Source organism: Myotis yumanensis, unplaced genomic scaffold (genome assembly GCF_028538775.1).
Source record: "Myotis yumanensis isolate MYYU_CA2020_CCGP unplaced genomic scaffold, mMyoYum1.0.hap1 SCAF_2, whole genome shotgun sequence".
Lineage (NCBI taxonomy): Eukaryota > Metazoa > Chordata > Mammalia > Chiroptera > Vespertilionidae > Myotis > Myotis yumanensis.
In genome coordinates, this window is record NW_027223753.1 from 41,503,357 (window position 1) to 41,575,445 (window position 72,089).

Sequence of the window (72,089 nt, forward strand, 5' to 3'; positions counted from 1 at the left end):
ATTTAGATCATGTTATACTAGCAAATATATGATCTGAAATCTGTATACTCATTGACTAGTTAGTATGTTCATTGGCTTATATGCTGTGTTTTATTTAATCATTCATCTATTTTTGAATATGCAAGTTATTTGTAATTTTCCATTCACACTATTCATATTCTTTTCTGTCTGAATGTGAATGAATCCTTTGCATGTTCCTCTAGCAAGCTGATCAACACATGGTTTAAAATATTTCTTAGCACCTTGGTGTTGGGTTTGTGATGTCCACATCAGCTCATCAATATCTGCTCAAAGACTCCTTCACCCTCAAAGTGCCATTCCGACTTGCCCTGGGGGTAAAGGAGACACTCTTATTGTGGAGGAAGTTGGCATTGTGGTTAAGAGCATGAGCTTTGAAATCAGACAGAACTGTGTGAATTTGCAGAAGTTGTCTAAACACTGTTTCCTTGTCTATGAAATGTGGATACCAATAGCTACTCAGAGGGTTATATTGGGGATTAAATGGGTTTATACTTGTAAAGTCCTTAGCATTATGCCCAACACATAGTAAGATGTTAAGGAAATGATATCACACACTCTGCCCCCTCCAACTACTCAACCACAGCTGCCTTCCCTTGACTGTATGAATTTTGCTGCTTGACAAATCCAGGACTGAGGCTGCTGAAAACCGAGTCCTATCTCCAGCAGCTTTGCTACAGAAGGTGTGGTCCCCAGGCAAGGGGCATTTGCATTACCTTAGACAAAAGCTCTCAACCTGTGGGTTGCGACCCCTTTGGCGGTTGAATGACCCTTTCACAGGGGTCGCCTAAGACCATCCTGCATATCAGATATTTACATTACGATTCATAACAGTAGCAACATTACAGTTATAAAGTAGCAATGAAAATAATTTTATGGTTGGGTCACAACATGAGGAACTGTGTTAAAAGGGCCAGAAGGTTGAGAACCACTGCCTTAGAATCTCAGAATCTGCAGAATTTCAGGCCCCACCCAAGACCTATGTGGTTATCATTTGTATTTGAAAAAGAACTCCAGGTGATTCGTATGTACAGTAAAGTTTGAGAAGATATTGGTATAGGTATCCAGGGAGCCTCTGGTGGTTGTGCGTGGGGGATAGGGGTGCAAGTATATGAAATCTCTAGTCTAGAACTTGCATCTTTTTGTCTCAAACCCGCACTCAGTGGCAGCATTCTCTTCACTGAAGCCCCATTGAACTTGACACTGTTGAGTGGTGGAAGAAGCTTTGTCTTCAGACTTGGAGCTGGCTTTCAATCCCAACTTGGTTATGTGGAGGACCTAATAAGCCCAGAGGTCATGAGACACATCATTTCAACTTGCTAAGCCCAGTTTCTTTGCCTGTAAAATGTGAATGATAAACCTTTCTTGAGGTGTTACTAGAGACAACCAGTGATAAAGTATTTAAGAAGCCTGGCACATCGTAGGAGGCACAAGAAATATTTTGACCCCTAAAGACTTTGAATTTGAATTTTAGCTTCAGAACTCACTGGGCCAGTCACTTTCTCATCTGTAAAACGGGTGTGTAGGTCAAATAACCTCTGAAGTATCTCTCTGCTCCCAAACTTGGTAGCTCTAAAGCATATTTCAGTACACGTATTTGAATCCTAATGGTAACTCTTGGTTAGAAAAGTGATGAGACTCCTGCCATCCTGAACAATTATCTAAACTGCCTTTTAATTAGAGGAGCTGAAAAGAGGGATGGATTTGCTATGTATCAATGCATGAATTTGACTGGTATAAACAAGAGACTCAAGAAAAGTGTTGGCAGTTATTTAACTGAATTTCAATTTTAGACAATTACATGGTGGGTACTGAGCTCTCCAAAGCTGCATTTCAAACCTCTGAAGTATTTGGGTCAAAATACATGGGTCGGTTCTGGAAGTTCTCTGATTTGAATTAGAAAGTTATTGAGATCATATGGATTGAAAATGCTTGACTGAGGGAAGGGAAACTGAGGGAAGGGAAACAAAAATCTGGCTTTTCACAATGAAAGCTTAATAAAAGATAGACAAGGAATTAAAGTAATTGAGAGTATCCTAAGTAATCTCTTCCCCAGCTTTTTAGAAGAGAAAGAGAATATAGGATCAGGAAGGTCAGAAATACTAACAGTCCGTGTGTGTGTGTGTGTGTGTGTGTGTGTGTGTGTGAGAGAGAGAGAGAGAGAGAGAGAGAGAGCGCTAATTCAACATTATTTGTCATTCATTTGTGCATTCATTCATTCACCAAATTTTATTTGAGCACTACCATAGGTAAACACTGAGCTAGGTTTTGGGGAGTGGAGGATCAGAGTGGGAATAAATTAGACAATTACAATGTGCTTTAAGAGCTAAGGCATATACCCAAATAACTCCAATGCAAGATAACAACTATTATCAGAGAGGGAATGGTGAAATGCTCTGAAAATATAAGGGACGGAGAGATTATTTCTGGAGACTGGCACCCATTAAAAATGACTTCCTAGCAGATGTAGCATATGATCTGGGCCTTGAATGATTCTATTTTATCTATTGATTCAACAAATATTTGCTAGAAACCAGTTAACCACAATGCCTCATAGAAGATGCATTGGGAATTGGCTGGTTAGGAGGGAACTGTTTATCAATTGCTAATTTTCTAGGATTTGCTCTTCTTCCTCTTCCTTTTCCACAACTAGTTTGGGGAAGTTAAACTCACAGATCACATGGGTGGTTGCCAAACGTGGTCATTGTTAGATGTTGATTTGTCCAAGCCAGACAAAACTGCATTTATATATGTTTACTTATTTATTTCAAAGAGGAAGAGAGAGATTGAAACATCAAAGGTGAGAGAGAATCATTGAAATGCTGCCTCCTGCACACCCTACACTGGAGATTTAGCCTGCATCCCAGGCATGTGCTTTGACTGGGAATTGAACCGTGATCTCCTGGTTCATAGGTTGATGCTCAATTGGGCCAAACCTGCATTTTTCAATATATATTTATCAGCTACAGGACAGTATGCTAAGCAGCCAGAAGTACAGTATGTGCCCAGCACCGTGTCATGCACCTTACAGCCTGGGTGGAGAGAGAGACAGTGTCAGATGATCTGATAGATACATGAGGAATTGTATCTGATGAGTATCACACAGGGAGGAAGGCCCTTATCACTGAGGGACTTACTATAAATAAGGGGTTCTGGCCAGTCAGGGGGATCAGGGAAGGCCTTGCTGAGGCACAATGCTTGAGAGTCAGACACCTGAAGTATGAATAGGAGTTAATAGCAAAAGGGCAGGGCCAGCGCTCTAGTAGCAGGAACAGCATATGCACGGCCGCTGTCCAGAGGAGCTGGGAGAAGAGAGCTAAAGGGAAGGCCATGCAAAATGAGGCTGGAGGCACAGGGAGGGGACTGATGGGCAGAAGGCCTACTCAAGGAATTTCGTCTTCATCTTAAGAGTCATGGAAAACCACTGAGAATATCAAGCAGGAAAGGGGATGACTACGTTTTGAAAAGATCCTTCAATTTGCTAGCTCTCCGAGTTAAGCTAGTTGTGTTCATATACCCTCTGGCTGTGATGATGGGAATACACACAAGGCAGGACATTGTAGAGGGGAGAGGAGGAAGCCAGTTAGGAAGCTAGAGTTTCAAAGTTTCAAAGAAGGGAGGTTAGGTTCTTTCCACTAGGGTGGTGGGGGTAGTGGTGATGGAGAACAATGGAAAAACTGAGAGATAAATAGGTTCTAAAACAATAGCATGGTGGGTAGATAAGAAAGATAAATGTAAGAAAAGGGTCAAGAATATCTCCTAGGTTCCTTTTGGCCAACATAATGGGATGGAGAAAGTACAATTCACTCAAATGAATCAATGGTTGGCCTAGTCCCAGGGCTGACACATATGAGCTGTATACTGCACAGGGCACCTGACTGAGTGGTGGTGGTGAGGGCGTGGGGGGGGGGGGGAGGGGGAGGCAGGAGCTGAAAGTCCGTCCATGCTCTGTCCTCTAAGCCACTCATTTCAGTTCGGGGTTATGTCTACCCAAGTTGGAGAAGCACCTTCATATAATTTACATAAGAAGAGAGAGAGAGAATGTACAATGTTAAAAATATATTTCTGAAATGTCTTATTCTTTGAATCAATACACGTTATATTAAGTATAGAATTTCCTTAAAAATTAACAAATAGTTCTAAGTTTCACTGTTGGGACACTGATACATTTGGCTAGATAAAAAACAAAGACAAAGAGATCTTTAACTCAGGATAGCAGGCATCTAGAAAGCCTGGCTGGGGTGCCACAGTTGGTGGGGCCGGAGGTGGTAAGGCCAGGAACAGAGTACCTGCATGGTGGAGGCAGGGGATGGAGAAGTTGGTGAGAAAATGAAAGGGTGCAATGAACACCAAGGCCAGTTTATTTATCCTGTGGTGTCTGTCTCTGGCCTTTCCTGGACTCCTGACCCACAGGGAGGGATCCCGCTTGCGGCTCACCCTTCCTGTTATTTTGATTCTTTTGTTGGATGCCTTTGATGAAAGTAGATATGGAAACCCAGATTGCCAGAGAGCAGAAGCAGTTTAAGAACCAGCTGGCTCTACTCTCTCATTATACAGCTGAGAACGCGCGGCCCAGGGACATGAAATGCTTTGTTTCAGGTCCCCACGCTGAGACTGGATCCCTAGATTCCTGATTCACCACGTCTTGCTGGCCTCCCCTCTAATAAAGAAATAGACTGAGCTTTCACAGACAGTGAGGTACACCTGAAAGAGCCCAGGTATTGGACTGGGTCAACCTGGATTTGGGTCCCCACTTACCATCTCTTTGCTGTGTGATCTTGGGCCAGCTACTTAATCTCTCTGAGCTTCATTTTCTCCACCGATAAGATGGAGGTAAAACCACTCACTTTGAAGGGGGCTGTGAGAATTCACGTGAAGCCTCTGGGACAGTGTTTATGCACAAGACATGATCCAAACCCCAGTCTCCACTTCTGTTGCCTTTTCCAGCCCCTGTCTCATCTCCTGACCTTTCTCCGTGCCTGAGATTTTGGCAGGGATCTACAAAAAAAAATGTATTTTTTGGAAGGCCTTTGTGCATACATTCAGCATATCAAATAAACACAATACTGAGAAATGACTACATTTTCCCTAACCTTGTCTTGGGGGTTCTGATCCGTAAAATGCAAATGGCGATTAAACTCTGGCTCCTAAACTAGCATTCCCCCACCCCCACCCCGCTCCACCCCACCCCATGACAACTCTGAATGGATTTCAGGAAGTTTCATGCGAAAATAACACTGAAACTAGAAGCAAAAGGAATAGGAAAGGCTTCTGCAGGAAGCATAATATAAAAGCCAATTTTGAAAAAGGTGGAAGCTCAAAAAAAACAAGCTATCAGAGGGAGGGTTTTGTGCTTTCTTTCAGAATGGTTTTTGATGGCACATGGTTCCTTTCCTCTGTTCCCTGACTTTGAGAGGCTGACAAATAACAGTCTTATTTGGAATACCTATTGTGACTCCTGAGGTTTTATGCAGAGCAGAAAGGATTGCTTTGAACGCTTTCTCTTGGACAAGTGGAGGCTGTGTTCGTTCTACAAATGATTCACCCATAGAAACAATATGTAAACAAGACTGCCTGCCTGGAGAGCGGAAGGGAGGGCGAGGTGTTTCAGAAGGGCTGTTCACTCCCCTGCCAGCCAATGACAAAAGCTAGCTCTCCAAATGAGGACTTCAGAAAATTTTTCAATCTTACATTTCATAGTCAACATCAAAGACTAAGACCAGTTACTTTCTCAGGGGGAGGATGTATCAATAGGTTGAGTCAATCGGAAGCCTGGTCCTGTCAGTGTGATGTGAAGGAGCAGCCTCTGGAAGCTGTTGGAGCTGAGCAGAGTGAGAGGCAAAAGAAGCACCCTCCATGCAAAACTTAAGGAGGCATCTACTCTCAGAGTCATACAGTGCCAAGTCAACACTTGCACAACCTTGAGAGTGAGTGCCTCCTTAAATTTTGCACCCCTGCATGTCTCTCTTGACTCACTCTAGTTCAGGGGTCCTCAAACTACGGGCCGCAGGCCACATGCAAATACAAATATTGTATTTGTTCCCGTTTTGTTTTGTTTTTTACTTCAAAATAAGATATGTGCAGTGTGCATAGGAATTTGTTCATAGTTTTTTTTTTAAACTATAGTCGGGCCCTCCAACGGTCTGAGGGACAGTGAACTGGCCCCCTGTTTAAAAAGTTGAGGACCCCTGCTCTAGTTCCAGCTCAGGAACTGAGTTAGAATCAGGGCTCCATCACTTATTGGTAGTGTAACCTCGGGGAGAATCCTATGGAATTAGACTGGCTATAATAGAACTCCCCCCCCCCCCCCCAAAAACAAGAGTGATCTTACCCGAGAGGAACTTATTTCTCTATTATATAAAAATCTAAAACAATGTAGGCCAGGGCTAACATAATTTCTCTTCTTCATAAAGTCATCAGAACCTGAGTTTTTTTCTAGCACATTGTCCTGCCATTCCCGAGGTTTGGTTCTCATGATATAAAATAGCAACATTTCGGGTCCCTGATAGAGGCATTATGTTCCAGGTGGCAGGATGGAGGAAGGTACCTGGACCATGTTAATCTATTACTAATTTTTTAATTAATAAAATTACAATTATAAAAATATAGATCAGACTAAAAAATACCCAAATAATACAAAAATAAAATCTTTGATTTTTGGATTGTTAAATCATCCATGATTATTATTTCTGTAAATCCCATTCCAAATTCCCAACTTAAGCATCAAATTTATGATATGTGAGCCACCGTCTTACTCCCCACAGTTGTGAATGTTTTCAGGAGGAAACATTCTTATAAATCCTCATGAAGTGTTCTTGAAGCCACAGCTTTGGGAATGGGAGAATTATCCAGAGTGGGGAGGTAGACATCTGTGTTTTGCCACTCCCCATTCTGGTAGTCACACTTCAATTTAGCAATGGGGAACTACCAGGTCCTATTGATTACGGATGTGGAAGAAATTGTCAATCAGACCATTCATGGGGAGTGGTAGAAACGTAACTCAAGCTAGGACAATATCTTCCCTCTCTCACAGGATTTGTCTCTTGGAGAGAAAAAGCATAGAAATATGATTGAGGCATGCATTTCAGACAAAGTCCCTCAGTTGCTCTGGACTCTGTCCCTTTTGGAGCCTGACTGGTTAGATTTTCCTTTAAATCTTATTCATGATGTCCCATATTTTTACTTAGAGTCAGTTTCTGTTGTTGGCAGCCGACAGGGATTGACCTAAGTAGGTATTCATTTTTCTGCCTAAAGACTTGGAATTTTACAGGTTGGTCTCCTACCTTATTAACTCTCACTGTTTCTTTTCCAGCATCTACCCTGTTTCTGAGCCAGGACTAAAGAGGAATATGAAGAGTCTCAGTCTTCTATTGGGTGGGACTTAGAATTAAGACATTCCTCTCCTATCTGGGTTTTAGCAACTAATAGGCCTGGTTTTGTTCTCAAGACTGAGACCAACAAGATGGTGAGTGAGTTTTACACAGGATACCAGAGAGGAAGTCTCAGGGTCATGATAGCCAAGCTCTAGGGTCTCCTTCTCCTTAGTACTGGCCACCGTTGGCACCCCTGACACTGTTGGCTGCCTGTCATTTGCTTCCATCCATGTTGCTATTCCTTTCTCTCTGTACCTCTCTCTTTGGCCTGCAGAGACTAAAATACCACATGCCCAAGTCTTCGGCCTGACACTAAAATCTTAGAATTATGTCTAATATTGTAATTCTATCTTGGAATTTATTTTGAGTCTTGGCTGGTTGAGTTGGCCAATACTAAAAATGGCTCCTCAGCATCTGACTCCTATTTGGTCTTTGGCTAAAACAAAAAATTCAGAATTAATTTTCATCACTGGGTTTGTAGTATTTTTCTCTTTTCTTTCCTGAGCTCGGTGAAGAAAAAAGTGAGATGTGGCCATAATACTGTATCTGAATCATTCATCTTGGTGGGTTGGAACAACTTGCTCACAAGAAAAACTCATGTATTCAATAGCTGTTATGTTCCAGGGGCCCTAATAGATTCTGGGACTGCAAAGAGAATTTTACAGCACAGCCCTTACTTTGAAGGAGTACCCTATCTAATAACCTGTATAAATAAATAAAATGCATAATAGTGTGATGAGCCCATGGAGAATTAGTGTGTATCAGACACAGTGGTGACACAAATGAGGAGGCTGTTTTTTTTTCCACCTAAAGTGGTCCCCATTCCCATGTGCCATGATGGGAAGAGGTTTTCAAAGACTGCTGAATATTGAATGTTGTACTAAGCATTTTACATCAATCAACTATTCTTCCCTCCTTTACAACTATTACACTGATTCCAGGGATGAGTAAACTATTGTCCAGTGAAGGAAACAGACTTGCCTAGGGCCACACATGTAGGATTTTAACTAAGAACTTCAAAATTTCCCAGCATACCAAGCTGGTCCCTCTGGTAAGGCAGATGGGTTTATTCTGACTACGTAAGCCTCATTGTCTAATCCGCTGAATTTTCTGGGCCAAGCCCTCAGCAGCTCGGGCCCAGCGTGGGCTTCTTGGAGATTCGGTGCTGATTCTCAAGGCCTCCCTGCCTGCTGAGCCTTATTCTTCATTCTGAAATCAAAATGCCCTGTGTATAGCATCTGGTGCTCTCTTCCTGGCCTCGGGCTAGTGGAGTAAGTACATTTCCAGCGCATATGCTTTCCTACTCTGTTAAACAAAAAGAAAAAAGTGTTTATCCTTGGTCCCCTCTGAAGGCGGAAGACGCCCATACTTTTGTCCCAGCTGCATTTGTTGGTTGGGGTTTTTCTAATCCTTTCAGTGGTTCTCAACCTTCTTAATGCCGCGACCCTTTAATACAGTTCCTCATGTTGTGGTGACCCCCAACCATAAAATTATTTTCGTTGCTACTTCATAACTGTAATGTTGCTACTGTTATGAATCGTAATGTAAATATCTGATATGCAGGATGTATTTTCAGGGGTCGCGACCCACAGGTTGAGAACTGCTGCAAGCGGGGAGCATCGCGTCTGCCCTCTGGCACCATCTAGTGGCACTGTTCAAGTCTGGATGAGCCCCCTGCAGAGATACTCCGATGTATTCGGTAATTAACTGGATGAATCCTGCCCCTTCATTAGCAGATTGTTTTCTTCTTCATAGACTAGAGAGTGACCGCTTAGTAAATAAAGTAGGTCGCAAATATATTGCTTTCAAGAGACCAGCACTTTTCTCACCCTACCAGTGGTGACATTCCTTCATCTTCAGGTTTTTTTCTTGCTTCTACAAATATTTAGTTTGTTATTATATAGAGATCATGGCATGGGGCACCCAGTCGCACACCTGAGCAAACAGAGGGGCTGAACGATTTGCCAGCATAATGAAAAACATTAGTTTTGAGTTCATTACTGTGATTCCAAGACAGGCACCAAATCTCTCTTAAGAACCGCGGAGGACGTCTTCAAAGAGACGCTGGTCCAAGTCTGTGCCTGGGGAGCATGAAGCTTCTCTGAGTCGTTGCAAAAGAATAACTCCCGTTTGGAGACCCAGATCTGTCAGATCAAAACCAGGCCTGGCCTCCAGACTTTGAAACAAGTCGCAACAGTGAACCTTACTCATCCATTTTCAAAATACGGCCTGTTCTCTTTACAAAACGGAGCAAAGCCTCTCAAATTGGCGCTGGCTGCAGTATTTGATATATTAGGGAGGATCCTGACTCCTTCCAGGTTTGTGCTGGTCTGTTTTAAATCCAAATGGCTTGGCTGAGCATGGTTTTTAGTGTGTGTGTGTGTGTGTGTTTCATTTGAAATGGAATTCAAAACAGCAGGGGCATGAAGCCTAGATATGGATGGGAGAGAAAATCAAGAGGTCTCTGGAGTTTCTGATTCACCTTTCTGATCCACATTAAGGAACCGGAATCAGCATTCATTTTAAGCCTACTATGTGTGAAAGTACCATGTGGGGAGGGTGATATTGCTTAGCATTGGAAGTTTACAAGATTTCCAGCTCTATTGGTTTCCTTCAGAGGTGGATGGATGGAATGATTGGGAGCCCAATTTGAGAGCTAAATTCTGCTCCTGCCTGTTGCAGTCACGGGGCCTTGGCCATTTTCTGTAGTCACTCTGAGTCTCAGTGTCTGCACCTGGGAACCGGTCTGTGATAGTTGCCTGAAAAAACTATCGTGAGGCTGAAACAAGGTATCGTGAGGCTGAAACTATCGTGAGGCTGAAAGAAGGCAGTACCGCCATCACAAGAGCTTCATCGATAGCTAATGTCATGATCCGTCTCTTGAAGCAGGGATCAGAGCTTGGGTCCTAAGAACAAAGTGTGTGACCTTCAGAAAAAGCCTGGGTTCTCTTTCTTCACTGTCACATAAGCTCTCAGATTGCTGAAGACTGGAGGGTTTGGGTATTATATTCAGAAATGCCCATTATACTGTACATCATCTGAATCCACCTGCCCCGTGGTCTCCTCCTTCTCCGCACTGAGGGCGGGAAGGGGGGCCCTCAGCCCGGCCTGTGCCCTCTTGCAGTCTGGGACCCCTCGGGAGATAACGACCTGCTGGCTTAGGCCTGCTCCCGGGTGGCAGAGGGCAGGCCCAATCCCTAGGTGCAGCCCCTGGTTGGGCTCAGAGCAGGGCTGATTGGGGAGTTGGGGCGCTGCCCTGTCATGCACAGAGCATGGCGGATCAGGAGGTTGCGATGCCACCCTCAGTCACGCTCAGGGTAGGGCCGATTGGGGGGTTGGGGCACCTCCCCCTGTCATACTCAAGGCAGGGTCAATGGGGAGGTTGTGGCGCCACCCCCTGTCATGCACAGAGCAGGGCCCATCAGGGGGTTGGGAGCTCCCCCCTGTCACGCACAGAGCAGGGCTGATCAGGGGGTTGAGGAGCTCCCCCATGTCACTCACAGAGTAGAGCCGATAGGGGAGTTGGGGCACCGCCCCCTGTCACACTCAGGGCAGGGCTGATGGGGAGGTTATGGCTCTACTCCGTCACACACAGAGCAGGGCCCGTGGCGGGGGGGGGGGCGGGGGGGCGCCGCCCTCTATCACCCACAGAGCAGGGCCGGTCAGGGGGTTGGGGTACCGCCACTGTCACACTCAGGGCAGGGCCAATGGGGAGGTTATGGCTCTACCCCGTCACACACAGAACAGGGCCCGTGGGGGGTTGGGGGGAGGTTGTGGCCCCGCCCCCTGTCACACACAGAGCCGCAGGGCGATCAGGGGGTTTGGGTACTGCCCCCTGTCACACTGATCCCGGTGCCAGGAGGCCTCACGGCTCTGCTGATCCCGGTGCTGGGAGGCATATTACCCTTTTACTATATAGGATAGAGGCCTGGTGCACGGGTGGGGGCCGGCTGGTTTGCCCTGAAGGGTGTCCTGGATCAGGGTGGGGGTCCCCACTGGGGTGCCTGGCCAGTCTGGGTGAGGGGCTGAGGGCCGTTTTCAGGCTGGCGGGTGACTGAAGCTCCCAACCGCTCCTTTTTTTTTTTTTTTTTTTTTTTTTTTTTTAATTCTGGGCCAGCTTTAGCTCTGAGGCTTGGCTCCAGCTCTTAGGCCTCGGCTGCTGAAAGCCGGTATCTGGTTTGTTTGGGTTCTATAATCGAAACACTGTTTCAACTCCAGCTCTGACATCCTGGCTGGCTGAAAGCAGGTTTCTGGGGTTTTGTTTAGCTTCTATATTTGTAACAATGTTTCAAACTGCAAGCTCAGAGGCTGGAAGCAGCAGGCAGGGAATGTTGGAGTCCTCTGTCACTGAAGCAAGCAAGCCTCATGTTCGCTTCAAGCTGCCTGGCTGCCGACCGCTATCTTGGCTGGCAGTTAATTTGCATATCGCCTTGATTAGCCAATGGGAAGGGTAGCGGAATGACACCAATTTGCATGTTTCTCTTTTATTAGTGTAGATATATACACTAGTGGCCTGGCGCACAAAAATTTGTGCACTCGGGGGGGTCCCTCAGCCTGGTCTGTGCCCTTTCGCAGTCTGGGACCCCTCGGGGGATGTCCACCTACTGGCTTAGGCCCGCTCCCTGGGGGGTTGGGCCTAAGCTGGCAGTCAGACATCCCTCTGGCAGCCCGGGAGCCCTCGGGAGATGTCTGCTTGCCAGCGGGGAGCAGACCTAAGCTGCGGTCGGACATCCTTAGCGTTGCTGAGGAGGTGGGAGACGCTCCCACCACCACCACTGTACTGGCAGCTGTCAGCCTGGCTTGTGGCTGAGCAGAGCTCCCCTGTGGGAGCACACTGACCACCGGGGGCAGCTCCTGCATCGAGCGTCTGCCCCCTGGTGGTCAGTGTGTGTCATAGTGACCAGTCATTTCCAGTCTTTCTGCTGTTAGGGTCAATTTGCATATTACCCTTTTATTATATAGGATAGAGGCCTGGTGCATGGGTGGGGGCTGGCTGGTTTGCCCTGAAGGGTGTCCTGGATCGGGGGGGGGGGGTCCTGGCCAGCCTGGGTGAGGGGCTGATGGCCGTTTTCAGGCTGGCCACAGCCCCTTCAGCATGGGGGTCCCCACTGGGGTGCCTGGCCAGTCTGGGTGAGGGGCTGATGGCTGTTTTCAGCTGGCCACAGCCCCTTCAGGGTGGGAGTCCCCGCTGGGGTGCCTGGCCAGCCTGGGTGAGGGGCTGATGGCTGTTTGCAGACTGGCCAAGTCCCCCAGCGGGGACCCTCACCCATGAGGGTGTGGCCATCCTGGGTGAGGGGCTGATGGCTGTTTGCAGGCTGGCCACAGCCCCCAGCCACCCAAGCTCCTAGTGGAGGCTTTCTGGAAGCAGGTATCTGGGATTTATTTATCTTCTATAATTGAAACTTTGTTGCTTTTAGCGGAGGCTACAGCCGTCCAGGGCAGGCAGGAAGCTCGGCTTCCTCCATCGCCAGGGCAACCAAGCTTCCTGCTTGCTCCAGCTCCGTGGCTGCCGGCCGCCATCTTGGTTGGGTTAATTTGCATATAGTGGCTCTGATTAATTTGCATATAGTGGGCGTGGCTTGTGGGTGTGGCTTGTGAGTGTAGCAGAGGTATGGTCAAATTTGCATGTTTCTCTTTTATTAGATAAGATATATATATTTAATTGATTTCAGAGAGAAAGGAAGAGAGAAATAGAAATATCAATGATGACAGAGAATCATTGATTGCTGCTTCCTGCATGCTCCATACTGGAGATCGAGCCCTCAACCTGGGCATGTGCCCTGACGGGAATCAAACTGTGACCTCCTGATTCATAGGTCGACATTCAACCATTGAGCCATGCTGGCCACTCACTACTTCTAAAACAAGCTCTTGCCCAAGACAGGAATGCTTTCCCTATCCACCCCCATAAGCCCAGCTAATTCCTTCAGACTTGGTTTCAAGGTCACTGCCTTGGGACGCCTTCCCTAATGGCCAGACTGCTCCAATTCCCCCACTGAATGCTCTGCTAGCGCCTTCACAGGATCTGCAGTGATTCAGCTTGTACTTCTTTGCAGCACTTTGCAAAGTGTTGGGCTAGATAAAGTAACTGTGGTAATCTGTTTAATAATCTGTTTAATGGCTCTTTTCCTTACCTGACCATAAGTGGGCAGGATCTCCATTCATCTTACCCATGAATAGTTGACACTTGACTGATGGACTCTGAGTCCTACTTGCCTTAGTCTCCCAATGTCCTTTCTCCCTGGAATGCCATCACCTATTTTTCTGTCAGACTGCCACTCATCTCTTTTAAGATACAATTCCAAATCATCTCCTTAGTGAAGCCATTGTTGAACTCCCTCAAGTGGGCTACTTGCTCCCAAGGTGCATTGTATTTGCCTCTGTCATGGCAATTAACATATTGAATGCCATCACTTTTGAAAGTAGGACCCAATGTTTTACACAGCTTCTCACCTCCTGTGCTTAGGGGCTGCCTGACACAGAGGAGGCATTCAATAAACATGGAGAAAATGAACAGAGAAACAGTGCCTTCTGAGAGTGATAATCAATCCCAACTTACTATCTTAAGGTAGAAAGATGGTAAGACTATTTATGCCAAGAATTGGCCACCATATTACTTCCTAAAAATGTTTTAAGTTGCACAGCGGATACTCATCAACCTTTCTTGGTATTTCATACTTGCAACACTGGATTCACTTTTTATACTAATAAACAGTTCTAGGAATTTTTGGAGATCTTGCCCACATCGTTGGCTCCCAGGTAAAAAAAAATCTTTGATTTGGTATGTGGGGGGAGAAGAATTCAGTCATGATAACAGTTTCTTTTCCATTTCTACTGCTTCAACAATTGAATTGTGGAGATACTGCTGCAGATCCTGGTCCAGTGCAGTTCAATGAGCAGGTGAGTGGAGAAAATCATAGGCCAGAGTGTGTGTACTTGGGCTTCTTGACATTTCAAAGTCTTGCCCGGAGAATCTTCAACTCTCTATTTAATTGGCCTAGATAAGCCCCCCCACCCCCCATCCCCACCGCTACTTTTTTTTTCTTTTTACAAAATCCATCACAATAGCAAGTAATATTAATAAATGACGAATTTTACAGAGTATTTTTACATATGTCTTATTGTTTAAAACAACCCTCCTGTGCATTTTCCACCCAGAGAAGTATGTTCTTGATTATTTATACCTGGAGCCCCAACCCATTAGAAGAGAGTGGACCTTGATTTCCGGGACCTGGGTTTTTGAAGGGTAGTAGATGCCCCTCTATCCTGGCCTGTAAAATGTGATAAAAGTGCCCTAACCAGTTTGGCTCAGTGGATAGAGCATCGGCCTGTGGACTGAAGGGTCCCAGGTTCTATTCCAGTTAAGGGCATGTACCTTGGTTGCGGGCACATCCCCAGGAAGGGGTGTGCAGGAGGCAGCTGATCGATGTTTCTCTCTCATCGATGTTTCTAACTCTCTATCCCTCTCCCTTCCTCCCTGTAAAAAATCAATAAAATATATTTTAAAAAATTGATAAAAGTAACAATAATAATCACAAAAGAGATGGGCTCTAGTCTATTTATTTTCTTTTGACCTCCAGCATCTACTCCTTCATGGATCCTTATTTCACTTTGAAGATCGCCTCCTTCCTCACTCTTTTCTCTGGCCATGTGGTTTGTTTTTTTTTTTTTGATATATTTTATTGATTTTTTACAGAGAGGAAGGGAGAGAGACAGAGAGCCAGAAACATTGATGAGAGAGAAACATTGATCAGCTGCCTCCCGCACATCCCCTACTGGGGATGTGCCTGCAACCCAGGTACACGCCCTTGACCGGAATCGAACCTGGGACCCTTCAGTCCGCAGGCTGATGCTCCATCCACTGAGCCAAACCAGTTTCGGCAGGGCCATGTGGTTTAATGGGACTCCAAAACCCTAGTTTTAGAGCTGGGCAGTTGACCTATACCTAAGCCAATCAGCATATCCCATACCATCCCTAAGCCATGGTGATTGGCTCAGGGATGGATATGAGACCCAAGCAGGTCAGTGAAACACCATCCTGGGAGGATGTGAGGAACTGCTGAAGCCATCCCACTTCTTGCTATGGACAGAGAGTGGGAGCTGCTGGACACTATCACATGGAGACTGGGGATGATGCTAACGCTCCCCACAGCAAGCTGAGTGATGGAGAGAAATCACAGCCTGAGGATGCCATTGGAGCCCCCCATACAGCTCTCTCTTATCCTCCCCACCGTTCCCACTAGAGCTACCTCTACTGATGGGTTTTCACTTACATAAAATTCCTTTTTACTTAAACTGAATTTTCTGTCTTTGGCAACCATGAATCCTAACTGATACATTAATGGTTTTCCAGCACTAGGCTAAGCCCTGTCACATATATTAGCTTATTTAATGCTTATATCAACCCTATGGGATAGGTATTGCTATCTCCATTTCTTAGCTAAGGAGTCTGAGGCTTAGAGAAAGGAATGAAACTGAGGCTCATGGGTAGGAGATTTGGAGTTGGGATTTAGAATTCAGGTCTCAGCCACTGTTCTCTTTCCTGAACATGGGAACACGGCTAGAAAGTGGCAGCGTGTTCCTTCTCAGGATTCCATATCCTCTCAGGCACATCCATTTCTTCTCTACCCTCCCTAACACTCCTAACCCATTCCTTCATTTTACTCTCCTCCTCTTCTTCTCCAGTCCCCTCTCACACGTTGACTTCAAAACTCCAAAAAGATACACATTAGCTCCTCCACCCAGCAAGCTCTGGGAACTCAGACTAAGTCATTCCCTGCCCAAGGCTGGCGGCTGGCTGAGATGACCCCTGCCTAGTCCTGCTGGTGGCTTTGGCGTGGAAGTCCCTGTCCTCGTCTGGGTGTGAGTGACTGCTTCTTCCTCTTCTGGCCCCGAGCCATTCTCAGAGCTTCTTTCGCAGCACCCAGGGCAGCTGGCCGATAGGCACCCTGCGCGGATCAGGCGTTCCGCTGCCCAGGCCTTTGTGTGCAGCTGGCTCTGTTTGAAATCCTGCCTCTCTCTGACTTCACTTCCTGAATGTGCTGACAGGCTCCCGAGCCAAGCCAAACAGGTTCCCAATGCCGCGCCTGCGGAGCAGTCCCCTGAGACTGCAGCTGGGGAAACAAAACTTCTCTCCAGCCCTCAGAGAGGACCTGCCAGCCCTTATGTGACCAAGAAGCAGGTCCTGGGAGACCTCCTTGAATCTTAATGGGAACCGCTTTCCTTTCAGCTAGGGTGTGTGTGTGTGTGTGTGTGTGTGTGTGTGTGTGTGTGTATGCACTGACTCACTGGCCTGGGGTGGGGGGATTCCTGAACATTTTTTCTTAAATTAACAAGTCTACAGTGGAAAATGGCAAATTATTGCTTGCCTGCTCTTTGCAGGGGCTTTACATATATGATCCTCCTGACAGCTTTCTAAGACCCATGGTCGGCCTCATTTTTACAAAGGGAATAATTGAAGCTTAGCAATATTAAGGGACTTACTCCATGCTCCCCAGCTAGGAGCTGCAGAGCCGGATTTAACGTGTCCGGGCACTTGGCTCCAAAATCCGTGCATTTGCTCTAAGTCCTAATACCTTGATTCTCTTTTGTAACACGTAATACCTCGATTTTTCACGTGGTCAGAAGGGTAGCGAGGAACAATGGATAGGGCAGAAACTCTGGTGTCTCCCCAGTTCTGTGAGGTTCGGCAAGTTCGTTTTCTTCTCTGAATCTCAGTTTCCTCATAGGCAACATGGGATGATAATAGTGCCTATGGCAGGGAGGTTGTGAGGCTCAACTGAGATATAAATTCACATGGCTACGTCTCAGGAGCAAAATCATAAATGTACAGAAAGACCTAGACTCAGCGCCAGCTTCCACCACTTATTCCGTGGCCTTGAACAAGATCTGAACCTCCATTTTCTCATATATAAAGCACAGTCCTAACATTTACCTTGTCAGTCCTAGCATAGTTCCTGCTATATCATAGTAACTTAGTAAATGGTGTCTATTATGAATATTATACAGGTATTAGTTTCATTATACTTGTGGCAGATACTGTTGGTTCCTACTGGAGCAGTTATAGGAAAGGCTAGGTAATGCTGCAACAACAAGCATCCCTTGAATCTCCATGTCTTAAAACAGGTGTAAATTTTTGCTCATGGATGTGCTGGGGGTGGTGAGGGACTCTGATGTACACCAACATCATTTAGGGACCCAGATTGTTGGACATTCCATTTCTGCCTTTACAGTTGTCAAGACTAAGGAAAGGAAACATGTTGAATCTTATACTCATTCTTTTTAAAAAAATCTTTATTGTTGAAAGTATTACATATGTCCCTCTTTTTCCTCCATTAACTCCCTCTAGCCAGCCCCCGCTCCCTACCCCAGGCTTTCACCACCTAATTGTCTGTGTTCATGAGTTATGCATATATACATACAAGGTCTTTGGTTGATTACCTTCCACCCACCCACTCTTCCCCTCCTTCCCTCTGAGATTCCACACTCTGTTCCATGCTTCCATGTCTCTGGTTCCTCTTTGTTCATCAGTTTATTTTGTTAATTAGATTCCACATATGCTTACACTCAATTCTTAAGGCTTTCACCTGGGTGTGATGTAAGTCACTACTGTTTCCATGTCATTGGCTGACACAAATCACCAGGCTTCTCACCCAGTGTCAAGGAGGTAGGAGATAGGTAAACACAACCCTACTTTGTGCCCAAGAGGAGAGCTGGAAATATTTGGTGTAGAGCACAAATGACTATTCACCAACCTAAAAGCCATCCTCCCCCCTCACTTCTTTCTGCTATCAGAGGCTTGATCTTTATTTAGTTTTAAAATTTACTTTTGGTATTCACTCTCTTCTGTGCTTAGACAAAGGTGAGCCTAAGAGATGAATCATGACTGTAGACCAGTGATGGCGAACCTTTTGAGCTCGGCATGTCAGCATTTTGAAAAACCCTAACTTAACTCTGGTGCCGTGTCACATATAGAAATTTTTTGATATTTGCAACCATAGTAAAACAAAGACTTATATTTTTGATATTTATTTTATATATTTAAATGCCATTTAACAAGAAAAATCAACCAAAAAATGAGTTCACGTGTCACCTCTGACACGCGTGTCATAGGTTCACCATCACTGCTGTAGATCAATCATGGTGAGTTCATTTTTTCTTTTTTTCTTTTGCCAAGGATGAGTTTAGGTATAGGCATGTGACCTGCTCATGGACAATGGGACACAAAGGGAAGTCCACTGGGGTTGAGGTGGGAAGCTTCTAGGAAAGGTTTCTTTTGCTAATAAAAAGAGAAAGACTAAACATCCTTGAATTTCTAGTGATTATTTTGTTTATCTATGATGCCAAGAACTGAGACAGTTATCTTGAGTCCACACAAGGAACATCCTTGACCCAAGAATGGTGAACTGAAAAGATGGAAACCCCCGGGCCCAGGATGATGTCATTGAGGCACTATATTTGCCCCGGACCTGTTTCATGTCTGAAATCCTTGTTTAAATTGTGTCTTCTATTACTATTTTTCTGTAAACATCCTAACTTGTGGTGTGATTAATTATTTAGCAGCCCAGGTGCCTGTTAACCTTTTTCTAGACTTGAGGAAGGTCAGGCAAAGATGCTCTGAGTATGAATCTAGAATGAATCAATGCACTATGAAAGAGATTCGCTGATGCACAGACAGTCCTGAGGAGATTTGAGAAATACCCAAATTCTGTCTACATAGCCAGAAGGTAGTATCTTAATCAATGATCTGAAAACCCAATTTTATGGAGCAGTAATGGTACAAAAATAAGGCAATGTGTTTTTTTTAGTGGATATACATGAAGAAAGTTTATATAACAAGAAGCTGTCAGGGCTTCTTCAGGGAGGAGGAGTTTGTAGCAGGACAAGGAGAGTTCATTCTGTGTTGCTGTGGTGTGGATGAAACATCCCAGGAGACTATCTGATTACCTTTGCTCAGATGCTGTGCACATCAAAGAACCTTCTGATGACTAATTCAGTTCCTCAGGGTACTTGATGTAGAACTAGGGTTGTGTTCTGGGTAAAGAGCACAGGATCACCAGGGCATCTGCTTCCTGGAATAACATAGGAGAAGTATATGGCTGATGTCTGAGGAACTGATTGCGGCCTCACCAGTGACAAAGGCACTTAAAACTTACTGGAAGCCTCAGCTTCTGTTCCTGTGAAACACAATTATGACAATGAGCATCCTCAGAGTTGTGGGGGATAGAAGAAGCGAGAGCACTCTGGAAATGACAAGAGTATGAACTGGTGAGTGCAAATCTCATGCTCATCAATCTCCCCTTTGCTCACTCCACTCTAGGAATGCAGACCTTCTCTTAACTCCTAGGCTATCCCAAAGTCTTTCCCAAGCTTCCCCTCATGCTGACCCTCCACCTGCAATTCAATACCATACTCTTCTCTTCCCTGATGAACTCTTAGTCATCTAGTAAGTCTCAGTGCAAGTAATTCTCCAGAAAGACCCCCCCCTTTTTTTTTCTTGCCATCAAACCAGTTTAGGTAGTTTTTCTCTTTTTTAGTGCCTAGTTTGTCTTCTTAATTGTGCACTTGACCCTTGAACAACATGAGGGTTAGGGATACAGATCCCCCACACAGTCAAAAATAATGTATAACTTTTGACTCCCCAAAACTTTAGTCCTAATAGCCTACTGTTGACTGGTAGCCTCACTGATAATATAAACAGTTGATTCACACATATTTTTTATGTTCCATGTATTATATACTGTTCTGACAATGAAGTAAGCTAGATAAAAGAAAATGTTATTAAGAAAAGCATAAGGAAGAGAACATACATTTACAGTATTTATTGAAAAAAATCTGTGTATAAGTGGATCTTCACACTTCAAACCTGTGTTGTTCAAGGGCCAACTGTACTTGTCAAAATGTAGAATCACACATTTATTAATGTGTTTCCTTGTTTAGGGTGCCTCTTAGCATATTATAAACTCCATGAGGGGAGGCATCTTGTGGATTTCTCCACTGCATCTTTAGTGCTTGGCACGAAATAGGACTTCAGTATTGCTTGCTCAATAAAATGAGTGTTATATGAGTGTAAAGTGTTATAATTCAATCCTCCCAACATAAATAAAACCACCATCTCTTAGTTTATACATCAAAGAATTTGTTTGGGCCAGTTCATCCCACTGAACTTAATCAATCCTAGGTGATTAGATAAAATTAGGTTTTGGTCCTGCAGTGGTGAGGACCAACTCTGTACTGTGACCATCAAACCAGTTTAGGTAGTCACAAGCCTCTTCCTTTTACATCTGTGCACTTGATGATACTGACCCTGAGCAGGGGAGCTCTGGACCATTTGGTAAGATGACTTTCCTTCCTTCATGTGCCAGATTGACATAGTAGAGAGGAAAACTTAAATATGGACAAGCAGCCTAGGTGAAAAGTGAACTTCTGATATCCCTCCTGAGGCCTAACTTCTCAGAAAGTTGTGTAGGAAGAAATGTGGCATGATCTAGCTTTGAACCAAGCCATCTTCTTCCCATTTCTCCCCAACTCTAGAACTACTTTAAATACCACAGGCACTTTAAATTAAACTAAAAACCTCTCTTTGGTATTACACACCTCCCCTAGCCTTTTCCCCACCAGTCCATCATCCAAACGGTTGCGAGCATGACTCTTTCTTAAGTTGAGAGAGTCATATTCCTGCTCTGCTTCTACTCCTACATTTCTCCATCACTTACAGGATAACATCCAAACTCTTAACAACCTGACCCTTAATTATTTTAAATACACCTGTTGATTTTATTTTCCCACAGTATTATTTTGTATTGGTTTCAGGTTAGATAATCATATGCTTTACAAAGTGTTCCACTTGATATTTCCATTACCCACTTGGCACCATCCATACTTATCGTAATATTATTGACTATATTCCCTATGCTGTACTTTACATCCCCGTGACTATTTTGTAAGTACCAATTTGTATTTCTTAATCTCTTCACCTCTTTCACCAAGGCACTCAACCCCCCTCCCCTCTGACAACCACCAGTCTGCTCTCTGTGTCTGAGTCTGTTTCAATTTTGTTTGTTCATTTATTTTGTCTTAACCCTTAAACTTCCTCATTTCATCTCCCTTCATTTTCCCTCACATATCTTCATTCCCAGCCTTCACAAGCAGCTCACAAGTCTCTAAGCACACCATGTTTTTTTATGCCCCCGTGCCTTTGCACACAAGTTCCTCCTCCTACCTCTCCTGCCTGGTGAGTCCCACTGGGTCAGCCCAGATGTTACCTCTCCCATGAAGTCTTTCCTGATAATTGGCTCCTCCTCCCCTCACTGGCACTTCCTTCTGCTTTATCTGCACACTCCTCCCCACTAGGCCATGAGTTCCTTAAGCTTAGGGATTGTGTCTTGCTCATCATTGAATACCCACAGTTAGCACAAGGCCTCAATGAGATCCAGGCCCAGGGAATGCCCTTCTTTGGGATGTCAAAAGTCCAACCAAATAACTGGGCCAGATTCCAGAGTAAGCAAAGGATAGTTTTACTTTCTGGGGCCAGCCCAGCTTCCAACGCTCTTCCCTCTTCCGTGACATTTCACATGACCAACTAACTTAGAAGTAGGTGGTGGAGGCAAGGGACTGGGCGGACTAAAAGGCTTCGTCTTTTTCCTTGGTTCATCCTATGCACATATTCTCTAACAATAAAAGAACCTGGGCAATAGATACATTATCACAATCATTGTTGCTATCAAGCAAATATTGGGTACTGACTTCTGGACCCCTGAAATACATTAACTTTATAGACATAAAGTCCTCTCCGGCAATACCAATGAAGTGGTTGCTTTTAACAAAGCCACATCTGGAACTATTTTTTTGGTGCCTGCCAAATGACCACTTATTATTCTTTCCCATCTCTACCTCCAAGCCCAATGTTTCAGGCAGACCCCTTTATTATAAGAAGGTGCCCACTTGCATTAGTGGGGAGTGAAGGGACTCTGTGACTGGGAGAATGAATGTGCTGAGAGCTTAACTCTATTAAGATCACTCACTGATCTAGAACTAGGCTTTGGAACTTGGTGATTGCCCAGATTTGGCTTTTCTAGGGGTCTTTAATCCATCTGGAATTGCGAACCTGGAAACAAATGAGGTATATTTCGCCCAAAGAAATTAAGACCTGGAATTATTTTGGAGGAGGATGTAAGCCCCATTGTTCATTCAGTCATCACACATTTACATCCTGTATATGCCAGGCAGTGTACTAGGAGTCTGGGCCCACAGATGAGGAGGATAGGGTTCTAGCCAGGAGTTACAGAGGTTCATAATGTGCTATCATAGAAGTTTTGATAAAGTGTTCTGGGTGCTCATATTCATTCCCCCTGAAGATGGAGTTAGCAAAAAAGGCTTTACAGAGAAGGTGCCACTTATGCCCACCCTTGAAAAGTGGGTTGGATTCATCAGTGGAACCAGAAGGAAAAGTATATCAGGCAGAACAATGAGCACAAGCAGAAGCATGGAGAGGTGAAAAGGCATGGGATTCAGATGCACACAAAGATATGCTTCTTAGAGTGAATGTGTAGCTTGGGAATTATTAACTTCTTTTGAGTCATGGAACTCTGTGAGAACCAAATAAAAGCTAACGATCTCTCTCCCCAGGAGGTGAGTGTGTGAGAGTATGTGTGCACATTCAAACACACACACACACACACACACACACACAAAGTTTATAGGCATTTTCATTGCGTTCATGAACCCTCTGCTCCAATGGACACAAGGGGTTAAAATTTTCTAGTGGAAATATTCATATATTCGCATATAAAACAAATTAAAAGAGGATTGATGGCTTTATGTACTAACTTCGTTTTCTCCAACTATTAGTGTTATCCAAACAATAACATTGAATGCCAAAATAAAATTAACTTTGAGTGTCTATAAGTAATTAGGGGATTTTCTGTCTCCAAAGTTTATAGATCACAACTATTTTTTCTAACCCTTTTTTTTTTTTTTTTTTTTTTTAAATTCCAGGGATATACAGTTGGAACGTTATTTGAAATAAACAAGTGTGGAGATAAGCCTGAGTTTCAGGCTTTTTTTTTTTTTTTTTTTTTTTTTTTTTTAAACCCTGGAGTCTAAAGCAAACGGGGGAGTGGTGTGGCTTTTCTGTACTGCACTGTTGTCTGGGCTTAGTCTACCTTTGCAGGTAATTAATTCTCCAGCCTGCTTATTTTTTCTAGTTGGCTCTTGTTTAGCTTCCACAAGGCCCCACCCCAAAGTGCTTTATTGTCCCTCTGCTGACTATTTCTACATATGGTCAAAATCAACTCACCTTCCGGGTTGCTGACATCGGCAAATTCACTGTTTGGCAAACCCTGCTCTGCTCCCAGTAACCCTTTGTTAAAAAGTGTTATTAAGAATGGGGTGGATCTGATAGCTAACAAGCCTGTGCAGTCTCTTCCACCTCTAGATATACTAAGGAGAATCTCTTTGTGTCTGTGGATTTACAGCCATGGGCAGAAAATTAGTACTCCCAGACCTGTTGGGTACTAGAGCACTGCTAATGAGCAAACAGCCCTGCCTCAATTAGTGGTTTGTGAAATAAATATTCCTGGATATCAAATTGCTTTTGCTGCTTGATAATGACACTGGCTCTTGGGATGAAAAACAACTAAGCAAAAATTATTCCCTTGTTGAGTGCTGCCTTGTTGATCTAAGTTATATCTGTAGACAGAATTCAAGTTTGCCATTTCCCCAGAGTCAAGGTTTGATTTACACATGTAATCATCGTGATGCTGTTTGTGTTTTCTCTTGCAAATGTTTTCCATAGTATATAGATTACCATCTTTTGAGACTGATGCCAAAATAATTAAACAGGTTGAATATTTTAGAAATAAACTACGAAGTAAACTATAGGAGAATCCAAAATGGTCAACTGCTATACTGATAATTTGTCTAGGCATAGATGTTTATGAGAGAAAGAATTAATGTAACTGTTTCATCCATATTGCAATTCTGTGTTGACTCTTACTAAGTTCTTCAGATGGTAGTAATGTTAACCCCTGCAACTGAAAAGAAAAGCTTCAATATAGGGCTTGGGAAGAAAAAAAGTAGTAAAGGGAAAGCAATTCAAGATCTGTTACTGGTATTTGAATACGTTTATTGTGACAAGAATGCTGTTATAAATATTCATAAGCAACGACCATCTTTTTAATCTAGGAATTCTTAAAGTGAAGATTCCAAATTGGAAGGATACATCTTTTGTAAAAACCTGCCAGCTTTCCTGCTTTGAGAATAAGCATCTATTGTTAAATTTCTACTAACATTATAAATGGTCACAGCACATGCCACTTGATAATCCAAACTTTAAAGTGTTTGACTTCCCAGTGGGCTGTCCCTCTTCACCACAACCTCCCCTCCCTCAGCCCCCTTAAAAGCCACACTATCCTTTGTAAGCAACTCTACCTAGACAGTGGGGGAGGGAAGAGCATAACTTGGTAAGAGCATCAGCCACAGTTATTTCTCAAGCCCAGTAGAGAATAGTTTTTACTGCTTGTTAGTAAGAAGCACTGAGAGTGATTTTAATGGACACTCTTAACTCTTTCAACTCCACCTAGATAGGTAATCTATAGATAATTCAGAAAAGAGGTTGGGGGAGGGGTACTTTTTCAATATTTTATTTTCTTAAATATCCTTTCTGGAATTTTCAGAAACAAAACATAAAAAAAATTATATACTTTATTACAAATGGTAAACTCAGAGTGCTCCAAATCTCTTATTTACAAACAACACTGGGCAGGACGCCCAAACAAACAAACATGAAATAACTTACAAAGACATGAAGCTGTTTATTGACAGTAATCAGCTTTCATCAAATTAAAAAATATATATATGTACATACACAGTTAAGGAAGGCAGGCCAGAAAGAGTTCATCTGTAGGCTCAGCCTCATTCTCACAAACCTCCCTCCCGCCTCCCCCCCTCGACCCCTCCCGCTTTGTATTCTTAAGGAGCACTACAGAAGCAATCTACAGTCTCTATTGCAGCTTGCAACCCCTCCCCCTCCCCCTTTTAATACTGAATGAGATCGAATGTTAGGTCCATGCAGTTCTTGGTCAATGTTAAAGAAAAGTCTAAGGTTCTGTTTGCGCTGGGACAGCCAGTCCGCAAAGCGGGGCAGCCCGCAGGCGGCTGCTCCCTGGCTCCACGCCAAGGGAGGGCGAGCCAAGTCCTTCCCACTCGTGCACACTGGGGGCGCCGTCAGGACGCAACCCAGTCCAACTTGGATACCCTTGGCTTTAGTCCTCGGACACTTCTTTTCTCTCTCTCTCTCTTTCTCGCAACTTGTCAAGTTCTCAAGTCTGTGTCTGTTATTTTTTTTTTTCTCCGTTGTCCCTCAGCCCCCGACAGTCTCTCCTCAAAACGTTTGCAACTGCTGCGTTAGCATGAGTTGGCACCCACTGTTAACGTGGTTCATGACTTTCTGTTTAAGCTGTGCCACCTGTTCCCTGAGCATGTTGGCTGTAGACGCCAGCTCCGAGTTCTGCGCTTTCAAGGTTTTCACTTTTTCCTCCAGCCGGGCGATTCTCTCCAGCTTCCTTTTCCGGCACTTGGAGGCAGCGATGCGGTTCCTCATGCGCTTCCTCTCAGCCTTGATCCGCTCCTGGGACTCCATGTCGATGGGGGAGAGGGGCGGTGTTTCCCCGGGCATTTCGGGCACCGTCTGCGGCTCCTCCTTCAGCGCCTGCAGCCGCGGGTGCTGCACCGGGATCTGCTGGGGCAGGTGGTGAGGCGGTTGCGGTGGCGGCTGCTGCTGCTGGGGCTGCGCGGCAAACGCCAGGCCAGTCGCGCCGTAGGAGGGCGCCCCGCCGCCGCCGCTCAGCGCGCCCGGGTTGAAGTTGCTGAGGTTGGCGTAGACCGGCGGCTCGCTGTGCAGGCTGGCGCTGAAGCCGCCGCCGCCGCTGCCGCCCGCCACCGAAGCCACGGCCGGGGCCACCAGGCCTGCCCCGCTGACCGGCTGCGCCGCGGACGTGACGCTGGGCAGCGTGTTCTGGCTGTGCAGTTCGGCCAGGGCGCGCACGAAGCCCTCGGCGAAGCCCTCCTGCTCGTCCGTCACGTTCTTGGGGCACAGGAACTGGGTGGGGGTCGGCGTGGTGGTGATGTGCCCATTGCTGGACTGGATGATCAGGCGCTCCAGCTCGGGCGACGCCAGTTTGAGCAGCCCCACATCGGGCGAGGTGAGGAGGTCCGAGTTCTTGGCCCGCAGGTGCGGCTTCAGGCTGCCCACCGGATCGGCCAGGTTCAGGGTCATGCTCTGTTTCAGGATCTTGGGGTTACTGTAGCCATAGGCACCGCTCTCAGACTGGAGGAACGAGGCGTTGAGGGCATCGTCGTAGAAGGTCGTTTCCATCTTTGCAGTCATAGAACAGTCCGTCACTTCACGTGGGGTTCGTTTGGGCTGCACGCAGAAGTTTCGGGGCCGCAACAGCGCGCTGGCAAGCGGGGGGCACCCGCGCCTCCCGGGGCCTTGGGTGAGGAAAGTTTCTTGAAGAGCCCGCGTGCCCGCGGGCCGCCCTCCCCTCGGCGCCCTCCTCACCGGTCCGCTCCGGGGAGCGCAGGGTTAAGACGCCGCCCGCACTCTCACTTGTCCGCTCGCGCGCGCCGCCGGCTTTGAAAAGTCGCGGTCACTCCCGGAGCGCTCCTCCGCGCGGCGGCTTCTCGGCGCCCGCGAACCGACTCGCTCTCCGGCGGCAGCGGGTCTCCCGGAGGCGGCGCTCGGCGCGGACCCCGCAGATGGCCGGCCGGGGGCGAGTCTCCGCCGCCCGGACTCCGACGACTGTCCCCTCCTCCGCGGCGAGAGGGAGGGGGCGCCCGGCGGCCGCGCTCGCGCTCCCCCAAGTTCAGCAACCGGTGCGAACGTAGCTGAGCGCTCGTCCCTCCGCGCGCTCCTCGCCGCCGTCTGCTTTCCTTGGTCGCCGCCGCAGCTGCGGGTGGAGAAAAGCTTTGCAAAAGTTCGCTCCGGGACCCAGGGGCCGCTGGTCCCCCGTCCTCCGGGCCAGGAAAGTTCTTTGCCGCGGCAGCGGCTCGCCGGACTTCTCCGGGCGACAGTCGCCCCTCTCCGCGCTGTCAGCGGCGCCCGGGCAGCGGGACGCTCCTCCAGGGGGCGGTTGGAGAAGGGGCTCTTCGGGCGCTCCCCAAAACACCAACCCAGGAGCCACAGGCGCTAGCTCTGGGCAGTTGGAGAGAAACTGGAAAAGGAAATAAGATCTGCAGTTCGGACTGGTGCCGTCCTGACAGTGTCTGCCTGTCTCCCGGAGTCCCAGCACCTCCACTCGCGCCTCGCAGCGACCGCCACACTCAGTGCAACTCTGAGTCCTTATCCAGCCCGAGCTCAACACTTATCTGCTACCAGTCAACCCCTAAAAATAGCCCATGATGTCACCCCAAGGCCTTCGCATTGGCTCGCGTCGCTCTCAAGGGGGCGGGCCCGCCCGTCGCCATGGAGACCCCACCCTAGAAGATTCTTCTCCGGACCCGCGGAGGCTCACGGGATGAGGTAATGCTCTGCTGCCCTCCTACAGTTGGGCCCTTCTTTCTCCTCACCCCCGCCCCCCTCCTGCGCGGCTCGCGTCCCACTCCCCGCCTTCCCCTCCCCGGCGCGTCTTTCCCGGCCCGCCCGGTGCATTGTGGGCTGACGTCTTGGGGTTTGACTGTCTAGTGACGGCTTCCACCGCGAACCGGGCAGACGCGCGGGCGCTCGCAGCCTCGGACGGAGGCGGGCTCCAGTTGGGGGCTCGGGGCGGGAATGTGGAGGCTGCGGGGGACCCGGCCAGATGTCTGGGACCGAGGGTGCGGGACGTGTGGTATCCCCCAACTTCGCGGGGCTCGCTGCCATCTGTGGGCACTTGGCCGCCGCGCGGGGCGGGGAGGCCGAGCGCCAGAGTCCTGCCCCCCCCCCCGCACTTCCGGGGGGCGGGGCGCCGCCCTTAAGGTGGCCTTGTTAAGTCCCCCGTCGGGGGGAATGAAAGTGGGCTTAAGTTTAGGGGCGGCCCCCCCACGTTGAGGACGCTAGGAAGTTTGTCTCCGGGTCAAGTTCACGGGCGCCGTTCGCCCGGCTGTCTGGCTGCGCCTGGAAGCCCAGTGATTTGCTTTGCTCGAAACGAGGTGCCCGGCCAAGCCCCCGCCGTCCCCCCACTTCGCCCTCCGGACCACGGGAGAAAGGGTGTGGGGCCACAGCTTCGTCTCGGAAGCGGCTTGTTTGTTTGGTTTGGTTTTGGGGGGTTGGAGGGGCAACTCTGCGTCCAATTGAGAACCCCAGCGTATAGGGAATCCGAAACTTGGAGAACCCCGGTGATAGTCTACCCCCTGCCCTCGCATAACAAGAACACGCACACCCCACATCACTGGAACGAACGCGCGCGCGCGCACACACACGCACACACACGCACACACACATGCACACTCCTCCCGCCTAGAGTTGCTTCCCGGAAAATAAGTCCGAGACACTCGCCGAAAGTCACGCAGCAAGGACTCTGCTCGGGGCCGGTGCCGGGCCCATATCTGGCGTAGCCTGTAGGAAGCGCTAGACACATATAAGTGGCTCCTTTTCTGCGGTGGCGCTTTTATCCTCCCCGATCCCGCGCCCCTTAGGGACACAGTGTCTGGTGGAAGGAATACTGAAGTTGGGAATCGTGGATTCTGTCGTGGCCAGCCCTGCCACGGGGTGAAGCGAGCTTCTCTGAGCTGCAGTTCCTTTACCGGCAAGAGGGACCCCGGAGAGCCACCTCAGTGGGCTAAGCTTCTGTAGCATCTTCACCTTCAGGGCCAGGAGGTGGTTGCCAAACGGGCCCCTTCCCCGAGTTTCCCAGAGCCTCCGTGGAATGCCAGCATCTGAGTGTGACTTGGCAGGAACAGGTGTACATACGCCTGTGAGGAGCAGTGAGGGGGAGGAAGGGGAGGGAGGAAAGGGTCAGAAGTCAGCTCTTTCCCAGGCAGAAGGCCTAATACTGGGGCTTGCAGTTGGACCTGCAGCAGTTTATGCTCCTGGGTTCTATTTCTGGCTTTTCAGAACTTGGGGGAATTCAGCCTTGGGTTCAGAGCCCAGAGCTTTAAGGGTTTTGTGGCTTTGAGAGGTCAGATTCAACAGCCCAACAAGCAGCTGGGGGTAGGGAAATCTTGACTTTTCTTCACTCCAGGCACTCACCTCTCATTCTCCCATGCAGCAGAGGAAAACTGAGTGGTTACTATGAGCCAGGTACTATGCTGGGTGCGGGGTGGGGGGTACGGATACAGTGACGAAGACAAAGATCAGTTACTTTCCTCAAGGAGAGAACGTTCTCGATACTGTTGCCCTGAGTCATTTTCTTTAGTAATCAGGGAGCTGGTATTCTTAATAATGTTTACGATGAGAGTCATAAAAATAAATTTCATGTATTAGAAATCTATCAGCCAGGCATTTGCCTGAGCAGGTTAAATAGGTGGTTTCTCCCACAGTCACAGAGCTATGCATGTTATTGGGTGGATTTAACATGTGAGGAGCTAGGCCCAGAGAGGTTAAATATCTTGCTTTGTCCACACAGGCGGCTGGAAATTGGCCTCAGGTTTGTGTTACAGTCCCTGTATCTTCTCTGCTCTGAGAGACTTTCTTACAACATTGCAGAGGAAATAGAGCTTATCAGCGGTTCTCAACCTGTGGGTCGCGACCCCTTTGGTGGTCGAACGACCCTTTCACAGGGGTCGCCTAAGACCATCCTGCATATCAGATATTTACATTACGATTCATAACAGTAGCAACATTGCAGTTATGAAGTAGCAACAAAAATAATTTTATGTTTGGGTCACAACATGAGGAGCTGTATTTAAAGGGCCAGAAGGTTGAGAACCACTGGCTTAGATGGTGGGACAGAAGACATTTGCCTTGCCTTGTCTTCTGTAACTCCTTTCAGAGCTCCTGTGTTTAGAAAATTCAAGACTTAGGACTTTGTGTAAATATATATCTTTTGCCTAAGGGTTCTGTGTGTTCCTCTCTGCCTTATGTGGTTTAGTAGGCTGATTTTCTCCTTATGTTGAGAAATAGCATATTTCATCCAAAAAATAGCAGATCTGTTTATGTTAATGCCCCTGCTTGGAAGCCTTCATTGGCTTCTCCTTCTGACCAGGAGAGATTTTGGACACCTTTGCCTAGGAAAAGGGGCCGTTCACAGCCTAGCTCCTGCTCTCAGGCCTCCTGTCTCACTCCCTTTATCAGTCAGGAAAGGCTGAGCTATGCTCCCCTAACGAACAACCCCAACATCTCAGTGGCTTACCCCAGAGAAGTTCATTTCTTACTGATGCTGTGTGCCCACTGTGGGCCTGCGGGGAGTACTGTTTGCTGTGGTCACTTGAGGATTCCAGTTGAAGAAGAAGGTTTCATCTTAAAGCATGTGTATTACTGTCTTGGCTGGGGTGGGAGTGGGGGTGCGGTGGTGGAGAGGAGATGGGAAATTATTCACTGGCTCTCAGAATATCCACCTGGAAGTGACACACTGCACTCTGCTTGTGTATCATTGGCCAAAGCAAGTCATGTCGCCATGCCTGTCTTTGAATCTCTGTAATCCTGCCAGGTGTCTTGAAAGGAAAGAGCCAGGAAGATTTGTGGAACAATACTAATGATTCTAACAGCATCCCTTTCTGTTCACCAAGTGTTTGGCTTAGTGTCCTCCCGCAGGCAGCATTCCCGCCTTCTTTCCTCAGGGGGACAACACTAAAGACCCATTTAGTCACAGAATGCCAAGCTCACTTTCCAGATCCTGGCGGGTGCGGATTAGACCCTGTATCAGCTCCAGATGTGACTTTGTCTACCCTGCACTCCCTCAGTTTAGAACAGTGGGACAGAGACAGGATAACTGAATGGACACCCATTTGGGAAGAGAAGAAATAGGAGACCACAGGTAGACACTAGTCCACTGAGCAGACATGTTGAGGACCCCCCAGCTAGCACCCCAGTTAGACCCTGATTCTGCTCCCCCAGTGGAGCTGCCCCATCTATTGTTTTCCATGACCCCTGGCTTTGCCTAGGAGAGACAATTTCTCTTCTATATCTAGAGCAGGAATAGGAAAACATGTTTTAAAATAAGCTTTTAAACCAGCGGTTCTCAACCCGTGGGTCGCGACCCCTTTGGCGGTCAAATGACCCTTTCACAGGGATCGCCTAAGACCATCCTGCATATCAGATATTCACATTACGATTCATAACAGTAGCAACATTACAGTTATGAAGCAGCAACGAAAATAATTTTATGGTTGGGTCACAACATGAGGAACTGTATTTAAAGGGCCAGAAGGTTGAGAACCACTGTTTTAAACATTGGGGTGATATACAGAGTGATATTAAGTCTCCAATATAGTGTCCTTTTATCCAGGCTGATGTGTTTTTGGCAGTAGAACTCTCACATAAATGTAGGCTTCTTATCGATTTGATTCCAGCCTTTCACTTCCGAATAGCCTGGCCAACTCTTTTGTAGACATAGTCCTATGGTCTGCCATATTGCTTTGCTTTCTTGCTCTCATGCCTGCTGATCTCTCTGTCTCTCATTCATTCTCCTGCCCTCCTACCCCCTAACTTGGTTTTGAGTGCTTTGGACTTATTGGTCTTGGGTCTGAGAGTCACACTTCTCCTCCCTTTTCCAGAGCCATTTTGTTCAATTGAAAGCATATGCTGGGTAACACAATTTATCCAGAGATTTTAACAATAGGGTGAAGGCTATATTCTTGACTTGACCCATACTTCAAGGCCGATTTTACCCGGCCTTTTCTTGTTGAAAACACTTCTTAATTGTATATTTTACTAGTTGAGATTGAGAAATAGTAGCCTCTTCTAACCCTACAAATCTCTGAATTTCTAGATGGTCTCTACTGTCTTTCATTCCTGCTTGCAAACTGGTCAATTCTTCTCTGAGCTCATTTCTTTCCTTTTTTTTTTTGTAATAAGTTTCCAAATGCATCCAACAGCAACCAGCACATGCTACTAACATTTTGTTTTATGGTTTCTTATTCTGAATTCATTAGATTAATGATATGCCTTCTAATTCTCATAGGTGATATATTCACCAAATAGATCGCTGTCCTTTTAGCTTCTGTTAACAGTGTTCTTAGTTACTGTCCTCTAAACAAATGTTTAATTTTATTGTTATCATATTACCCCATGTCTAGGTGCCAGTTTTTTAAAAATATATTTTATTGATTTTTTACAGAGAGGAAGAGAGAGAGATAGAGAGTTAGAAACATCGATGAGAGAGAAATATCGATCAGCTGCCTCCTGCACACCTCCTACTGGGGATGTGCCCGCAACCAAGGTACATGCCCTTGACCGGAATCGAACTTGGGACCTTTCAGTCCACAGGCCGACGCTCTATCCATTGAGCCAAACCGGTTATGGCTAGGTGCCAGTTTTTATATCAGTCAGGATAGGCCAGGGTGCCACAATAACAAACAATCCTAAAATTTTAGTGGCTTAACAAAAACAAACCATAAACTTTATTTCTTGCTCATATTACATGTTCAAAGTCAAAGGGACTCTGCACAGTGTACTCACTCAGAAACCAAGTCTGAAGAAGGTTTCATCTAGATATATGCTTCCATAACATCCCAACCATTTCAATGGGGGAAAGAAAGCATGGCGAATTCACGTTGGCTTTAAAAGCTTCCTCCCAGAAATAAGACACGTTACTTATGTTTATACGTTATTGGTCAAAAACTAGTCATGTGACCATGTCTTACAGGGTTCAGGAGAGTGGCTGGAAGTCAAGAGCTGGACACTCTTGCCTCTGTATAGTCGAGGTTACACAAAGGTAGAAATCCAAAAATTGTACTGGATGACAACCACGGAATTATTTTTCATTCACACTACACACCCATTACGGGTTGGCTGTGTCTCTGCTTCCCACACATCATCCTTGCTCTTGCACCCTTTCTGAAACACTGCTGATTGTTATGGCAGAGAGGAAAGAGCATGGTGTTTAAAGAGCATGGTAAGAACAGTGCACATGGCCAAGCCTGATGTCAGTGGGGAGGGGCAGCAAGTATTTGCAAATAGCAATATAGTCTACCACACCCTTCACTACACATTCCCCCCATTCCTATGAGTCTCAGCTATCCTAAACATTTTCCAGTCCTTTGACATTTTCCTGTCTTTCCATTTACTTATATCCAGAATGAAAATGCTACCTGGCAAACTCCTACTCACCCTTCAAGACCCAGCTCAAATAAGCTCCCTCTGATGCTTTCTATTACCCTTGACTACCCTTCCCTCAAATGGTTATTATATTCTTTGGCTCTCACCACACTGGACACATACCTGAAGCAGAGAATGTTTATCATGTGTTATAAATGTTTTCTAATATTTCTGACTCCAGATCCAGGAACTGTCTTATTCATTTTTGTACCACCTGTGCTTAATGCAGTGCCTGGCACATGGAAGGATAGAAGGTGTTCAATAAATGCTTGTTGATGTTTTTTTTTTAAACAGCTATTTCTATAATGGAATTAAGTGGGTGATTTAATAGGTCAAATAACAGTACCTTGTTTTAATACATAAAGGTTGGGACATTTCAAACTCACTGAAACCTTCTTGAGCACATCGTGTTGGATTTGGGATAAAACCCAAATTCTTTACCTTGCCTATAAGATCTCACATGATCTGGGCTATCCTTCCTCACCAGCCTGAATGAAATAGCTAGTACTTCTCCCCTCACTTACTGTTGTGCAGCCACACTGGCTGTGGCTGTACCAGTCAGGGCAGCTTAGGTTATGCTACAGTAAAAAACAATTCCAAATTTCAGTACTCAAGACAGAAACATTTTATTTCTTGCTCCTACTCCATGTCTATCAGGGATTGGCAGGGACTCTGATTACATTGTCTTCCTCTGGGACACAGCCTAGCGTATCACTCTTTATCAAGAACATTACAGATATTGATCAAGGCAGAGAGAAAGAATGTTTTGAAGGGTCTTAGGCAGGCGCATTTAAATACCTTTGCCAGAGAATGTCACGTGTAGCTTCTCTGGATACACTGCCTAAAAGTAGTCTCATGGCCCCACCCAGGCACCAGGAGACCAGGAAGTGCAATCCTATTTGCCTGGAAGGCAGAGAGCTGGAGGTATTTGGTGACCAGTCCTCATGACTCCCACATTGGACTTCTTTGGTTCCTCAAACAAGACAAACTGTTTCTTGCCTAAGAACCTTTATGGGAGCCCTCCTACTTCTTCCCTGTTCCTTGGCCAATTTCTGTTTCTTTTGGATGTTAGCTTAAATGTCACTTAAAGAGACTTTATTTTTTCATACCACATCCTCCCCCATCTGAATTATATTTCCCTCTTATACTTCCTCATAAATCCCTATGTTTTTTGTTTTGTTTTGTTTTTAATAGCATTGGGGTTTCAGGAGGGTGATAAAATAATACCCCTACCTGTCCCCCTCTTGAGTTCAGAACCAGCTGAAATTTGGATACAGGAAGCAGATGAATGGAGATTGCAATGTCAGCTGGATAGCTGATATAGGATTGGAGGGCATGGCAGACATGAGGCCATCATGGATTGCCTAATGCTTCACCCTGAACTGAACTTACCCACCAGTCCCTGGCAAAGGTGGGCAGTTGCCGGCCTCTTCCAAATGGACAGCGAGTGTGTACATCTTGCAGACAAATTGATTCTGAAAAGAGAAAGTGGCTGAGATGGGCATGCTGGGTCTTCTGAACTCAGAGACCAGATAACCCACTCCTCTCCCCACGGGGGATAAATAAGGGATGGAGAAAGTTAACAAATGTCACTTCATGAAAACCCAAAGCCTGGGAAATGAGGATTTCCTCATCAAAACAGAATTTATCTTAATTTGTTAGTCCATATCTCTTCGTGTTATTGTTGAGTTTTTTTGTTTGTTTGTTTGTTTTTGTTTAAGATCAGCCTTGTCCACCAGAAGCGAAGCATCAAGAGGGTAGGGTAAGCACAGCTTGTTGTCTTCACTATATCCACAGCATTTAGCCCAATGCTTGGCACATAGAGGGTGTTCAGTAAATCTTCCTTGTACATCAGAGCCCCTGTGGAAGTCCTTCTCTTGGATTAACTCTCAACAAAGTTAGTTCTCATTTTCTTGAGACTGGTTCCCAATTTTGGAGTGTCTCATTCTCTTCCTTACCACCCCCCCGCCCCCGAACCTTTATTTTTCCAGGTTGTCAACTTGGATACATGCATCCACATCACAGTTGGAGTAAAGAGGCAGAAATGAAAACTGAAATACAAGTAAATAAGTACATTGAGTTGTTGCAGAGGTTGTTAAGGAGGAATGTGGAATTCTTGTACACATCATCACCCTTATGGTGATGTCTTTTCAGCAGTAAGAACTCCCACAAAACTTATGTAGGATCATAAAGGGGCAAAGTCCTTAGAAGTCATCTTCCTAGTCCTGCCCTTCCCCTAGTGCAGGAATTATTTTGGCAGCTTCTTCTGTACTTAAATACTTCTGGTGACACTCAGAGCTGGGGAGGGACAATTTCAGTGAATACTGCTGGTTGGACTGTGTTGGGAATGCTGTGGACATGAAACTAGAAAGCAATTTTGACCAATCTGGGAGACCTCAGAGAAGATAGGGCAAGTGGTGAGAAGCCTGAAACTATGCTCCCTGGAGAAGAAATGAAGGAACTGAAAGTATTTACCCAGAGGGGAAAATAAAAGACTGTGGGAACGTATGTAGAAATCTCCAAGTAGTTGTGCAACTGTCACTTGGAGGAGTTGACTTATTCTGTTGGTTTGTGTTTTTAAAAAATATATTTTTATTGATTTTAGAGAGGAAGGGAGATGGGGAGAGAAATAGAAACATCAGTGATGAGAGAGAATCATTGATTGGCTGCCTCCTGCACACCCCAAATTGGGGATCTAGCCCACAACCTGGGCATGTGTCCCGACTGGGAATTGAACTGTGACCTCTTGGTTCATAGGTTAATACTCAACCACAGCTGCAAGGGCCAGGCTATTCTGTAGGCTTTGAGGTCAGAGTGAAGGTAATGGTTAGAAGTTAGAAGGAAAAACTGCTATATTTATGGAAGAACTTTCTGAAATTACAGGGTTTTTTAACCAATGGGATAGTTGCCTTAAGAGTAGAATTGAAGCTCATCACTCAATACATATTTATTGTCTATAATGTGCTGGACACTATGTTTGGTTAGTTATGATGATTCCTAGTGAGCCCATAGTAACTTGTAATAATCACCACTTCATTTTCAAAGTTTATACAAAAGCCATCTTTAAATGTTCTCTTTTAGAATTTGCATGGGAGTGGTCATCAACATTGGTTTCTCAATTCTGGAATTGACCCCTTTTTTTACTCTCAAAATTTAAAAACTTGTGATGATATTTTCTCAAGTCCAATATGAGTTAAATGGACATTCTCTACCAAAACAGTACACATAAATCACAATTACCTGTACTTGGGATCACTTAAAACTAGATACTTGCTTTCCATTTGTTGTAGAAGAACTATGAAGTGTTCACCAAACTCCTTTCCCTTTTCCTCCTGTGCCTACAGCTAAACTACATTTTTTTGGCCTCCTTTATTAATAGGTGTGACCACTTGGCTGAGTTTTAGCCAAAGCAAAGGGGGTGAATGTAATGTGTACTGAGTACAGGCCTGGCTCATAAAACCATCTTTCTCCATCTCCTGGTAAAAAGTAAGGGTCATAGAGAAGGGCAGGGCCACAAATAGAAAGACTGGATCTCTGAATGACCATGTGGAAGATTGCCCACTGACCCAGAATATTCTCATTGGACTTTGCCTGAATGAGAAATAAACTACACTGTGTTGAACCACTGAGATTTTGGAATATATATTTTAGAGCTGCTAGTGTCTTCTTATTCCAGCTGGTGCTGCAGGATGCCCTCAAAGAGAGAATAAGTGTGGAATTGAAGTTAGGGAATTTTGTTCTTCCCTTTCCTGTTTGAAAGAATTAGTGGAGGAGGCAGGGGTAAAGGACATAGCACTTAATCACACACCCATGCTTCCTCTTGGTAATGTTTTCTATCTAAAATTCATTAACTTCATGGGACATGTTGCCATGTCTTACATCCTCTTCTATATTCAGTCTTTCAGTTGATATTTATTGAGAAGTGCCAGGTGCTTTGGGGATTTCTGAAGACATATAAGTAGCATATATTGTTAAATATGTTATTCATTTACTCAAAAATTTTTAGCATCTACTAAGGGCCAGCCCCTGGTAAACATTGGTGGGCAAAAGGTACAGTACCCACCCAAAAATTGGGATGTGTCAAGTATGATAATGCTATGAGAAGGAAGGTCAGGATGTTCTGGGTACACAGAGAAGGAACATCTGACAACGTAGAGGTCAGAGAATTATCCTTTAAGGAGGAGTAGCCAGAAGAAGAGGAGACAGCGGAGAAAGAGTGTTCTAGAAAGAAGGACTGCATGTACAAAGGTCTGACTATGGGGCCAGACTATGGTGAATGTTTGGAGGGACCAGAAGTTTAGCTGGATATGAACAATGGAGAAGATGAGCATGAGAGAAGGATCTTGTAAAATATGTGTGCACATACTTAATAAATGCATACAGAAGGCCTTGTATTATAATATGTATATGCATTTACCTAGGAGGAAATATGGCCGATTAACCATCAAGATGTCAACGTTGTGATATTTGAGTAGTTTCCAATTTCCTCCCTATGTTTCTGTTTGTTCTAGAACTGTCTAAAATAAATGTGTGTTTCACTTATGAAATCAAAATATAAATGTTTTTTTCTTATTAGTTGTGCTTGCACCTGTTGTCTTTCAGAGGATCCTCACAGCGGTCTTCTGAGTAAACTGAGGTTCAGAGTTGGTAAGTCCCATTCAGTCTACTTTCTCCCCAAGGCGCCTGCCTTCCTTGGGGTTTTCTAAGCAGTGATGATGGCTTTCTTGGAACTAGTGACTTTAGTGCTCTGTTGAGTGTTCATGTGATGGAGTTTGCAACCTGGAAAAAAATTGGGTCAATGTTGTCATGATCCTGACTTACCTAGAGGCTTCCCACGTACAAAGGATAGTCCTTAACCTACTGGACCATGTCACTAGAGTTCTCTTTTTGTGGATGCTGTCATGTCCTTTGCCTAGTGAGTTTGCATTGGGGTAGAGAGCTACTGATAATTTTGAAAAATGTAGTTCAGGAAGGAGATTGTTCCCCATTATTTTGTCAACCCACATCTTGATTGACTAGCATGTTGGTGCTTGGCCGAACTAGTGAGGATAAATATTTGCAGTGGACATCCAAACACTTGAAAGCCTTGAAACACTGCATCAGCATTCTCTACATTATGTTATGGCAATAAACTGCCCCTCAGATTTCAGAAGCTTAAAACAACATGAATTTATTTCATGTGCATGTTATGTTTTCATCCTGATTCAGGCCTAACTCTTTACTTTGAGACTCAGGCTGAAGGAGCAACTCGCATCTGAGATATTGCTGCTGTGTATCACAGGGAAGAGAGAGGCAACACCAGGGACAGCTCTTAAAGCTTTGCCCACAAGTCACTTCCACTTACCTTTGATTGCCCAAGTGTGTCACAGGGCAGCCAAACTTTTGCCAAACACCTCAACATTCTGCGTCTCAGTTTCTTTATCTACAAAATGGAAATAGATAAAATACATTATGGTATATTCAAACCATGGAATATCATGTGGCCATTTAAAAAGATAGAGAAATGCCCATGATACAGTGTTATATGAAGAAAGCAAGTTGTAATGTCTGTAGCATGGTTTCATTTTTGCATAAATTTAAAAACCTTGCCCTAGCTGGTTTGGCTCAGTGGATAGAGCATTGGCCTGCAGACTGAAGGGTCTCTGGTTCGATTCCGGTCAAGGGCACATGCCTGGGTTTTGGGCTCAATCCCCAGTAGGGGGTGTGCAGGAGGCAGCCGATCAGTGATTCTCTCTCATTATTGATGTTTCTATCTCTCTCGCCCTCTCCCTTCCTCTCTGAAATCAATAAAGATATATTTTAAAAAATAAATGAAAATAAAAACCTATCTATGAGTATAGAGTATATTTGTTTGTATGAGAATATTAATAAAAATAGCTAATGTTTATTTAAAAATATTTTTTATTTATTTTTAGCGAGACAGAAAGGGAAAGGGAGGGAGGGAGAGAGATAAACATTGATTGGTGCCTCCTGCACACCCGCTACTGGGGATTGAGCCCACAACCCAGGCCTATGCCCTGACCAGTAATCGAACCAGCAACCTTTTGGTGCACAGGATGATGCCCAACCAACTGAGCCACACCGGCCAGGGCAAAAAAAAAAGCTAATGTTTAATGAGTGCTTATAGCATATGCCCATTACTGTGCTAAGTGCTTATTATATACATTTGATCATTTAGTCCTTACGAAACCCAGAGAGAGGAGTAGAAAGTTATATATCAAATGGTCATTATCAGCTACCTTACTTGTGGGTGTGTTAGAAAGATTTTATTCACTCTTAAAAATATATGATTTATGTACATTTTTGCTCATCACAAAAGATGAATTAATCAGCTTTTGTTGTGAAAGAAACCACCACAAAATCTGTGTTATACAATGTTAGGCAAATGCCTAACATTTCCTGTTTATCGGTCTGCAGGCCAGGTGAGGTGGTGTAGCCTTCCTAAGGCCCCATTCAGTCTTCTTTCCTCTCCGTTGCTCTTCCTCCCCCGCAGTGTTCTAAGCAGTGATGATGGCTTTTCCTGGAGGAATAGGGCTGAGGGTTAAATTCAGGTCTGCTCCATGCGTCTCACTGTAGAACCCATCCTAGAGAGGCAAACTCTACCAGGGATATGTTATTCTCCTGGCAAAGGTTGTGTCTAATGGTCACACTTGAGGCTTTTTGAGGCCTAGGCTTCAAACTGGTACATTGTCATTTTTGCCCACATTCTATTAGCTGAAGCCCATCACATGGCCAAGTCCAATGTCAGTGAGCAGGGAGTCATGGATGTTGTGGAAGGAGGACGTGACTATTTTCTTTATAGTACTCTACTGCAATAAGCATACATTGTTAACAATATAAAGTGAGGAAACAAAAACATGTACCAGGGGTAGTTTAAATTGTGTTTAATATATTCCAAAGTCACATTATGCGTTTCTTAAAAATACAAACTCCACATCTACAATTATAATGAGCACAGTGATATTCACATGGACATTTAATTAACCAGAGTACCTAGTAGGGCAGGTGGGAGTTTACAGTAGCTTGGCTTATGCTGCCCGTGGTGTGACATTCTAAGCATAATCTAGAGACTGTTTAATGTCTCTCTGTATGCATCACTGCTACTTGTGTGGCCATCTGCAATCCAAGGAACTTAAATCATGAATCACAGACTCTCAGACCTGGAAGGACTTTGGTGCCTGGGATAGGCAGGTGCTTCCTAAGTTCCATGGATAGCTACTCTTGCCAATTACAGTCATTCTTGACTGGGTGTGTCTCACGTCACTGGAGAATGGGTATAGAAGTCAAAATTCCTTCATTTATCCAAGGGGGACAGTGTGCCTCCACCCCCTGCTGTGGCTTTCCTGAGTGATACAGTAAGTTAGTGGCCAAAGATGGGAGTGAAACCAGGTGTCTGGAGTGGGCCCAGGGCCTTTGACTTTGTTTCTCTGCGTGACACAAATATCAAGCATATGGGTCATTTGGGAATTGTCACTGGGCTCTGACACTTCCGTTACCCTTTACAGAAATATATGAAGTCTCCTTCTTCTCCTGCTTCCCCTGTTTTAAGAGAACCCATGTACTGCTCAGACCAGCTACGTCTGAGTCCTGCAAAGAAACATTAGACGGCACAGATGCAGAAATAGAGGGTAGCATGTTAAATTCCTTGAACACTGGCCAGGGAATCACCCCTGCTTCAATTTCCTTTCTATTCTTGGTAATTTAGAAAATATCTGCTGATACAACTCACGAGAATCTATTTACAAAAAGAAAATGTTTTATTAAGGAATTTATTTGTTAGGATTAAGAGTCATGTTCTGCAAGTTTCAGTCATTTACTGAACACTTTTTTTTTCATTTTTTAATGTCCACTCTATCCCTAAAATCAATTTACTTAATATTTTTCTTTAGATTCATATTTTTAAAACTTAAAGACGTTTTTATAGGAGATGATATATTACTGTTATAGATGGATAACAATATGACTTGCTATAAACATTTAGACAACTGTGAAAGTAAATACACAACCTTTAAAATAAATAGATTTGTCCATATACCATTAAAGGTTGTTTCTTATTCTACAAGCGGCAGGCATTCCCCACTTATATAATGGAATAGTATGGGCTTTGGCATCAAATCTAAACTCATTCTCTTCTCAGTAGTGTGATTTGGGGCAGTTTCCTTTAAATTGCTCAGTTTCTCATCCATAAAATGGATCAAAGGTTATCTCACTCTGTGTGTGTGTGTGTGTGTGTGTGTGTGTGTTCAAAAGCATCTAGTGTCATTCTATGTCATAATAGGAACTCAAAACACTTAGTTACCTTCTTCCTTTCCTTTTTTTTTTTTTTCAAAATTAGGCTCATGAACTCTGTTGTCAGAGAGATGAATGATCTGGAGGCACTATTAATTTTCCCCAGAATAACTTACTGATAAATTGCTTGTGGTGTGCTAGGAAACGTGCTAAGTGCTGTGGGTACAATGCAGACTGGGTAGATGGACTGGGTAAATGAGTTGAAGACCTGGTTCAAGTCCCATTTCATGTCCTCCAGATAAGTCACTTTATACCTCTGAGTCCAGTTCCTACATCTGAAAATGAGTGTGGTGATCGCCATATATGCCTACTTCAAGAAACATATGTAAGGAATACCATAATAGCTACCGGCAAAGCCTTTGGTGAACCGATACAGATAATTCTGCTGTAATGGGACATGTATGTTCCTGAAACACTTTGTGTCCTGCAGACACAAAGTAAAGTAAAAACGGGGCATTTTGCAAATATAGGGTTGAGGGAGATTATTGAAAACCTATACAATATTGTGACCACAATGCCAAGATAAAACTTTTTATCCTAATAAAAATAATAAAGCTAAAAGACCTGTTAAAATTTGACTAAGTAAATAAATATACACACCTATACATACTACAGCAAACATAGGACTTTACTTTAAAACTGGCAGAGGTAGCTTGATGAAGGCACAGGGTGGGGATGAGGCTGCTGAGTTATGGAGCTGAGGGCAAATGCTCAAAGATGGGAGGTGCCATGCAATATGCCCTTTCAGGAAAGGACATGTGGGTGAACAGCCCAGCAGCAGGAGGAGGGTGAAAGGGCATCTCACCAGTACCCCTAGTACCGTGTGCCTCTGTGTCAGCCACACTCAGCTGTGTTAGTATCGTTTCCACTCAGTTGCTGCTGCTCGGTGCAATACTAAAACGTTAACATCCTGGGGAAAATCAGTGTGAAATAAAGACACTTGCATGTTATGTTGTTCTCATCCCCCCAGTTACCAGTCTTACTTGTCTTTCAGTAACGTATATCACAGTATCATGTATTACAGCAAAGCATTCCACCTGTGCAGATGGAGGGGGTGCTGCAGGCTTTGTGAGCAGAACAAGCAGAGACTCCCAGAGGTAGAATTCATTCAGAGACTCGAGTCTCTCCCTCTGGGCCTTCTGCCTTCCCTTCCCAGTGTGATTGTCTACTTCCTTCCTCTCCTTGGTTGCAGGGTTCCTCTTCCTCACTAGCCTGTGAGCTCCTTGAGAGAGGGCTGTCATACTCATCGATGTGCTCTGACAGTTCCCATAGGGGCCCTGGAGTAGAATGGCTGTGTTACAGCTGAGGCTCCTTTTGTAGGCTTAACCTCTGGAGCCAGATCACTGGGATCTGATCTCGGGCTCTGTCCTTAACTTGCAAAGAACTTGGCCACATTCCTCTCTAAATCTCCATGTCCTCATCTGTAAAACCGGGCTCATGATAGAACCTATTGTAGAGGGTTGCTGTGAATATTAATTGAATTGATATGTGATGTACGTAGAAAGAGTACTGGACACAGTAAGTGTCCAATAAATATTAATTGTAATTACTAGTGTTTTGATTGCAGTATATAGATAATAGGTAAACAAATTAATACAAAATCACAATATACAATAAATGTTATGAGTGAAAAGAACTGGGTAGGAACTATGTTTTCTCTGTGGAGTAGCTAGTAGGATACGGAAGTGTTATCTGACAGGGAGCTGGGAAATGATTGAGCCTACAGACCTAGAAGATCTACACCCTTCTGTTTTTGAAGAACAACAACAGTGGGGACTTTTAAAAAGCGGATGATCAGAAAGGGCCTCTCTGAAGAGGGGCTACAGTATAAAGGATATAAACACTGATATTGGGAGGAGAGGGCAGGAGGGGCATTCCAGGCAGAGGGAAGACAAGGAGGAGAGATCCCCAACCATCAGGTGGGGAGGACTTTCCCCTATGGGCTCTGCACTTGGCTGATTTTGTTACAAGACCCTGTGTTCCTAGATGGGCAGTTAAAGTGTCACTTTATGGGGAGCCCTCAGCTGTGGCTTTTAAGCACTGGAGACTGGACACTGGTACCATCCATAACCTGAGGATTCTAGAACTCCATGTCTTCTCAGGCTATTACTGTGGCCCCTCTACATCGCTGTGTCTGCTGAGCCATTGTTTTATTTCTCACGTTACACTTGAGCACATTAAAGAATGGTAACACCATGACCAGGCATTTCTAGGTACAGTCTAAATTCACTCCCAGTCTGAGTTTTAATCAGTATATGTTACCAACCACATATAGTGTGGGTGATCTCGGTCACCTCATCTCATTTGCCTAGTCATTCACGAATACTCACTCAACGAATACGGATTGAGCAAGAAGTGTGTGCTAGCATGACAGGAAGAAAGGTCATGTGGGGTTCAGCTTCTCCAATAGCTTGGAGGCTTGGGCCAGATTTCTGGTGTTCAACTACAGTGTTGCCTCTCAGTCCCCATTTTATTAAACAAATTAGAATGGATTCAAGTTTATTCCTTTAACAGCATCAGCCTCACTCCCTGGTATACTGAGAAGCTTTCTCAAGTGGGAGAAAAAAACAGTGGAGTGACAGCTAGCAGCTGGGAATTTTATTATTATTACCCAGAACTTAATTTTTCTCTGCCTACATCATTAGGATATGTGAACCTCACTTGCCACAAGGTCTCTGTGGAAAGGGTGGAACAATACTAAACTGGCTGTTGTCCCAGGTCCTTTTAGCTAGACATTCTCTGATTCCTGTGATCCTTTTTCCTTGTTTCTTTTCATTTAGCACCACTTCATATGCATGTTTCCAAGTATCTATGTAGTTCTCTCTTGTCAGTCACTCTCAGGGATTATGCTTTAGTTTGCTTAACAGTTTCCCTGTTGATTCTTCCCTTTTGATCCATTCTCCTTTACAGACCTTTTCAGAGCCTTCATTTGAATGAATCCTGATGGTGTGTGTGTGTGTGTGTGTGTGTGTGTGTGTGTGTAACTCCTCACACTCAATGTCTTTATTCCCTCGTACCAGTAGGCACTGAGCGACTATTGGGTGAATTAGTGAATGTTAATGATTATCAAGAACCTCACCATAAACACACATACACATACACGCTATAACCTTTAGATTATTTGCCTTCTTTTGTGAGAGTGTAAATTCTTAAAATGGCATTGCTAGGTTCAAAGTTATAGGCAGGTTTCGTGTTTTTATTACCACCTGCCAGATTGCTGTGGTGCTTTTATGTGAACGGTAGTATTACTGATAACACTTGTGGTAATTATTTATAACATTATCTTAAATAATTAATCAAGTCAAAGAGTACTTCCTCTCCTTTTTTTACCCCCATGGGTATCAATATCCTTTTGCATCCCAAACTCTAGCTACTCAGATCAGTGCTGTGTGCCCTGAATTTAGTCAGAGAAAAAGAAATGGCTGCTCCCGCTCTAGGCCCCAGCAATGTTTGTGTCTCCTTAGACTCTCCACTGTCTAGGCCCCAGCAAGGTTTGTGTCTTAGACACTCCACTGTTTTGCCAGTTCAGCACCAGCTTGGTTTGGGTTTTCTTCGATGATGCTGATGATAAAGATACAGAGAACTATATCAACCCTGTGAGGATATTATTAACCCCATTTTATAGATAAGGAACACTAAGGCTCAGAGAGGTGGCACAGTTTGCCTTTAGTCACACAGCTAGAAATTAGCAAAGACAGGATTTACTTCCCGTGCCATCTGATTCAAAGTCAGTCTCCCTCCACTAAACTACCCTACACCACTCCCCCAGTGGATGTTCAGGGTCAAGAGCCTCCTGGGAGCAGCAGGTCTCTCAAGTTTTGCAGGACTGAGCTGTTTATCATTACAGAGGACACTCATCACTGTGCTAATTACATTAATTGCTGCCCACTCTTTGGCTAGGTGGGTGGCTTAACAACGCCTAGCAACACGGTAATGATGCCTGGGCCTGCCTTTCCACCTGAAAACATCTGACTGCTTTTTTTTTTTTTTTTTTTTTTGTTCTTGTTAATTTACATCTCCTTCCTGTGGTGGCCAAAGATGGTAATTATAGGTTCTGTTGGTTGGACGTTAGCAACTCTCTACCTTATAGGGGAAAGGTCAAGACTCTAAAATCTGCCCTGCCTTGGCACCACCTGTGTGCTTGACACTTTATTTAAGGGCTCTTTTATAATCCTCATGATAGCTCAGAAGTAGATATTATGTTATCCGCCTTTTGTTTATACGGGAACCCAGTCCCTGCTTGGATCACATAGCTAGGAAAGGGTAGATCTCTGGCTGTCACATTTCTCTACACCACAGAGACCGATTCCTTCTGATGTTTGGAATCGAATTACACAGCAGTGGGGGCCCAGTCTGTATTTCCAGAGAAGCAAGGCATCAGGAATCATCAGTGTTTGGAGGAGGTCTCTAGCGCTAAGAATTGGATATTTGACATTTCAACCTTTTAACTCCCACCGCTTCCCCAGGCTTCTCAAGGAAATGTTAACAGAGGGTTCCAATGGACTTCTTAAGAAGTAATTTGAAGACTAGGTCCATGTACTGCTTGGGAATAGACGATAGCTTTGGCAATTTGTCATAATTGGGTAAATGACTTACCTTCCCCAGAGATCCAGATGACAGAGCCTAATTTAGGAAGCAATTGACTTTGGAATGTTGTGTATGCATATGCTTTATGGGTGTGTCTGTATCTATATGTGTGTGTATATGTCAATAAATGTGTGTGCATGTTTGCAGGAAGTCTTGGCGAATGGGTAGACTTAAATGACTTGATTCCTTTCTCACCTATCTTCTATCTATAAATGAGGTTTAAAAGTATATTTTACTAATGTTGAAAACAACTACATTACATAGTGACACAGAGTAGTGGTTAGGATATTTGCTGCTAGCTAGACCATTGATTGATCTTGGCTCTGCCACTTACCAGCTGTTGTGACTTGGGCAAGTCACTTAACCTCTCTAGGCATCAGTTTTCTCATTTCTAAAAATAGGGATAATAACAGTTCTGACCTCATGGGGTTGTTATAAGTCAGGGAAGTTTCAGAGAGCAGGGAGTGTATATATATACCTCTTTGCACAGGCCAGAATAAGATTTCGAAAGAGCAGGTTTAGGGCTTAATCCCTCGACTTTGATCCCAGCACTTCCATATTGGCTGTGTGACCTTAGAGGAATTACTTAACTTTTCTGTGCCTCAGATGCCTCATCTATAAAGTAGAGGCTCTTTATTTCTACCTCGAGTGATTGTCATATAATGAAGTGGGTGGTTAGCACATAGGGCAGCCGTGGGCAAACTACGGCCCGCGGGCCGGATTCGGCCCGTTTGAAATGAATAAAACTAAAAAGAAAAAAGACCGTACCCTTTTATGTAATGTTGTTTACTTTGAATTTATATTAGTTCACACAAACACTCCATCCATGCTTTTGTTCCGGCCCTCCGGTCCAGTTTAAGAACCCATTGTGGCCCTTGAGTCAAAAAGTTTGCCCACCCCTGACATAGGGGGTACCTGTTTCCCTTATTCCCATCCCAGAGTCTTACATTCACTAATTGAGGTCTTGTTTACTACATAAAACATTCTTTTCTCTCTCACTCCACCTTTATTTTCTCCTTCCTAGCCTTATTCTTTCTTTCCCGACCATTCCCTTCACTTCCCTTTCTTTCTCTTTCTTTGGTCAGTTTTGATCTGCTGTGGCTCAGCCCCTGTGTGCAGGCTCAGCTGCTCCCTGGATTGTTGCAGCAGCCTTCTCACTGGCCTCCTCTTCTCCGTCTGGCTCCCTGTGTTATTCTTCAAACATGGTATTCCTCCACAACCTGATCCAGACCTTGCTACTTCTCTGTGCCACTCCCTTCAGTGGCTTCTCATCACACTCAGAGCTGAATACTTAAGTGTGTGTGACCTCTCTCTGAAATGGCAAGGAAGAGCCTACATAGACGATCCAGGTGATTCCTGGCCTGGATGGCTCACTGACCAGCATTTGTCTTACCCAAACCGAGGAGAGGAGTGCTGAGAGGAGAATTCGTGGTCACTTAGTGACCCACTCCTTTCACACACACGCCTTTGGGATCAGCGTTGTTTCATCTGCGACAGTGATGTGCCTGCTGTCACACTTGTACTTTATGCCATGGTTGCAATGTTGTCTAGAATTATCACGGTAGCTTTACCATATGATTCACTTTGCCTGTGGAAAGATGCACATGGATCAGATAACGATCACTCAAGGCTTAAATTTAGCACCACTAGAAAAAAATCGAAAGTTAGAGGTGTGATATCTAATTGTTTCTAGACAATGAAAACAAAAACACAATCTTCCAGCACTGAATCACTCTTGGGCACCTGGCCCCCCCCTCCCCCATCCTCCCTGTCCTTATCCTCCTCCTGTCATAAAGAGTGTTAGCTTAGTGAACGGAAACAGCCCTGAGAGCCCAGGGTTCCAATCCCAACACCACCACTTACTCATTGTGACATCTCAGGCAGGTTACCCCACCTCCCTGAGCCTCCGCTGGGACCCTCTGTTAACATTTCCTTGAGAAGGCCCTCTAAAATGGCCCTTAAGAACAGGTACTCAATAATACATGCTGATTGAAAGATTACTAAACTAGACACCAGGGGTAGAGCAGCTAGCCCACCCTAGAGTGAGTCGGCAGGAGATGCTAGTGCCTTCCATGCTCACTGATTGGCGCAGCTGTGGTGTTTTCATAACCTTTCTTTGGCTTTGGTCAATCTTTAGGATAGTCAGTTCAGCTAAAAATGGAGACAAGGCCTTTCCAATTAGTACATCCTATTATTTTCATGGAGGTCCTACTGTTTGCACAGTGAGGTTGAAGATTCTAGAGCAGGTGGATAGGCTTGCTATTCCAATAGTGAGAGGCACAGTTCCTGCTCATATCACAGTTTCCAGGGCTGCGTAACAAATGCCACATCCTTGGTGGCTTCAAGCAACAGGAATTTATTCTCGCACAGTTCTGATAGCCAAAGAGTGCAAAATTAAAGTGTCAGGCGGGCTGCATTCTCTCTGAAGTCTCTAATGAAGAATCCATTCTTTGCCTTTTCTCTCTTCCGGAGACTCCAAATGTTTCTTGGCTCATGGTCATTCTGATCTCGGCCCCCCTCCTCACAGGGCTTTCCTTCCTGGGTATCTCTTTCCTAAGTCTCCCTCTCCTTTCTGTTATAAGGACACTAGTCATTGGATTTTGGGCCCACCCTAGAGCCAAAATGATCACATCTTAAGATCCTTGACCTAATTATATCTGGTAAGATCCTGTTTCCAAATAGGGTCACAGAGTACTGAAGATGGGGCATATCTTTTGGGGCACACAATTCAGTCCACTACCATGCCCTCCAGAAATTTCAGATTAGGCAAAGGGACAGAGCACACACAACTGAGCAAAGTTTGAAGTAAAGAGTAAAACAAACCCTATGGAAGGTGGGTAGGGGGTCAGTCATTCATTCTCTGATCCAGAAACATTCCTGAGCCTCTGCTGAGCTGGGTGCTGGGAAGCAGAAAGGACATGGCACAGTCCCTGCCTGCAAGGAGTTGACAGACTGGTAGAAGGGGACAGAGAAACAGGCACTTCAGCCCAGTAGAGTAAGGCTGTGTGGAAGTGGGCCCTGATACTGTGGGGGTTTAGCAGGTCTGGTTACATCCCTGGAGGAGTAGTGGTCTTACCTGCTGCCTGAAGGATGAGGGAGTAGGAGGCAGTCATGCCCCAAAGGAGCAGAGTTCTAGAAAGAAGGAACAGAGGAAAGAAAGCCTGGCCCCTGTGGGTCCTGCACAAAGTAGGGGGCAGTGGTCTGGACAGGCAGGCAAGGGTAGGATTGTATAGGTTGCCAGAAGCCATCCAGAGAGCAGGGGAGAGCCACAAAACTATTTTAGGGAGAGGAGTGACATGACATGACCAGGTCTGTTTATTAAAAATAAAAATTAGAGAAAGCCTTTGGTGAAAAATGATTTTCCAGTAGATTTTAAACTGCATGTACTATGGTTTTGTGTTTGTTTTTTTAAAGAAGTATAGCATATGTACAAATCAAAAGAGGGCAACTTGATAAAAGACCAGTCCTGTGTGTACACCACTTAGATTGTTTTGGTGTGTGGATTGTTAGGGTGGAGGCAGAAGAGAGTTTGAGGTGGGTCAATGATTCAGAATTCCTCTTCTTTGTTCTGTGGAGAAATGACCCCCTTAATAGGAAGAACCTGAGATTTGGAGTAGAAAGACTCAGTTTTAAGCCCCATATCCGGTATTTCCCTCTTGTGTGATCACAGGCAAATAACTGCACATTTCTTATCCTCAGTTTTACCATCTATGGAATGGGCTAACAGTATCTGCCTCACCGAGATGGTATGAAGGCAAAATAGGATAAAGCTGGAGGAAGCTCTCTGTGCTATGCAAAAACAGTTGGTAATATGATTCTCAAATTCTAATCTGTCTCCGATCTGTATTTCTTCACTTCACCTTCTTCCTTCTCCACCTGACAGTGTTTCAGATAAACGAAGAGAGGAGGAAGGGACAATTTCTCTTTTCACAGCACATTTTTTGTTTGTTCCCTATTCCAAGATATCTATACCAGTTCTGGAATGTCACACCTACACCCTTCTTTGTCCCTGCCCTTCCTGTTCACTAGTGGCCATCTCACACACGCAGGCTCACAGAGGTAGAGGGTGGAGGGCAGGGAATTAGGGCCATGGAAAGAGGTTTGAGGGTGGAAATAAATCTTCCCAGCCTTCACCTGGGAACTGCTGTCCCTCAGCTCTGCACTGGGCATTTAGGGTTGTGGGTGGGAGATGGGGAGAGACATAGAGGGTACATGGCATTAACACTCAGTCTGCTGGCTCATTTGTTGAGGCAAAATGAAAGCAGGGCCATGACAGAGCAAAGCCAGCTAAGGTCAAGGTCTTACTGTTCAGAGGCAAAAAGCCCCAAAGGAGTTGAGAAATAGAAGAGACCACTCACTTAATTGGGTAAAACCCCGTAAAGAAGGTGAGCTCAGCGCAAGACTTTTCCTCTCTCCTCCTATTTCAGATTCTTGGCATTTCTGCAATAATTATCTTTAAGCATCTATAGCTTATCAGACCATTCTATTATGTACATTATCTTATGTGATCCTTGCAACAAGATCAAAAGCTAAGGATGGATTGTAATTACCACTCTTCAGGCGAGGAAACTGAGATTTCCAGTGACTTGCTCCAGGTCATACCATTATTAAAAGAAGGAAAAGAAGCTTTGAACCCACATTCATCCAGCTCCAAAGCTCCTGCTCTACCGTTTTACTGAATGTACGTGGAAGGGAGCCATGTGTTTATCGGGCTGCATCGCATTGCATGCATTTTTAGTATTTGTGTGCGCATGTCAACAGGCACATTGACATGCCTGCTGGGTGAGTTGTAACAATTGAGTTTCGAGCGGCTGAGTGCATTTTTGCTGGCAGGGCCTGACTCAAGGAGAACAGGACAGGAAGCATACAAGCCCACTGTGTGGGAGGTGTGAGGGCTGATCTTGAACAACTTATTGGGAAATGTCTCTGTTTAGCCCTACTTCTCTAGGGGAGGCCTTGGGTTTTTCCATGACTATTTCCAAAGCACAATTTATTCTCCATTTTTTTCCCTAAGGAACTAAGATTTGTTTAGCACCCACTATGTGCCAGGCATGGCACTTGGTGCTTTACATCTATCACATCATTTAATTCCGACAAGCCCTGCCAGAGGGGCAGCATTCGTGTCACTGTTCAGCCCAGAAGACAGATTCAGGAAGGTGGACATTTGCTCAAGTCACTCAGCTGGGGTGGAGCAGGTCTGGGCTCCCTCCCAGTGCTGTGCAAATCACAGGCCACACTGGCATTTTAAAGTTATTGGTAGAACATTTTCTTTTTTGATAAAGTTGTAAATTATCTCTAATGCATGAAGCAGGATACCTGCATACCAACTTTGCCCCTGCTCTTTTACTAAATGAAATGCTTTTTCTTTTCACTATTGAGTAGCTGAGCTGCTTGGTTTCAGAGATAAAATCTTCACTCCAGGCAGGGGAGAACACATGGCCACTCTCACCCATTGGCCTTTTTTCTTTTTCTTTTTCTTTTTCCTGGCTTCCTTTTAAGACCTTCCCCCACCATCACCATTGTGTGTGGCTGCTGAGACAGCTCCAGCCATGACAGGAAGGCAGGAACTGTGGCCTGGACAAGCCTGTGGTCAGAGAGACCTGGTGTCCATGAAGTCCAGAGAGACTTCTGAGATTGGAGATGGGCTCTAATAGTCTCCTGAAGACCCTTGCTCCCCACTGACCCAGTACCACAACCGAAAGTAGATGTCCTCTGTGTCAGATGAGAACCTTTGGCCTCAGACAAGTTTTTGGGCCACCAGTCCCCTTTAAGAGATGATCACAATTTTGAATACCTGAATGGTCTTCATTTTTTGCACTGGGCAGACAGATGGACCAATCCTTCCAGAAGCGGAATGAAAAATAAAGATGAAGGTCTTTGTAACCGTAGGACCTGTCTTTTCAAATTTCCTTTAAGGGTCATAGAAGCAGGGAACAGTAGGGAGAGAGCCCGGGGGAGAATGAGCTCTTAGCAGGGGGTGTAGAGGAGAAAGCCTGCGGTTCTGGCTGTGAGACCTTGGTGCACTCAACTTCACCTCTCTGAGCCCCAGGTTTCCCTTCCCTGCTCCAGGTCCCAGTTAGTTGCAGTGAGAATTAAAAGGGAATATCTTTATGCTTTTATTGCAGGGTCCCAACACAGAGAAGGTGCTTAGGCAAAAGTCAAGAAGCCTGGGTTGTACTTTACACCTTGAACTGCTGTCTCTCCTTTCTCTGGGTCTCCCTTTCTGTAAAATGAGGGAATTAGAGTAGGATTTTTTCCTCTATGGTCCCTTGTGACCCTGACATGCCATAATTCCTATCTCTCAGTGGAGGGCTAAAAGCAACTTTTAATAGATAAATAGATCTTTTAATATTTAGCCACTCAACAAATATTTAATAAGGGTCTTTCATATGTCAGGCACAGCACCAGGTGATGGGTATAGAGTGACAAACAAAACAGATGTACCCCTGCCCTCATGGAACTTCTAGTCTAGTCTAAACGGGTTGGGAACTTTCTCATCTCAGATAGTTGAAGAATGCCAGGCTCCAAGGGGGAACACTGCCAGCTAAAAGCACTATATAGTAGATGTAATAGATGGGCAAACTTGGGTGAACAAATCAATCAGTGCCAGCACCTTAAGGAAGCTCTTTGGGTGACCCTAGGGTTGGAGAGCAGTTTCTAGGAGAAGGGAAAGGTTGTGGGAGCTCTGGCCAAGGGTGTGTGTAATTGCTAAAGAGTTTGTTTGTTGAGACACCTGAGAAGGGACGGACCTGCCCCTACCTGCCCGGTTCTCAAGGGGGCATTTACTAGGAACCATGACAGCTTCCCATGCCCTGTCTTTTCCCTGGAGGCGGAGCCAGTGCGGATGCTGGAACCCAAGGGGAGAAGAGAAGAGAGGCCAGAGAAAAATGCCAATGTTAGCATGACACTTGGGCCAAGCCCAGAGGACCCTGAGTGGCTGTGGAGTCTCCATCTGTACCCCTTCAAGGGAGACGTAGAGCCCAGTTGGGTGTAAGGCTACCTAACAGTTGGCCCCATAGCCATGGTCGGAAGGGTGCCTGGGAGGTGGAAAGAACCTGGGCTTAGGAGTTAGAGACTGACTTGGGTTTGAAGGCTGTTGGAATCTGGGGCAAATAACTTACCCTCCCTGAACCAGCTTTCTCTTCTGTTAAATAGACATCACAACATTGGCCTCTCTAAGATGTCATGCGGTTTCAAGCACCTAAAATAAGTACCTGGGACTAACTATAGACTTGATGATTGGCATTGATAAGTATTACATTATCAGGACCCAGATCCTGTTTCTGTGCAATATTGAAAGAGCTAGGAATAATTGATGATAAAACTTACAAGGAGATTGTATGATCTTTAATGTAAGTGAAATAGTGAAACAAGACTGAGTTGTTAAACAGTTATTAATGTCTATTATGAGCCACACTATTCTTGGTGCTAAGGACACAGGAATGGAACATAGTCCCTGTCCCTAAGAAGCTCACCATCTATAGGGGCACATCTTTACACAGAAATTTATGGAGTGTACACAGCCTAGCTCTAACTGAGTAGAGAGGGAAGGCTTCCTGGAGGAGGAGACATCTAAAGCTGAGAGCTGAAGGATGAAGACTACTTAAGCAAGTGAAAGTAGGCAAGGAAGTAAGGAAGGAGCTGGGAAGGACATTGCAGAAAAGGAACTGCACGTGCAAAGGCCAGGAGGTCAGTGGGCACAGTAGATGTGATCATGTGGCCAGCTGAGTATGCCTTTCCTCAGTGTGAACTTGGTATAAAGGCAGCAGGAGTCCAAGGAGAGATTTTTAAGCAAGGAAGGTGGAGTAACATCATCACATTTGCATTTTAGGAAGAATACTCAGGGTTATAAGTGCATGTGTCAAGTTATATTGGAGAACTATTGGGATAAGTTGATTCTTTCCTCTTCCTGCTCCTCTTTCTCCTCCTTCTCCTGCCCACATATGATGGCTCACTTAAGATGGAATAACCCACATGAGCATGCCTGGTGTAGTGTCTAGCACATAGTAGGTGTAAAGTTAGCATACATCCATTCCCCTTTTAAATATAGTCCTTGAAAGAAAAATCCTCTAGCATGAAGTGCAAGTTGGGGCAAAATAGTTGAGGGTGTGGCTGTTTGTATTTTCTGGCTGCTGTTCAGGTATAGCCGACAAGATTTAGGTCAAAGGAAGTTCCCCAGACAGTTCAGTCCCAACCAGTCATTAGGGCTTCAGGGAGGGCAGGTGAAGGTCATAATATCTTCTCTATTTCAAGAGGTCAATCCTCCGCAGGGTCCTGGTCTTGAAAACTTACAAGACATGGACAATCCTGTTAATTTGTCAGAGTCAGCTTTCTCACCTGTAACATGGGGATGAAGTTACCTGTGCTGCCAACCACATAGGGGATGTCATGAGGATTAGAAGAGTGTGAACCACAACAAAAGAATACAATAGATTCCATTCATTAATGCCCACCTTGTGCCAGGACTTGTTCTGTGAAGCAGGTATTATCATCATCCCTCTTTTATAGATAAAGAAACGGAAGTTCAGAGAAATGATGTGAATAAACAGGGGGCACAGAGTAATTGGCTGTAGCTAGAGACCTGGCCTTTAACCACTGCACTATGACACGACTACACTATGACCCACTTTCCCTTGAAAACCACCAACTGCTGCCCTGAGTTCTTAGCACAATGCAGGTGTTCCAGAAATTTGTGCGGAAAGGTGGAAGAGAAAAGAGAAGGGGTAGTATCTGAAGTCAGAAAGTCTATTCTAATGCTGCCTGACCCCACCCCTCAACCAGCATAGTGTCTTTTCCCAGATGCACTCCTGGAAATGAACCCTTGCCCCATATTAAAATGACCTGTTACCTATCTGACTTCTCATTAAGCTGGCACTGGTGAGGGCAGGGACTGTGTCTGGGTTATGGGTTTGTCCCCAGGGCCTAGTTCAGTACCTGGCACTCAATAAATATTTGTGAATAAATCTCTTCTGTTGTTTGCCTGCATTTTCTGCCCAAACTTTCCTCTTGGCCAAGAGATCTAAAGCAAAGGAGCTGAGACTTCTGTGACAGGCCTCTGAAAGTTGTTGGGCACATGCTGATGGTGAGCCAGTGAGAGGTCAGTGGGCAAGCCCTGGGCCAAGTCTGACACTCTCCCCCCATACCCCACACTGCTGGTTGGACCTGGGAGACTGGGATGGTCCATCCCACTCTGCCCACCATCTCCATGGGACCTGATGCTGGTGGTCTGAGCACATGTCACATGAGGAACCCTAGGGGTTTGCTGAGTGGGTCACAAGCCCTAGGTATGTGACCCACTGCATGTGCCAGGTGGCTTGAGTTGGCCTCACTTGGCTCATGGCTGGTCAACAAATCACATGAGAACCAGAACAATCAATCCTTAGGCACGTTGAGCAACCAGCTTCCCTTCCTTGCCCCCTGGCAGGAGCCGGGCCAGGGAAAGTGAAGAAACCTGTTCAGGGCCTTGCAGGGTGGGCGTGGGTGAGGCCCTGCCGGGAAGGGGGCAGCTGAACCAGTTTCCATTGCTCCCAGACCGGATGCAGCCTCCTAACTTGTGACTGGGGCAGAGGCAGGAGAAATGGGTGCCCTGGGCGCACCCCTGTGCCCTCCAGGGCAATGATAGGACTAGGGGCTCTAGGTCAGCAGTCACTGGGTGTGTGACTTCCGGCTGCTAAAGCAGGCAAGAGGGCTTCGCAGCAGCGAATCAGCTGACAGGTCGAACCGTAAGAGACTTTGGACTTCCAGTGAGCAGGTGGAGGACAATTCAGTAAGGGGCGGTACCCAGAAACAGCTGGGTAATCGACCTGCTTCCAACGTCACAACCTGAGTGTTGTGCCTTACCCTGTGCCTTCCCAGGGCAGGGCCTTTGGATGGGAAGAGCCTGGGAAAGACTGTCGTTTTGAGTCCCAGCTGTTCCACTTACAGCCTTTTGTGTTCTGGGCCAGTGACTTCGCCTATCTGAGCCAAAGTTTCCCCAGATGAATATGGGAATAGCTACCTAAAAGAATGGTGTGAAAAGTCAATGAAATAGATCAGTGTCACAGGGGTGGGCAAACTTTTTGACTCGAGGGCCACAATGGGTTCTTAAACTAGACAGGAGGGCCGGAACAAAAGCATGGATGGAGTATTTGTGTGAACTAATATAAATTCAAAGTAAACATCATTACATAAAAGGGTACGGTCTTTTTTTTTTTAGTTTTATTCATTTCAAACGGGCCAGATCCGGCCCTCGGGCCGTAGTTTGCCCACGGCTGGTAGGTGCTCATAAAAAGGGGCTCCCTTTCCCTTCTTGGTTTAGGACCCAGATCTCACTCCAGGTCCTGAAGTCATTCCCCTCAGCGACTCTAGGAAGGTGGGATCTGGGTGACAGGAGGCCACCATTTGAGCCTCTATTTGCCAGGCTATCAATGAGAGGGCACAGGGCGTTTGGGAGGATTCCGAAGGCCGCCTTTGGTTCGAGTTTTGTGATCCTAGGAAAGCAGTTCAGTGCATTCTTTCATTCAGGTATTTTATTTATTCAGATTCCTATCAGGTGCTGGCTGCCTTTTACTAGTACTGCCTCCCCCAGCCACGTTCCGGCCCGCCAGCGTTTCGTCCATACAAGGCAAGCTCCACTGGCTGCTTTTTGTTTAAATAAAGCCCACGGCCTTCCGCCTGCAAGTCGCCGCGGGTCCCGCCTGCCCAGGCGGCCCTTAGGGGAGACAGGAACCGGTGCCCCCGCTGTGGTGCAGGCCTCCAAGAGTCTGGGAACCAGCCACACCCAGCTCTCCCGCAGGTGCGGGGATTTGGGGCCAAAAGTAGGAGTAGAGGGAGGAAATCCAGGCTTAGACCTGCAGTGTTCCCACCCATTAGCACCCTCATCCATTGATCACCCAGCACCAGGCAGGCCCATCATTCCAAATCCTCTCAGCAACCCTGCAAGGGGTATTCTCCCCATTTTATAGACGGGGAACTGAGGCACACCGAGTTTAAATCGCTTGACCAAGAAGGTCCTGCGGGTTAAAAAGAACAAAAGTGTGTGTGTGTATGTGGGTGTGTGGGGGGGTGGGGGCGGGGGGGGGGTGGTGGGCAGAACCAGAAATTCCAGAAATTCCAATCGAAACTGTCTGGTTGGAAAACCCAGTTTTTTCCCACCCCACCTGCCATCAGTGAGATTGTAAAAGTCTTAATGGGGAAGAAAACCCCCCACAAAAAACCAACAACAACCCCACAACAAATCAGATGAACAGACCAGTGGAAAAGAAAGGACCTTCTTGCAGAGCTTCTTGGCTTCTCAAACAGGTGGGGTAGAGGAGAGGGCGATTAAGCCACAGGATAAGCTACAGATTACTTTCCCTGAAAGTTTACTCCTTTGTAAATTAAAAAGTATAGATTCTTAGTAAAACACACGATGATGGAGAAGAGTATAAAACTCCCAGAACTATTTTAGCTGAAAATAGGAGACTTCAAAGAAATTTCAGGCTTTTCCACACGTTCACCTTCGCTGGGTTGTTAATGCCCTTTACACAGCTGGACGAACTGAGTCCCAACCTGAGTCCCCAAGACTCAGAGCCAGAGGCAGAGCAGGAGGAGAACAGAGAATTCCAGACTTCCGCCTGCACAGCTGTCTGCTGGGGGCAGGGGCAGTGTTTGCAAATGCTTTCCTCGGACATCTACTGCAGATCTTTGTCACTCAGCCAACCAAGTGGGGGAGATTCTGAGTAATCGCAGGCTAGCAGCCTGGCTGGGGAAAACGAAAGGGACTCGCGGGCGTGGGCTGGGGAGGGCGACTGGTGGAGAGCCCAGGCCCCAAGCAGGCGGGGGTGGAGGGGGTAGGGGGGAGGGGGGAGGGGGGTCCCCCGCCGGGTTCCTGTGCGAGCACCGGATGCATCCTGCCCAGCAACTCTCTCTCAATCTTGCACCCGCAGCCTTCGAGTGCCCCAGCTCTCGGCCCACCCCGCTAGAACCTTCTGGCCTTAAGTAACCTGGGTCCCAACCCTCAGCCCCGCAGGGGACTCATTGGACTGCTGGCCCAACCTCTCAGCCTCAGGCACCTGGGACCTTGCTTGTGGGGACAGTCAGGTGGTCAGGCCTAAGCTGAAATCCTACCCTCATACTTGCTGACTGTAAGGCCTTGAGAAAAGTACTTAACCTCTCTCACTCTCAGTTTCTGCATCTGTAAAATGGGGGTTGGCAACACTTACCTCATATAATTGCTGTGAGAAGTAAATGTGTGCCTATCTATAAAGGCCTAATTTACAAAACCCATTAAATGCTGTTTGCTATTGTTGTTAGGCGGGCCAGGGTAGGAATCTCAGGCCAATTAAGAACTGGGTGACCTGCGCAGATGCACTTTCTTCAGTCCCCCCACCTGGAAAAGGGAGCCTCCTTACACTTCAGGTGTCAGAGTGGAGGAGAGGACACAGGAGCTCCAGCACCTGGCAAGTCCACAGTTGTTATGTTCGTAGCTCTCTTTATTTGCCAGCATTGTCTTAAGCACTTGGCACTCATTGCTCATTTAATTCTACAATTACAGTGTGAAGAAGACATTACTGTTATCCCGTGTCACAAGTAGGAAACCTAGGCACAGAGAGGTTAAGTGATTTATCTGTAGCCCCGCAGCCACTACATAGGATTTGCATCCATAACACTTGGCTTCATACTCCATGTTCCTAACCCCTGGGCAATGCACCAGACACCATGCTTAGGCCATGGGGATGCAGCCAGAGGACAGCACAGTCACCTCCTTCACAAAGGGCAGGGTCTCCTTTCTCAGGTTATTGGCCTTCCTTCACATATGCTTAAGCAATGCATGCACTTTCTTATATTTCATATGCACAATGTGTGCACCTTGGACACAGGTGGTATTCAACATTATTAGTTTCCCTCTCCCTGTATTTTTGGGGGGTCCAGTTGCAAGTGCCCGCACGGAGTGTGGACGGTGGATGTTCTCGGTGTTAGAGCAGTGGTGTCTAGTAGGTGCTCTATTAACCTGAGTTCCTCTTTCCCTGTACTTAGTGATCTTCCAGTTAAATACACAGAAACAGCACACACTTAAGGTTTACATCTTTTAATAATAAGAATTGCTTCTGCCTTGGAGAATTACTGCCTGTGCTGTGTGGTTCCCAGAACTGAGGGCAAGTTTACTGCTTTTATCACTTAATCATTTCCAAAACAGGGTATTACTATGACATCTTTAGTCAAAGGTGCCGGATTCTCCCTCTCCTACTTTCCCTCTTTGGGGTCCCTGTGACAACTCTTGCTGTAAACGGCTAAAGCTATTAAATTTAGAATATAGATCTTCCTGTGATGCAAGTGTAAGTTGTCATTATATTCATTGCTTAAATGTTATGATTATTTCAAGCTTGGCTTTTGCATTTAAAGCCTTGAGTTAAATGTGGAAGAAGTAAGAGAGGAAAAAAGCATAACAGTTGGAAATGAAAATGGGCACTAGGTAGGTTTCCAGAGTAATAAAAAAACAGCTTTAATTTTAAAAAATTTTAAGCCTGGTCTGGTTCCAGGCAGCATACCCTAAGTTCCCATCATTCATTGTGGCTGTATTCTAAGGGTCAAAACCACCTTTAGACAACTCAGTGAACTTAGTAGATGACATAGTATTAAATTGTGAGTTTCTTTCTCTAAAGGAGGTAGCCTGTGGAAAGCATTCAGCACATGGTAGGGGAAGCTATTATGATTAGGGATTGGGATGCAGTTGAAAACTTTATACTCACCGGACATTTATTGAGCACCAACTATGTGCCAGTTGTTGCAAGTTTATTATTTCAAACCTCACAATAAGCCTGAGAGGAAAACATGTTATAGAAGAGGAAGTTGACATTTCAAGAAGTTCATTCTCTTGCTTGTCTCACTGGAGAATAAGGGGCAGATTCTGCATTGGAATTTGGGTCTGACTTCAAGTTCAGTGTCTGAACCACTGCACTGCACTGCTTTTTCCTGTTTGTCCAACTGTCAGTCACCTTAGAACTGGAGGCTGGAATTAGAGAGGACTTTAAGAATCGTCTCAGCCAGGGTTTCTCTGCCTCTTCTGTAATCCAGGTTTCACTAGATAAACACAGAACCTCACACTCTTTGAATGAGTTTTAAATTCAAACTAATTTAAATATGACTCAAAAGCAAAGGCACAAAGTTTTCAGCATTTTGTTTATTCAAAAATGAGCCTCCTCAAAGCTTCTGGTTCAGGCACCTCACTCCACCACTGCAGCGGAGAGCTGCTGACCTGGGGCACTACCCTGGGCATTTACATCCCAAAAGTTGAGTCCAGAGAGGGTGACTTGCTATGGACATGGTCAGAACTTGAACTCAGGTCTGTGTGACTGCAAATGCAGTCTTTTGTCTAACCCCCCTGCTTACCTCTCACTTGGTCTCTCACCACAACCTGACTTAGGGTTCACACTTCAGCTTGACTTTATCGCTGTAGTTGCAGAAGGTGTCATCCTTCCAGGCCTTTGCTGAGACTCTCCCTCTGTTTGAATGCCCTCACTGCCCTCTGCCCTTTTTGCCCGTTCATCCAAGGTCAGCTGAAATGCAGCTCCCTCAGGGAAGTTTTCTAGACTCCCACCTATATCCCAATGAAGGGCGCTGATTCCTCTTTCCTGCCTGAATGTGTAGAAGTATCTCCTGGCAGTTGTTGACACAAATGTTGTTTACAAGTCTTTCTCTCTCACTATGACCATCCTGGTGTCCCACTACTAAAATTGCAGTGGTTGGGTTGGACCATATCTCTCTATTTTTTCAGTGGAGTGCCTGGCATGTAGCATGTGTCTGGCATATAGCAAGTGCCTGGCATATAGCAAGCACTCAGCAAATGTGCATGAAATAAATATACGCACACACACATACACATTGGATGTCACCATCCGGTTATTTTATTTTAATAGTTTTAAGTCTTCACCCAGGCTGCAAGCTTTCATAGAAAGCTGTCTGTCTTCTGTTGAAGCAATTGGGAGCTACTGCAGGTTTTTGAGGTAGAGAGTTCCTTGGTGCACAGGTAACAGAGAGACTTGCTCATGGGATTGAAGCTATAGATCTCCCAGTTTCCAGCCCTTTGCCTTTGTAATCTTTCCCTGGAAATGTTTTATTTTATAAATAAGAGGCTGGGGTGGAGACGTTTTTTCATTCATTCTTTTTTTATTCAAAAAATATTGCCTACTACCCCCAGGTGCTATTTTGGGCACCATGGATATAGCAGGGAGTAAGGTACACAAAATATCTACTCATGGCATTTACATTCTCCGGGGTAGAAAGACCATTATAAAGTAAATAATAAATATATCAGTTCAGATGATAATAAATATGAAGAAAGATCAAGAACACAAGACAGATGGAGTGGGAAATGGGCAGATTCTTTTATTTTATTTTTATTGATTGCAGAGAGAGGAAGGGAGAGGGAGATAGGGATAGAAACATCAATGACAAGAGAGAATCATTGATCAGCTGCCTTCTGCACACCCCCTACTGGGGGTCGAGTTGCAACCCTGGCATGTGCCATGACCTCCTGGTTCATAGGTTGACACTCAACCACAGAGCCAGACCAGCTGGGCAGGCAGATTATTTTAGATGGCGAGGTCCAGAAAGGCTCTTTGAAGAAGTGATGGTTGGCAGAGCTGTGAATGCAGTGAGGGAGGGAGCCAGGTGAAGATCTATGGGAAGTGCATTACAAGTAGAGGGAGCAGCACGTGCAAAGGTCCAGGTGGAAAGAACTGGGCACATTAGAGGAAGAACAAGATGGCTGACATGACAGCATGAACAGTGGGGTAGGTTCTGGGTTGTTCCCAATGGCAGCTCCTGGGATCAGATACGATTGGCCATGGCAGCTTGTTTTGAGTGCAACCTAGTTATTGAATGAATGAATGAATGAATGGAGCATGGCTTACCAGCCAGGAAGTTGGAGTGAACACCTTGGTCAGATTTTTATAGCTTTTAGTCAGCAACAAATGAAAGTTTTTTTGCAAGCAAAATATAAGAACAATATGATCTTTAAAATGAATTTAAATGATCAAAATAGAACAAAGTCAGAGTGATATTCTGAGTGTAAAATAGGTGGCATTTTGGTGTTAATTCCATAAAGAGGAATCTGCCAAATTCATCCCAAGGTTGTTTTAACTGAAATGTAGAAGTTACTTGCACTGTCATTTTGGAGTAGCACTAACATGCTACCTGCAGAGGGTAGGTAGCTTTCGCTTAATCCTGCTAGGGTACTTGAGAGTATGGGTTACAACTCAGAGTTATGCCTTTCCAAGGCTAGGATACTATATAGCACCTGATGGTTCTCCTGAGAGTAGCTGCTGACATTGGCCATTGAAGGCACACCAGAGCCTTTACTAAAGTGTCCACTTTTTCATCTGTAAAATGGAGGTAATACCTCTCCTGTCAAATTCCTAGGGATTTAATGAGACAGTGGATGAAGAAGCATCTTGTGAATTGTAAAGTGCCAATAGAAAAATAAGGAATTACTATTTTCCTCTTCCTCATCCTTTTTGTCATCTGTATTTCCTGGTCACTGAGAAGACCTCAGTGTGGAGGTCTTACCCCCTTTTCATCAGGGTGCTATAGTGCCCAGAGGACAGGCTCTTTGAGTCAGAGAGGCTTCTCCTGAAATCACTGCTCGACTGGTTACCAGCTGCTGTGTGACCCTGGGCGAATCACTTAACCTCTTTGAGTCTCTTCTAAGGACTCAAGTGAGTGAGATTCACCTCAGAGGTGTTTGTGGTAAGACTCAAGCAGGAGAGCATGTGCATCTGTCCAGAATTGAATCTGGTATGAGTTCAATCAGGGCTGAACACTTCTCTTGCCAACCTCCTCCCCGACCTGGGTCTTCAATGAGATGGCCCTAGTTGGGGGTTCGCCTGGCTTATTTCTACACATGCCAAGCTGAATCATGGTGAGTTGCATGAGTTCCTTTCTCCATTAGATTGAACTCCTTGAGGAGAGGAAGTGTGTCTTGCAGTTCTCACCCCTGGTATGGGGTGTGCTGTTGTAGGCACTGGGGAAAGAGGACTGGGCTCAGAGGTCTGGGTTCAAATTGTCCTCTACCACTTCCTTGTGGTAGGGTCCTGGATAAATCATTTAACTATTTTTTAGATGCAGTTTCTTCATTTGATAAATAGCTGAATAGAGATGCATATATTTAGAGGTTGTTGGGAAGATTGGATAGAATGTATGCGAAATGGCCAGCATGGTACCAGGCACATATGAGCCTTAATAAGTAACTGTTGACTGATAGCTCTGCCCAGCATTAGATTCTATCATTGATAGAATGGCCTTTTCCTGACAGAAGTGATTGGGAAATGTTCACAGGAGTGGGTTTGCCACTTGCCCATATGCCATGTGCCCTGCAGAGGAAAAGTATTTTATCCCTGACATTGTTCAAAATGACTTGCACATGGTAATCATAGAAAAAGAGACTGACTCATTCAATTTTCACTACAGATAATGCACCCCCCTCTTACCTGCACCCAGGATGGACTTCCTCTACCTCCCCATCTTTGGTTCATTGCTGGCTTACAGCATTGAGAGCGATGGGGGTGGTTAGGGGTGCTGTAATTACAAGGCAGTGCGATGAATGCAAACAGAGGTGGGTCTGTGTAGGAGCACTGAGGTCAAAGCCACCCACCTACTGGGGTGTTGGGGCTGGGGCTTGGGGGTGCCACCAGGGAAGGCTCATGGAGGAGGAGTCTAGGCTGATCTTTCAGGAGGAGTGGGACCATGCCAACACAGGGAGGAGGAGGAAGGGCTGTCAGGCCAAGGCACAGGGTTTGCACACTGTATGAGTGTGATATTCTGGGAACCTCAAGCAGGAGGGTTTGGTGGGGCAGAACCAACAGGACATATTACTTGTATTGAAAATCTCCCAGGGAGTAACTTGGAATTGCTATTTTCTTGCAGTCTCTGGAGAAGATTCCAGTCTGCTGCTCTATTGTTCTCTGAGAGCAGAGCCTGGTGGAACCCTGTCTTGGCCCATAGCCATTAGGATATTTCTCAGGGAAAGCCCTTGGACCAAGAAGTCTGTTTTTTCTTTTCTTTGGAAACTATGGTGCTCTCTGTGAAAACAAAGGAATTTGGATTCTGTTCAGGAAAAATGTAACCTACAAACAAATAGCCTTGGAAAATCTGTGCCTCACCCTCAGTGCCTGGGTCAGGCACAGGGAGAGCCCCACCCTCCACTGCTTTCTAGCTGGAGGCCCTTCCTTTTTCCTCTTCCGTATGTTGTCTCTGGCTGCCTAAAGGCAATGCCTCCTTTTCTAGCCTCTCCCTTCCCTGCTGCTCAGGGGCCAAGTCTTTGCAAGTGCTTGTTCTACCTGGCATGTCCTTCCCTCCCTGTCTGTGAGCCCTTAATTGTTCTTTAACATCCAGCTTCAGCATCTCTCCCTTGGTTCCAAGTTCCCCGTGCGGTTAGTTGCTCCTCTACTGTGTTGTTCTGGACACTTTAAAATTTAAATATTCATCCCTTTTCTTTTCAGATAACAATTCCTAATTTCATTTTTAAACTATAATGATAATAATAATAATAATAATAATGATAGTAATAATGGCTGCCAACTATTAAACTGTTGCAATGTGCCAGGCAGTGTGGTACATAATGCTACCCATCCCATATGCAAAGTGCTTATGACAGAAACTGGCACATAGTCAATGCTAAATAATTGACTTATTATCCTCATTATTTATCTTAATTCTCTCATAGCACTTGCAGCAAATACGATTTGTCATGCTCATTACAATGATTGAGTTTCTGGTCTGTAAGGTCCTGAGGGCAGGGACTGTCTTTTTCCTCTGGGATCTTCAAACATGTGGGTATCCTAAGGAAATTTTGGTGAGTGAACATCTAGCTATTGAAGTGGATGACTGGTACAGAGGTTTATTTTAGTAGTCTCTAAATCAATTTAGGGTAGCTGCAGCCTAAAGGATGTAGGTCAGGGAATCAGAAGATCTGGGCTCAACTCTGTTCTGACTACCTCCTCGCATTGTGACCTTGGGTAAGTTAGCAATCTTTCTGAAACCCAAATACTTATTTTCCAAAATGGGGATAATAGCTCCTACCTTGCCTCATTTAGAGTTTTGCCTTGTGTATCATATCAGCCCACGCATGAGAGAGCTTGGTGAATTATATTTTACTCTTGTGAATCTTTATTGTTAGAATCATTTTGGTCCTCAATTTTATGACCACCATACTTGAGAGAACATGAGCCCACAAGTAGCTCTACTTGGACAAATATCAAAGTATCATTTTTGTTTTTCATAGTGTCTAAAAATGACTTTCCTTCATATCTGGGATACTACTATTTCTTTTCCTCAAAGCTTGCATCCAAGGTATTAGTCTCAGTCTTCTTAAAGGGTTTTAAAAGGTTCTTGATTTTGCCACTTGCTGCTTTAAAATATCTATGACCCTAAATTTCACAGTTACATGCTCTCTCAGGAAATATTCTTTGAGAATCATAATCAAACAATCATAGTATTTACTGGAACTATATGATAAGGAAGAATGAGAAGTATAAGGCATGGCCTTACTCTCAAGGAGCTTACAGTCTAGTTTGGGAGTCAGGGCTGAGTCCTAGACTTGTGGGCACAGAATATGATCTGAGAAAGGGGAGAGATCCCCCTCACCCCCCTGAAGTAAGGTGAATTGAGAAGGTTGGAGGGAGAAAGTGGGTCTTATCTTAAGCTTAAAGGAAGACTAATGTTTAGACTGAAATCCTGGGAACATAATTTATAAGCCAAGGCCAGAGACATAGACTAGTGCTGTTAACACTTCCTCTTTCAGCAGGTTGTTGATTTCTTTAGTTATTGGTGGAGCTGGAGGAGGATTTGAGATCATTCCAAAAATGTGCTCACTGACAAATGTCTGATTTCAAAAAGCTGCTGTTGCTTTTATGATGAGAAAATAAAAACTCCCTACTTTTTTTTTTTACAGCCATGATATATTTGTATTAAAAGATGTCAGAGAGAAAGCTGTTTACAGAAAATTGTAATACTCTGGCTTCAGCATAACAACAGGTGCTCCTATTGTTGTCAGTAAGGGCAACTTAGACTGCTGAGAATAGGATGATAGTAACATAAACTCAAAGAAGAAAATTTTGATAATACAGTTGTGAACTACTAAGAAAAAAAAAAAAAGAAAAAGAAAATGAGAACACAGACCTGAAAATGTATATAATGCAGCCAAATCCATAGTCAGAGGTAAATTTATAGCCTTCATACTTTTACTTAAAAATAAGAATAAATTAAAAGAAAGCAACTAACAGTCTAACCTAAGAATTTAGAAAGTGGGTACCAAAACAAAACCAAAAAAGAAAGACAATAAAAAGTACAAGAATAATAAGTGAATTAGAAAATCAAGAAAATAGTAAAATTTATAAATAAGTTCAAAAGATGGTCCTTTGAGGGAAAAAAATAAAATAGACAAACCTTTAAGAAATCTACTTAAGAGAAAAAAATCAAATAACTGATATCTGAAAAGTTTCTATAGTTTTTAAAGCACTTTTTATTCCTTAACACTCTTGATCCCCAAACTAATTCTGTGGGTTATATATTTGCATCCGTATATTGCTAATGATCAAAATGAGGATTGAAGTGAGGTTATTTTGTTAGGGTCACATAACTAATGAGTGGTAAAACCACTGAACTCTTACTAATCCAACCACAGTTGAAGGAACTATTAAATGGATAAGAAAATCTCAGGTGTATATATGGGGGTGGGAAGTGGTATGAGAAGTAAGGGGCGTGAGAATGCTCTTCTAATACTTGAAGGAGGCTGCCAGCCATAGGAGTCTGAGTTTGTGTTTTGTGTCTCTGGCTAGAAGGATCCCAACCAGTAGGTAGAAGCTTCAGAGATTTCTATTTCACATCAGTTTACAGTTAAAACTAGGATTGGCTGAAAACAACTGCATATGTGTGATTATTAGGCCCTAAGTTGCCATAGCTGCTGACAGATGCTCATCTGCCAGAGGGGCTGGAGGGAGACTTGGAGAGGAGGAGGGTTGTTAATGGATCTTATTACTTGCTAAACCTTCCCAACTAGATACTAGATAGAGACTTGTGTTTAAAAATTATAGAAACACACACTTTAAATTGTTTTGCATAAATTTATACTGTTTCTCAATAAAAACACAGTGGTTTAGTTATTTTCATGAGCCAGACACTGGCCTGGGGCCTAGCAGTGCAAGGCTGAAATAGAAGACATGGGCCTCAACCCCCAGGGGCTCACAGTATAGTGGGAGAGATTTAACATAAAGTAGAGGCAACCAGCTAGAATATTGTAACAATTAGGTGCTCAATCAATATTTGAAGAATGAACAATTGAGTGATTTTCTTCTATTAATCTTTGTTGTTGTTGTAATAGCATTGATTTTATAGTAGAGTGAGAAACTGCTCCAATTTGCTGAGGCCTGAGAAGTTTCTTAGGACATGATACATTCAGTGCTAAGCCCAGGAAAGTCCCAAGCACACTGAGATGAGTTGGTCACGCTATTTTACAGGTTGTTGTGTTTTTTTTTTTTTTAAAGGAAGGAAGACATAAAAGCAATGTCAGTAACAGCAGCAACAACAGTTATATGAGCAGAGAGAGGAGGTACATTTCATCTTTAGGGGGGAACCAGGTAAGGCTCAAAGCTTCATTAAAAGCATTTGAGCTGAGCCTTGAAGGCTATGTAGAATTTTGACCATAAGAGAAAGGGGTGTGTGGTAGAAGATTCCAAAATTAGAGAACTGGGGTATAGTAATTGGTAAATATGATGTTTAATGGAGTCTAGTCTTTTCCTATGGCTATTAATATAGTTCTTGGGGAAAGCCCTTGAAAAAAATAAGTCTGTTGTATTTCCTCTATTCTTTTTTTTTTCTTCATCTGTAGACCCTTCCCCTCCTTTCCTTTCTGTTTCCTTCCCTTTTCTCTGTTGGAAAAGATAACACTCTTACAGAAAAGACTCTGTTAGAATGTCTTTCAGGGCAAGGTTAACTCACAGGCAACTAAACCATCCAGGGAAGCCTCCTGTTTGGGAATGCATCGAGGGGTAGGCTAAGCAGGAAGGATGAGATTTGGCCAAAGAAGGACAAACAATCTAGATAGTGTTAGTGACATGGGAGGAGGAAGAGGTGAAGGGGCATGAAGGCCTGGGAAGGCACTTGGGCCACAGAGTGGAAGGTCCAGTTGCTGAATCACAGTGCCCTGTGTCCTACTCCGCCTTGGGTCACACAGGTGTTTCCTACTGGGTTCTTGTTATGGAAGACAAAGTGTGCACATTACTCATGTGAGGGAAAGAGAAACATTTATTGAGTGACTACTGGGGCACTTTTATATGCATGAGCCATATGCATGCATTTTGAAAGAAGGTATTGTTATCTCCATTTTGCAAATGAAGACAGAGGCTTAAGAGATTCAGCGACTTGCACAGATGTTAACTCGTACTTGGTGCGAGCTAGATTTGAACTCGAGTCTGTTTGGCTTTATAGTGGCGGTTTCCCATCCCCATCTACAGTACTGCCAGAGCCCTGTCTGTCTTCTTCCTCTCTGACTCACTACATATTGCCTCAGTCTCCTGCTCTTGTGCGCTTCCTACATTTGATGACCATGGTTGCTGAAGCTCCATGGTTGCCTTCCCACTTTTTAAATTTGTGAAATATAACATATACAGAAACGTACATAATGATATATGTACATCTTAGGCTTCCATTTTTCTCAGCTTGCTATCAGAGAGGGAAGGACATTTTCCCCTCTATAATGTGAGGTAGAAAAATCCCCTGAGAGCCCTGTGATTGGCCTGGTGTGGTCATGTGCATGCCTAGGACAATCACTGTGGCCCAGGGTGGATGTTACCATTGGCCCTCTTCGGGACCTGAGACCTGTGGCCAAGGGGTGGAGAAAGCATAGGCATGTCTATGCCCATTTGTATTCATAAAAATGAAATGTAAATAAAAAGATATGGACAGGGCATATCTGCAGGCTTCTGGTTCCTCCAGGATGCTCCAGCTCTGGGGGTGCAGGCCTGCCTAGAGGTGTAAGGGGTGCACTGATTATACTAGGGATATCTTGCCACTTCTTGCTTAAGGTAAGTTTGGCTAAGTGAAATGTACAGAATAAGCACCTCCTTATTTTGTTGAACTTAGTATAGGAAATGGAGTGGCTCATGGGTGAACTTTATCTGTGCTCACAGACATCCCAGTGTAGCAGGGAAGGCAGAAATCTATGCTACAGAAGAGAAGCACAGAGCACCCAGCAGCGCAGAGACCAAGGGATGCACTGACATCAGCTCAGTGAAGGGTCACATGGGAGGAAGGCCTTCTATCTAGCATGTGCAACAGTCCTGGGGTTGCAACTGGAGAAAACAGAAGAGGGTCAGCGGGACTTGATATACTAGAGAACCAGGGGGAGGATGACTCAAGATACCCAGAGATACTAAGTACTAAGTACCCAGAGTGATCACTTGCCAGTACTCTCCCTGCATCTTGAGCTAGCATTGGCCTGTGATCATGACAGGAGCCAACTCCTAAGCCCACCCTGTCCTGTCTTGGATCCCTCTAAAAGCAAAGTGTGCGATGGATGGAGCCTCAGCAGTCAGAAAATAGTTGCAGGGCGATTTCTCCTTTTCAAAAGAGCGAAAACCTGCTGCTAATAATACTTATTATTAATGGTAATCATTGTCTTTGACACCTCTATTGCCACAGAGCATACCAACCTTCAAAGCTCCCAGGAGCCATAATTACTCCTCTCCACTCCCCTATGAAAAAGGTAAATAGGGGTCTGAATACAGGGTGAGGAGCCATAAAGTCCTGAAAGTCAGACTCCTTCTCCATGGCCTGGAGCAGAAAAGGGAATAGGGCACCCAAAAGCCCCTTTTGACTGTAAAAAGGAAAGGCGAACAGGGGCGGGGGGGGGGGGGGGGGGGGGGCGGCGGGGGGGCTGGGGGTGGATTGTGGCCTCACAGGTGTGCTGAGAGATTTAATTAGAAGGTGTGAGGTTCGCTTTCATGAGGGAAAGGGCTGCTGAGCATTGCTTTTCCAGACTTCAGATTCCCCTTTATGCACATGGAACACCAGGGTTTAGGCAACGGTGCTGGGAAGACTGGGGTGGGGACAGCAAACCGTCACACTTGTCTGGCTTAGAGAAGGCCAAGCCAGGCCAAACTGCTTGGCTCTCTTGGGCCTGGTGCTGCTAGATAGGGAGGCCCAAACCCTGATGTCATTCAGGCCCTCTCTCTCCCTGTGCTGAAATGCTCTCCAGACCTGCTAGATCTTCGGTGGCTCAGGCATCCTTCCCAGGGCTTTGCTTGGCTCAAATATGGCTTTTAACTTTGGTTCTATGTGCTCAACTCCCCACCCCCCACCCCACTGCATTTATTTAGCCTTCACTGTGTCATAGGTCCTGTGCTAGGGAGTAGGGATGCAGCAATGGAGAAACATGACCCCCAATGTCATGGTCTGCTGAGAAAATGGAAGCACAAACAGGTAATTCCCATTCAGCATGATGCACATTGAGAGAAATGCAGGGAACTGTGGGATCCCAGAGGAAGGGCGTCTACCCGGGCTAGGGAGATGGGGAATGCGCTCTGGAGGGGCTCAGCCAGCCCATCCACGCTCATCCCATTGAGACCAGATCTCTGCAAAAGAAGCATTCAGACCACACCAGCCCATGCGCACCACCTCTTCTCAAAAGAACCCTACAGCTCCGAGTGCCCCTCCAATCCCACAGCACTTCCAAGGGCCTTGTGTGCTTGGCTCTCTCTTTAGGTGTGAAGTTTTATGTCCTGAATGAGAGAATGAATAACAACAGCTACGATTCCTTACTTTTGATTGGCAGTTTACAAAGCACATTCACAGCCATCACCTCATTGCACTCCCTCCCTCTCCCAGCCCCCTTCCCATCCCATGTTACTAAGAGAGAACTCCAACTCTGAGTTTTAGGGAACCAGCTCATTGCACCAGCCCGCCTGCCTCTCAGTCCTGTGCTCTCTCTGTGGTAGTCCGGCTGCAGATGGACAGGCAGGGAAGCATTAAGATCTAGGACACACCTGCTGTTTACCTGCTAAACACCTCACATGTGTGGTCCCATTCAATCTTCCCACCAGTCCAGTGAGGGTGGCATCATATGACCTTTTATAGACGAGGAAACTGAAGCTCCAAGAGGCAAGGTCACTGGCCAGTGTCCCACAGCTCATAGGGAACAGAGCTGGGGTTTCTGTGAGTGTGGGCTTAACCCCCAGCCTCTTCACTCTTGGCTGCGCCATACGACTTGGTATTTACCTTGGTATTTATCTCTCAGTTCCAGGCACATAGTAGGGCTTAGTAAAGGTTGGGAGTCTGACTTTCATTTGTGTTCTCTTTCTACCTCACCTTCTTGTTCTTAGAGGTGAGGGGAGGAAGCTTTGTCTCTGGGGTACTGGCTCCGAGGCCACTAAAGAAACACCAGTCCCTGACTGGGCACCTGTTCTTTTTTGCCACCTGAAATGTGTCCAGTGAGGAGCAGGATGTTAGGGTGTCACAACATGACTGCCCAAGGTGGATGGTTCCTTCCTATTCCCCTCCTCCCTGGGCCTGAATGTGGTTGGGGTGGCTGCCCAACAATTGGGAATAGCTCTGCCAACCAGAATAGCCATTCCCTTGGCCAGAGCCAGGGCCACACCGTCCAGGCCTTTCCCTCGGGCCCCGTTTTCCCAGCC

At 45.2% G+C, this 72,089-nt stretch overlaps 1 protein-coding gene across 1 annotated transcript; it reads right to left on the bottom strand.

The window, feature by feature from the left end:
* Window positions 1-25,017: 25,017 nt before the first annotated feature.
* JUN (Jun proto-oncogene, AP-1 transcription factor subunit) lies at window positions 25,018-27,735 on the bottom strand. Its single transcript, XM_070405224.1, has one exon. The coding sequence runs from the start codon at window positions 26,776-26,778 to the stop codon at window positions 25,774-25,776; it is 1,005 nt and encodes a 334-aa protein (XP_070261325.1). The 5' UTR covers window positions 26,779-27,735; the 3' UTR covers window positions 25,018-25,773.
* Between the last annotated feature and the right edge of the window lie 44,354 nt (window positions 27,736-72,089).

What these genes read in the sequence shown, in the direction of transcription:
- JUN (XM_070405224.1), bottom strand. Translation starts at nt 26,778, where the DNA reads ATGACTGCAAAGATGGAAACGACCTTCTACGACGATGCCCTCAACGCC.